At 37.7% G+C, this 60,948-nt stretch overlaps 2 protein-coding genes across 8 annotated transcripts; both read right to left on the reverse strand.

Moving 5' to 3' along the window:
* Nucleotides 1-21,078: 21,078 nt before the first annotated feature.
* On the reverse strand, nt 21,079-27,167 carry LOC116318895. The gene is made up of 7 exons (XM_031738057.2): nt 26,774-27,167; nt 26,565-26,627; nt 25,893-26,026; nt 25,758-25,811; nt 25,606-25,654; nt 25,254-25,351; nt 21,079-21,291 (listed from the first exon to the last, which is right to left on the reverse strand). Exons 1-7 carry the CDS (start codon nt 26,916-26,918, stop codon nt 21,079-21,081), a joined length of 756 nt encoding a protein of 251 aa, XP_031593917.2. The 5' UTR covers nt 26,919-27,167.
* Nucleotides 27,168-29,804: 2,637 nt separating this feature from the next.
* Nucleotides 29,805-60,020, reverse strand: LOC120439962 (nucleolin-like). 7 transcript variants are annotated; one of them, XM_039611467.1, is made up of 12 exons: nt 59,805-60,020; nt 58,575-59,405; nt 34,663-34,725; nt 34,408-34,541; nt 34,249-34,333; nt 33,722-34,021; nt 33,579-33,634; nt 33,204-33,324; nt 32,495-32,583; nt 32,099-32,216; nt 31,840-31,945; nt 29,805-30,411 (listed from the first exon to the last, which is right to left on the reverse strand). In XM_039611467.1, the coding sequence occupies exons 3-12, from the start codon at nt 34,694-34,696 to the stop codon at nt 30,249-30,251; spliced, it is 1,206 nt and encodes a 401-aa protein (XP_039467401.1). In that variant the 5' UTR covers nt 34,697-34,725; nt 58,575-59,405; nt 59,805-60,020; the 3' UTR covers nt 29,805-30,248. The 7 variants fall into 7 exon arrangements, with proteins under 7 accessions (XP_039467401.1, XP_039467403.1, XP_039467402.1 ...); XM_039611469.1 differs by lacking the exon at nt 58,575-59,405; XM_039611468.1 differs by lacking the exons at nt 58,575-59,405; nt 59,805-60,020 and adding an exon at nt 42,452-43,045.
* Nucleotides 60,021-60,948: the final 928 nt, after the last annotated feature.

The raw sequence follows: 60,948 nt of genomic DNA on the forward strand, positions 1-60,948 counted from the left end.
CTTGATTTCAATCCAACCAAAGATGCTGCTGCTTTTGTGTTCTGAAGGTCTGATCAAGCCACCTCCACATTTTGTCCTAGTTTGAGAACCTCTTTCTCAAGCACTCTTTTCATAAAAGCAAGTCCTGTTCCATCATGTGCATCCAGCCGGGCCCCAAACAGCAATGGTTCCTCTAGAAGGCAAAACAATGAAAACGTAGGTTCCAAACATAGGTTCCATTTTCCACGTGAAAATGGTCCAAGCTTTAAAAAGGCCTTTATAAAACCTGGGTATGCCATAAGAACATATCATATTACAGTCTAATAAAAACATTGAGGCACCCATGCCCAACTCTCCTATTCTTCTTAAAATAACACTAGTTACTGGTTTCCAGACAACATCTTCTACCTTTCCCATCTTCTGAATAAACTGCAACCTGAAAGCAGCTGCTCTCAAGGTGAACCAGCCCTTGTCCACCTTCCTCTTTGGGCAAAAAAAAGCACAGCCTGGGGTATCCAGTGTAAGTTATCCCCCAAAATTGGTCAACAAAGATTGAAGTTTACACAATAAGCCAGGGGTGGCTCCAGACAAGCTAATTGATGCCACAATACAGAAGCAACTAATGTATTTATAATCAGCACCCTCGCTCTATATAACATCTGGGGTAATAACCATCTCCACTTCCCTAATTTCCCCTCAACTTTCCCTGACACCCCTTCCCAGTTCTTGTTTACCGTGTCTCCCAAGTGCACACCCAGATACTTCAAACCACCTGGACGTTATGGGAGTCCAGCACGCCAATCTCCTACTGCAAGAGCCTCACTCTTAGCCAAATTTACTTGTGCAGCTGAAAACCAGCAAAAGTTTTCAACAATCATTCCTAACTTATTGACATCTTTTTGACTTCTAGTGTGGGGATCGGGGAGATATTTTGCTGCTATTGTTTATAATCATCATCATTACCATTGCATTAATAATTAATATTGATATTGCATTCAGATGTTTAAACATACTGGTATCATGTTAACCTTTATTACAGGTGCAGTTATAACCACTTTAAACTGTTGAGTTGAATTTATAATCTTAAATGCTTTTGAATGCTTTTTATAAGGTCAAACTCTGAGTACACTCTGTGGCAAAGTAGACAGGAAGTGCAGGCTTTTGAGCGTGCTTGTGAAAGTGAAACTAAAGCAGAATCTAAGTGTAAGTTACTTTGAGGAGCTGTTTGATGATGCTATGAATAACCAGGGTATTCAGTATTACTTCTTATTCATTTATATTTTTGATTAAGCTTTTAGTAGAGGGTTCTTGATTAAAACATTTATTCAATAGATTACATATACATAGTTTCAGTTAGGTTATTACACATATGAGAGTGGCTTCTGTCTCTCTGTCTGGTGAGACGTCAGGAGCTAGTCGGCGAGGTGAGGCAGAGTGCATTTGAGGTAATACACAGACACACACACACGCACACACACACCATAGTGAGGCTCATGTTTAGGTAAGAGTTCAAACCATAGCTTTGCAAAGCTTGCAATTTGTTGCAGAACTGCTGCTGATGCTCCAGACGATAAGCGGGCAGGACGAGCGACAGGAAGTCCCTGCCGTCGAGATGGAGACAATGTTCTTTTTAATTGTGTCACAAGTTGTCAACAGAACATTTGTGGTTTTAACTTATGCATGTATTGTATCGGATGACGCAAGAGGGGGCGTCAGTAAACATACCCTGATGCTATAAAATGATTGTCTTGTGTATTTTTGGGCGGAGATCTACAGCTGATGTTTGGCAGTGTACATCTCCCCACGCGTGTTCATTAAAAATCAGCGTTTGACTCCGCCGGACCAGCGTTGTTATTTGGATTTCCTCCTATATCCCTCCTTAATATTTGAACCCTAACACTAGCAAAAACAGTATTATCATCAGCATATGCAGATAGGTTAAAAGGCATGTTAAAACCTACTAAAATAATCCCAGCAATAGAACACCTAACATTATTTAACATTGGTTCAATAGACAGAGCATATAACATACCAGACATCAAACAACTTTGCCTGATACCTCTGGTTGCTTTAAAAGGTTTGCACAAACAACCGTTTATTTTCAGTACACTTTCAATGTCTTTGTGCAACACCATAATCTTGGCAATTAAGTCAGTGCTGAGACCAAACCTTTCCAACACACTCCAGAGGTAACGGTACTCAACTCTATCAAAAGCCTTTCCTTGGTCCAGAGAAATCAGACCAATATCACATCCCAATGAACTGGAGACCTCCAAAATATATCCAGTCATATATATAATTCTTTACTGCAGAAATTGCTATTAGTAAATTTAACTAATTTACTAATTTCAAGAAAGGTGTGTCAAAATTCCGGCGGAATGTTTGACCGCTCTTCTTTGCAGAACTGGTGCAGTTTATTAAAATTATTTGGTTTGTTGGCAAAGGACCAGGTTTTAAGCATGGTCTTGTTGTTGGCCACTGAAAGTCTCTGATTGAGGTGCAACTTGCTCAGAGTAATTTAACCAAATATCACTGGGAGTGTATGTATATATTTGATTCAGTGTGTATACTTTTCACCCTGTTTGGATTAGAGAAACTCCTGAAGAAATTCAAACTTGTACACCTAATTCTTTGTTTGTTTGTAAGTCATTAAAAATGTACAGTCATTCCACCCTGAAAACCCAAAATGACCGTTGTCCTGGGCTGACTTACTCAAAGACCCATTGCATGTCTTGATACTTATCAACCCCACAAACCTCAATTACTTAGCTAAGTAACTCATTAACCCTAGAACACTATCGCTATAAATAGTAACACAATCACTAATGCCGGGTGATTTTTACCCGATATAATATAACCAATAAAAAGTAATCAAATATATCAAAATATGACAACACATGACAAATTAGAGTGGTCTTCTTTTACTTTCAACTGTGCCATGTCTAACAAAATGAAAAAAAACCCTCCTAAAACAAAATAATGACTCTGGAAAGCTGGTCTTTGGTCCACCCATTCCTGGGAAATTTGAGACTTCCCTGGTGAAGGCACAGGCTCCTCGACACGCAAACAGCTGCAGGAGAGAGAAATCATGTAAATGTATTTGCCCGGGTGTAAATCACCCGGCGATAGTGTTCTAGGGTTACAGTTTTTTCTGAATGCTTAAACCCTAACTGTGATTCTTATAGCACAATTTCTAAAACTATCAATACTTATAGCAAAACCACTCACTGAGTTTGCAAAACTAAAAGCACAAACACTGCTTTGCACTCAGTTTGCCATTTTGTAAGACACACTTTGCAGAACTTTAAACACAACTCACTGCTTACACTCAATTACCAAATTTCCAACACACTCCTAGCAAAACTATACACATTTATGGCCATTATTTACACTATTTTGCCAACTGTCTGGCACACTTTCACATGTGAAAACTTTTTTAGATAATTAGTTCACTTTGCAATCAGCCTAAGCACTATGAATAAGCTACAGGTAAGCTCTGTGTGTGGAGTACAATGGAGGGAGCAGGAAGAGTGAGAAGTAGAGGAGGCCGAGGAAGAGGACGTGGAGGGGAAGAAGTAGGATGAAGAGGACGACAAGGACAAGGAGGAGCAAGAGGAGGACGAGGAGGGGGGAGAGGAGGACGAGGAGGGGGGAGAGGAGGGGGGAGAGGAAGGGTAAGAAGAGTAAGAAATAGAATTGCTGATGACATCAGAGCTACAATAGTGGACCATGTAATCAACCATGGAGTGACGCTGAGGGAAGCTGGCCAACGGGTTCAGCCTAACTCAAGCCGCTACACTGTAGCAAGCATCATAAGGACATTTTGAAATGACAGTTGGTTAGTACAGTCACTTTGCACTAAGACTTGTAGCACTGCCATGCTAATGAGAAACACAACAATAGCATAGATGTAAAAATACTGAAATTGTTACTTTACAGAATTGCTAGACGACCAGATGCTGGGGGCAGAGGAAGCATGTTCACTGCAGACCAAGAAACCCATATAGTCAATATGGTGATTGCAAATAATCCTATACTTGGAAATAAACACTTGTGTTTGTTTTGATGTGTGTGAATAAAAACCAGTACTTGAAATTTGGATCCCTCTATGCTTACGGATCTATGACAAAAGTATGAGCTCAAACTGACATGGCCTACCTTGTGCACAGAGAAAGCAAAAGTCAGATGTGTTTTGTATTCATACCATCAGTGTGCAGTTGCCGCATTGTGTGCTTAGTAGATGATAGCTTGTGTGTACTGTTTGATACGAAAACACCATTTTTACGAAGGTGTGAAGAGTTAATCTAGCTGTGTTCGCTTTTGCAAGAGAACTACAATGTTTTGATAATTGGGTGACAGGTTTTCTTATTTGTGTGTAGAGTTTTGCAAAAATAGCCAATAGTTACAAAAAATGTGCTTAAACAATCAGAAAAAACTGTAAATAACTAACTCACTAACCTAAGCTTTGTAACTTTGAAACTACCTCAACTATTGATATTTGTAAGTTTTATCACACATTTACAATGCTGATGTACAGCTGAAGAGTCTCTTGGTTTTTTGGGTATACAGTTAGACTTGCAATCAGTGATTGGTTTAGCTGTGGTGTAGGGTGGAGATGAGAAGAGTTTAAAGCAGGACGCAGAGGTAGACAAAGCAGACACAAACAGAAGCCTTTATTGCAAGATACAAGTACTCTCCAACCCACTATGTTGCTTACGTACATAGTGTTTATAATCTATCCATATACAAAACAGGTAAGTACATTACCTGGACGATGCTGTTAAAAGGCTACTTCTTACAACAATTACTACAGGTTGGGCAAGGTCCAAAGGAAACACTGTTTCATAACATTTGCATGGTTTACAGATAAAAAGCACCAATATTGTTTATTCACATTTTACAGAAGAAAATATCAGATATTTGTTTAATTACAAAAACAAAGTCAAACATGGTAATCAACAATACTAAAGGGAAACTGAGTATAGCTAAGAAAAAGTACAATGTATTAATGCAGCACACTTCTATGATTATGTAGCTTTTGTCAAAAGTAACATTCCTGCCAACAAACCTCCAACTAACGTGTGTCAGTTTGTGGATGTAAACACAGCAATCTTTTAATTTATTGTCTGCAATGTCAGCCTTACAGAAGCATTAATGCTCATTTTTTAAGTTCCTTTATTTTCAAAGTGTAATACTCTTCTTTTAATTTTAAAACCGTTAGTTGCATTTTTATTTCTTCCCTCTTTAGTTCATCAAGATCCACTGTATTCAAACCAGAGCTGCCCGAGGGCTTAGGTGACAGGGCCTCCATCATGTCCGCACTGCAAGTTAAAAAATGAAATGAGCCAGATTTTGTTAAATTTAACAAAACTATCTTGTTTTGAGAAAAGAAATCTAAATAGTGTAAGCAAAAGTTGTTTGGGTAAGATCTTTAAAACTAGCAAATGAATCTAACCTTTATGTGAAAATCTAAATTAAACACTAAAACAACAAATTTATTTTTGAAAATAGCTTGTTCAAGAAAGCGTAATATTCATCATAGGTTAAGATTTTTAATTAATTAGACATTTTAGACAGTTTTGTCTAATTAAAGGCATACAGCAGTCAAATTTGCTAGTTTTTTTTTTTTTTTTTCAAAAAAAAGTTCAGTTGTGATTGACTTTTCAGTTTTGTTTTTTTGTTTTGTTTTTAAGGACAGACATGACTGGGGGATAGGAAAGGGAGCAAGAAAGATGAAGGAAAAGAAAAACAGATGAGAAGAGGGACAGTGAGAAAGGGCACTTAAAAAGAGAAAGAAGAAAAAAAATCTCCTGGATCACCTGTTGATAGAAAAAGAAGAGAAAACAAGCAAAAAAAGAGAGCAACATAATAAACACAACACTGCATTAATCTAACTAAGTGTAAACAGCAGTAAATACTAAATACTGAATGTTGTTGTGCAGCACGTAGGACCAACAGCGCACAATGTGCTTTGAAGTAGCAGCCAAGAAAGGTGTCTATGTCTATGAACAGTGAACACCCGTGTGCACACCTGTGTTGATCAGCGCGCTTGTATTCAAAAGGTTTCCCCATGTAACAGTCTGCTAGAGGATGTACGAAGCCATATATGAGATGAGATGAGATAGCCTTTATTTGTCAGTTGCAGGTCTTTTGCCCGCAACCGAGATGACAGACCTTGCCGACCGTACATACATTACACAACATCACATTGGGGAGACAGGTCAGGCTAGGTAGCGAGGAAAAAACATCGAAATGTGTAACACAAAAGGATAATACAGGAATGGACAGATATCAACACACCATAGCACAATAAAACACAGACGAGCAACATGGGAAAGAGTTCCAGTGTGTACATCTGATCTGGGACCGCTGCAATCGTTCGACTGCGCCTCCAGCTGACCCGATGTCCACATCAGAGGGGAGGTAAGCGTTGGAGGTGGCGTTGGATCCGGGGTAGGGAGGGTGATGCGTCGGTGAGTGCTTATCAGTATCAGTATATGTATGTGTGTGCGTGTCCAGAGTTCAGCTGAGACAGTGTCCTTCGCCCTGCCAGGCTAAGTAAACAGTCTACCAGCCAACCCAGGTGGCCTTGCATGGGATGGGAAGGAACAGTCTCAACATAGTCGTTATCAGGGATTGTTTTGATCGGCTCCAGCCTTGAGCCCGCAGCTGGCGCCGGAGGGGTAGCCAGATTATGATAGCAATTGTCTTCCAACCAACTCATGAGAATTTCGAGCTGTTTCTTTTAGCACTCCGACACTGGTCCCTCCATCATCCGTTGGATAGCTGCGAGTTTTTCCATGATGTTATTTACCTTCGAATCCGAGATCTTGTCACTCTTTTGCTCACAGAGCAGATTCTGAGACCTCGCGACCACAGCCAACTGATCCGTGATGTATTCCAACTTCCGCCCATAGTTGTTGATTTGAGCGGATTCTTCCCTGATGTGTCCCAATATCCGCTCAGAGATGTTATTCTGAGTATTCACTGCAGCCATAATTGCCTCCAAGCTCTTGACCATGTCCCTGTCTGTGAGCCCTTTCTCAAAACCCGCACCTCGTCCCGTCAAGTCAATCTCAGCGGGCAGCTTTGTGGCGGTTTGGACAGCCGGTTCCGCTTTCTTAATTCTCTGATAAGCCAGGGCCAAGCCAGCTCCGATCAGCAAGAACCCTGTTATCATGGTTCCGAATAGGTAGATATCTTCAGCGTCCTCGATCGACAGTCCCGCCAGGCACACGATCCTCCATGTCTGCCACCCGTCCATCGCGTATCCGGCAGGGAAGGTCCCTCCAGGGCACTCTGGCTCTCCCGAGCCCAGACTTCTCATGGAGAAGAGGGTGTCAATAGCATTCAGAGACCAGTTGATCAAATCCATAGTTCTCTTTAGGTTTTAGATACAGACTGTGAGAGAGTGTTCCAGGGTTCCAGTGTTCCAGGGAGTGAAAGAAAAAAAACACAAGACTAGACAAGGACATAAGCAGGGAAGCAGGGAAGATAAGGGAGAGGAGAAAAAGTGCGTCCGCCTCCTCCGAGAGCCAAAGCTGCCCCGTCCCCCAGGGCATGAAGCAGACATGGAGGAGATCCAGGCTCCAGACATCCAGAGGCCCAAGAGTGCGAGAGCCCAAGGAGGACCACCGGAGGGGCATCCGTGCCACCCTCCTGGGAAGAGCTGAGGAGAGCCCCAGACGAGGTGTCACCCAGCAGCCACGGAGCAGAAGCCAGAGGGGACTGCACTGGTGTGCCCGCCGGCTCTGCCAGCAGCCAGCTGTGCCAGAGTGAACCGAGCCGCAGGCCCAGAGGCCGGAGGCCCGAGGGCCCCCTGCGCCCCGGAAGAAGCCTGACCGAGCAACAGGTGCCAGGCCCCGCCAAGTAGCCAGGTATGTACCAGTGAGCTGGTACATAACTGGCATACCACCAACGCACCGACCCCTGAGGGCATCAGCCACCAGCAGGGAGTGTGGTGAGGGGAGATAGGCCTCCTACTTTGGAGGGCCTGGGAGTTCCCAGAGAGGTGGAGTCCAAGACCCGACCTGACATATCCGGTTGTTCAGTCTGACGTCACTGGCCGTGTCTGGGCCTAAACTCCGCTGCAGGTCCATATATCAAACGATCACTGTGGCATTACTGAGAGTTGAAAAACTGTCTAAAGTCTTTCATCTTTAATAAAATGATCAGTGTTCTGCTCTACCAGGTGTAACAATTGAGTTTAACATCCAGGCATCCATGAAAATGGAATTTATGACATTTAACGGCGTTAGAAGTTAGCAGGAAGTTAGCTCGCTAGCTTCTATCTAAATACAATATAGCATGTCCTGACTGCGGGTTTTGGAAAAAATTCAAACGCACAGCTCTGCTATCACTTCCAACATAAATGAAGACAGAAAACTAAACAGCAGTGACGTTTGTAGGGTTACTGAAGTTTGGCTAGCTGGTATATAATGATGTGCTACGTGACTGCTAGCGACACAGCTATGTTAGCATAACATAAACAAGCTAACTTTTTTTCCACTCGATAAAAGTTAACGTGAGTGTTCTCGGTGGTCAGGAACAAATGTAATCGCATGGCAGGATGCTGTAAAAGGACTAAACTTAAGCCAGGAGAACAAGTGAGATAATTCATCCACAATACGAGGTTAGTCATTCATATACTGCTGCATGGGCTGTGCTGTAGTTACATCGTAAGGTTTTAAAAACTGAGCTTAAATAAATGATTAGCAGTAATAAAAGCCGAGGGAGGTCAACAGTGATCACTGACTGTTTTAGGAGCTTTTTGAGATTAAATAGAAGAAAATACAAAACATTAAACATGTTAACAACACAAAAGCCATATTAAACGCAGACTACTTTAGGCCCGGAAGTAGGATTCGTCACGTCATCACTGAACAACCGGATAGACACAGACAAGGTGCTGCTGCTGGAGAGCAGCAGGTGTTAGCACGGCCCCTCCCGAGAACCCTCAATGTCTACATGGATTTAAAATTGAGAGGTGGGCACCGGCGCCAGAGGTGGGCTTGAATACACAGAGCGTGCTCTGGACGTCGTTAACGTGCCACCCTCACAGCCCTATATGTATGTGTAATGAGAGTGTGAGTAATGTGGATGTCTAAGTTGTGGAATAAAATTAAAAAAATGAGACACAGGTGGCCAGAAGGGGACAGGGCGGGGGGGCACCTTCACCCTGGTGACACACCTGCACCCCAAGGCCCTACTTGTGTGGGTGGGTGTGGTGGAGCGGGAAGAGGGAGGCAGTCGGGGGTGGGGAGGAAAAGAAGGTAGGGGCCCAAGCCCCCACGCCTGCCTTGGATCCACTCAGGGGCAGCCAGGCTACCAGGCCAGTAACCTACCGCCAGCACAGACCCTCCCCCAGCCCTGCTGTACGCAGCCACGAGGAAAACACCCTCTAAGAGCAATCAGAGCCACTAACCAGGTTATGACCACAACCCCCGGGTTAAGCCCTCCAGGGATAACGTCCCTAGGGATTCTTCAAACGCCCTAAGCCCGTCCCAACCTCCACATCAACCATAATAGCGAAGGCGGGACCAAACCACAACCCCCTACCCCCGCTAGGTGATGGAACCGATCAAAGGAGCCCAGAGGGATTGATCTAATGTGGTGGCAGAGGCTGTATCGAGACTAATATGATCTATTAGATGGTTTCTGTATTGGCTAGAATAAAGATTATTTTTATTTTTCCAGTTCATGAGGACCGTTTTCTTGGCAATGCATAGGGCAGTAAAAACCATGTGGACTGTATTAGTTTCTGTAGTGACATCATCCAATTTGCCCAACAAGCACACTAAAGGGGAGGTTGGAATTTTACATTTCAGACACTTTGAGAAGTCTTCACATATCCCGTGCCAAAACTTCTGAACTGGTGGACAGAACCAAAGAGCGTGGATGTAAGTGTTTGGTGTATTGCCTTGACAGTGTGAGCAGTTGTTGAAAGATGTAAAGCCCATCTGGAACATCCGATGACCTGTTTAGTGCACTCTGTGTAGTATTTTGTATTGTATTAATTGCAGACTGGGATTTCTATTCAATTTGAAGGTTTTTAAGCATACCTGAGACCAGAAGTTTTGGTCTAAGCTGACTGATAAATCTGCTTCCCACTTTGCAAAAGGAAGGGATATTGATTCATCTATTTTAGAAAGTGTTCTGTATATTTTAGACAATAATTTGCTAGTTTTAAGAATTCTACCAAAACAACGTTTACTTACCCTATTGGCAGATTTTTTCTCTCTCAAAACTAGACAGTTTGGTCAGATTTAAGAATATTTGGCTAATTTCAAGTAGAGTTGGTTTTGCAGTGTGAGAAATAAATGCCATAGAAACAAAACCTTTAAAGACTGTGTGAATAAATTCAAAATATTTGCCTAAACGATATGACAGCTTTATCTTACCCCCCTTCTGGCCTCATGGATTGTAAATCAGCTACTTTGTGGCCAGAGCAGTGAACAGCTTTATGCTCTTGCTGATCTGACACAGCCAGAGGTTCACAGGAAGGACCTGTGATTAGAAAACATATTGGGGAAAAGAAGACCAGAAAAGATCAAAAGAAATAATAAAAAATAAAACAAATGCATGAAATTGGATTTTTTTTCTCTTCTAAATAAAAGCAGAAAAAAATCATGCTAGTGATTTTGGTTTTTGAACAACTCACTCGGTTTGTCTTCAGGTTCTTTCTTAACATTTTGCAGTTTGATTGCTGTGTTCTTTGCCACATCTCTGTTATTTCCACTGACTTCAGATCTTGGCATCTCAGGATGATGTCTAGTCTTCTGTTTCTGTCAAGAGATGTATTCTAAAGTCACTTCTTCAGCTGAGAGTCAGAGAGTGGAAACACGCACGCTGCAGTTTTTACTTGCAAGGGCAGTCACAGAGCGCTCGCACCTGAGAGTGTGGCTCAAGGACTCGCGCTAGGTCACTGCTCTGGTCTTTATTTATATGCAAAGGTAATACAACAGTGCATATAGTGAATACGCTTGCAGGAATGTTGTGCGTATGTGGGTGTGTGTGTGAGCGGGGAAGCGGCCCCTCTTCCTGGTAGGGAGTGAAACTGCTTGTTCAGCTCTTATTATTGCTTGGGGAAGAAATTGATAAAGAGAACAGAACAAGTCTTGTAGTGAACAACAGTCTAAGTCATCAAAAGGTCATCATGCAGTATTCTATCATATGCAAACTTATATCATTAAAAGTTTATACTGACTACTAAGTACAATTCTCCATTGACATTCCCTCCTGTTTGTCACGTATAACTTTTGAGTGAGATATCAGTATGTAACATCTTGTTGTACATTTTCTGTCACATCATCATTAATCACACAAAGTCCTCATGTTCCAACAGGTTGGGGTCATCATCATCATCATTTGTCACGGCTATGTATGCAGCAACAGTGGAAACAATTATGCAGTTAATCATGAGTTTTAGACATGGCAGTATACATGTTACAAAAACACAAAATAAAAGTAAAAATACTCCAACTCCAATAGTCTTTTTAGTACCTGTAGCCAGGAGCCAGTGTAAAGCCAAGAAAACCAGTCACTTGTATCGCTTACATAGTCCTGATTTTGGGCCTGCTGGATCTGTCTCAAGGCGTTCAGGGCGTCAGTCATGTTTGATGAGTGTACATTGTCTGGTATGTAAGTGCAGCAGGTGTTGTTGAAGAGGACGCAAAGTCCCCCTTTCTCTGCTAGTATCATGTCCAGAGCTACTCGATGTTGCATTACTGTGATCCGTAATGCATTGATTTCCTGGTTCTGCTGTTCATTGATTTTGCACGAAGCGTTCAGGAAAAGTCCAAAACGGTAGTCCAGAGTTTCAATCCTCAGCATGTTTTTTCCGGTTCCCACCCAGGGGAACAATGAATGGAGTACTTTCTGTCCGGTAGTCCACATTTTGAATTCCTTGGGTATGTCGCTTCCCCATATTGGGTCATGTGGCTGAATTTTGGGGAACGTTGATCTTCTTTTCCGGCGTACTGTAGAAGTGGTGTTTACTGCAGTCATCCTGAAAGTGTGGTCTGACAGGAAAATGGGAGCACATGTTCCTGTCCAGCCTGGGGGCAGTATGAAATACGCCCGTTGTCCACATAGCCAGGCCATTCCTTGCACCCAGTACGTGCCATTAGATGGTCCAGTCGTGTTCACAGGGGCACCTTCTCCTCCTCCAGTGGTCCGGTTGCAGTTAGTGGTGTTTCCAAGTGGCCTGTTACCTTTGTTTTGTTTATAGCACATGGAGTGGTTCTTCCCTGGGGTTTTTGTTCAAGAACACTGGGAAATGGATGGATGTATTCCGGTTTGTCACATTGATGTTGATCCAGAAAAGTTGATCACATGCTCCTTTATCAAGTCCAATGTCTTCAATGGTGATTTTCTTGTATTGTAACCCTCCTAGAAGGTTGACGTGAAGCGTGTAAATAATAGATGGGTTTGTCTCGTCGATGGGATTTGGCTGTGTTGGAATCCAATGCCAGCGAAGCTAGCGGCACACTTGGCTTGAGTGTTGTTCATGTATTTACCATATAGTGTGGGGTGTGTCGATGTGCTGGGCATATGAGAACAGACATAACAGTCTGTATTTTCCGGTTCTGCCCTGGTCCTGTCGTGGATGTAGCGGTACCAGGCATTATTCATCCAAGGGTGGATGTTGTCTTGTGTCATGTCTCTTAGGTGGGAGTTGTCATGTATCCATCTTTTCTGTCTGCCTAGTGGTTCAGCTGTTTCCGGCATCAGCTGGGGGCCTGTAAGGGTAAGCATCGTAGTCAAGGTAACCAAGAAGGTCCACCTTCCCATGGCTGTGTACAGGTCCGTCACACCCTACTGCTTGGTTACCCTAGAGTTGGCCAATGGCTGGAGGTGGAAGTGCGAGCAATGCTCAATCAGCACTTCACCCCCACCACTGAAGCAACCAGGTGAGGGTGAAACTTTCCCTTACTGGTTGATTTCTGTGAAGGAAGTGGAATCCTCTGGGACCTCAACCTTTTTGCAGTGGCTCTGATGTATCCAGGAGGGTCTCTTTGCTATTTTGCAGGCAGTTGGAGTAGTCAGAAGCACTTGGTATGGACCACAGGACTCGGACAAGGATCCAATCACCTGGCTTCAACTTGCAAGAAATAGGTAAAGAAGAGTATTGCGGCAGTTTATTGTTCAAAACAACTTCTCTGTTTGTCAACAGTTGAGTCATCCAATCTGCCAGAGTGGTTTCACGGATTGATTTATCTAGTGGCTCACTAATAACTGGTAGTGGAAAAGGTCGCCCATGTATAATTTCAAATGGGGACAGTTTGTTATTTCCTTGTGTTATTCTCATCCACGTTTTGACTAGGCCTACACATTCTGGCCATGGTCTGCCAGTTTCTTCCATTGTTTTCCTGAGCCTTTGTTTTATAGTGCCATTTGTTCTCTCCACTAATCCTGCACTCTGTGGATGGTAGGCACAATGGTGTTTTAAACTGAAACCTAGTGCTTCAGATACTTTGCTGATCACATCATTTACAAAATGGGTTCCATTATCTGATCTAATCATATGTTGGAATGAAATGGTTGCATAGACACTTTGCAACTGAGATTGCGTCTGCTTTTTTCACTGGGTAGATTTCTGGCCATTTTGAAAAAACATCCATGATTACTAGAGTGTATTTTGAGCCCTGACACTCATTCAATTCAATGAAGTCCATGTGAATTGTATGAAATGGGTAAGGTGGTGTAGGAAAATGTCCTCTTTTTGGTCTTAAGTTACCTTGGGTATTGTGTTTTTGGCAGGTCATACATGTTCTCACATATTCTTTTGCTGAAGTTTCAAAATTTATAGTGTAAAATTGTCAGTTTATCATAGAGACCATCCCTCAGACCATCCCTCCTGATGAGGCATGGCTCAAACCATGGCTCACTAGAGCGGCTGTTTTGTGTAATGATTTGGGAAGAATGGGTTTTCCTGCTATTTTCATTATGTCATCAGTGTCTAGTGCTGCTCCGTGTTTCAGCCATTGTTTTTGTTCTTTAGGTGGTGCTGCTTTTTGTTCGTCCTGCAGTACACATGGTGGAATGGTGTGGTTTTCATCTGCTGTTAATAAGACTGTGGATGCTATGGCTGCTGCTTTTGCAGCTTTGTCAGCAAAATTGCTTCCCTTTGTAATTTCAGAGTCATCCTTCTGATGTGCTGAACATTTGCAAATTGCTAAATGTCGTATCACATAAGAAGTTTCCTCCCATGTAAACAGATGTGTGCCATGATAAAACCTTTCTCCACACACTAGAAATAAGAAACTAATTTCAACCCTCTGTTACATCTTATTTACTTATTTTATAATCCAGTCATTTTTCCAAAATCTAGTATCAATCAACTAATTTACATATCAGCTCATAATGCGCTAAGTTGACAGGTCAACAGAAATGCACGTTGAAAATATTATCACAAAAAAGAAATTTCCTTCATACAGTAAATTACTTGTGCTGCATCAATCAAGCAGAAAGCATCTCACAATTTATTGTATTACCAACTAAATTTATTGTCTGATTACTGCTTGGTCATACCAGACTCTCTCTCTGTCTTTATTTTTTCTTTGTTTTCACAAACGTTTCACCTATTGTCCTGCAAGCTGGAGAGTTAAATGTCAGCAGTGGATAAATTCAGCATTTGATAACAAAAACTCTGTTAAATTTTCCCTGCTTTAACACCAATGAGAGATATAGGCGCATGTATAGTGTGTGCTATAGTGTAAGAATAGAGAGAAAAACTCTGCAAGCATTATCTCATAGTGTTCACCAATAAAAAAACGAATGTTCATTCTTAACCCAAACAGCAGCAGCAATCGACCTTGATTTTAGTTATTTTTATTATTTTTGCTTAGTATTACTAGTTGGAGAAATGGCATGATACACATTTAGTGTTAAGGTAAATTAATATTCTGTTCCTCAGTTCTACCACAACAAGATGTACATCTACCAGCCCTCAGAAGTTGCAGCAAAGACGAAACCATGAATCCATCCAACAGCTCTTAATAGTAAAATGCATTTGTGCAAAAATACAACAGTAGTAATTCCAACCCTGACCACAAGACACATCATTTCCATTACAAGAGCAGCTTTGTTTGTTTGTTTTCAAAGACTGACCTTGAATGCCAAATCCTGCCGTACCTCCTCGTCTTTTTCTTCCCTCTTTGATTTTCATGCTTCACAGTCACACCTGAAAGTCTGGAGAGTAAGAAGAGGCTGTTACTCTCCAGAGTGGCTCTCAGGCAGAGGACAGCTGTGACCTGTCACTTATCTCCCTGAAGCTGAACAGTCCTTTATGTGCACACAGAAGCAGTTTAGGGTTCATTGTCTTGCTGAAGAGCACTTCAGCCAAGAAGAAGCCATGCACAGAGCCTCAAGGTGAAAACAATTCAACCTGACCTTTGATAATATTTGAAAAATACTGGTCATATCACCTAACATATTATTTGAAATCACAGATTTCAAGTAATAGACTATACAGCGCTTAAACACCACAGTATGATATGTCAGCAATAATTGATAAAAGAATAAAAAAGAAAGCTGAGGTGACCCATGTGCAATTTATGTTTAATATTTATTTCTAAAATATTTCTCTGTTGGAAAAAATATAAGCTTTAAAGTCTGTCACAAGGTGGCGACAAAGACATATCAAAGAAAAGGCTGTGGGGGAGGAACAATTCTTTCGGTTGCACAGAGAAAGGGGGACACACAAAAATGACGGACCGTTATGGCGACGAAACGTTATACAAAACAAGTGAAAGGTAAAATAACACGCGAGGTTTCCATTAAAGAGAGTTTCTCATCAAAGAGGTTTTACATTAAATTGTAAAAACTAATTGGTCGTTTAAAAGAAATAAACTGGGGAAGTCGGCAGTAGGCTGAGCTGACCAAAAAGTTCTTTATAGACAGGAACATTGACATTACAGATCTCCAAAAAAGCCAGTTTCAAAATACATTGTTAACTAAATATTGTACTGTTGGTAAAGAAGTGAAGAATTCCATTATTATATTTTGTTTTTAATCTTACAATTTCTAGGCTTGCCTGAAGCCTCAGCATCTGTCAGCATTTGCACATGTCAGCTCAGACCCACGAGCACAGCACTACAGCAAGGTGATACAGAGACGGGCTGCAGGACGCACCGACAGGACCAGAGTCAGGAATCAGCGCTATGCTGCCCTCAGGGCTCTGCAGAAGGGTAGGGGCAGCAGCAGTTAATGATGCAATACAGCCTTTTAAATTATGCCACCATGCAGCAATTGGGCAAAAAAGCTTTAGTCTTTGATAATGTCAACTGAGGTACTTTTCTCTCTAACTCGCCATCGGCCTGGTTTTGTTTTGTGTTTCTTTTTGTGCCATGCCTCCTCTTCTAGACGGCCAGTACTTCAGTGAAGAACAGATGCGAATGAGGGAGCCGCTGCTGTACGAACAGTATATTGGCCAGTACCTGACAGATGAAGAGGTGAGTCCTGTTTATCTTGCGTTTTATATGTGATTACAATTTTTGTATATTTCAGAGTATTTATCTAATTACCTTCACGAATGCTGCAGGTGCTACAACGCTCCCAGGAGGCCATGCTGGATAGTGCACAGGGGGGAGCCGGGGCAAGGTACAGGAGGACTTGCCAATCTGCTCCTCAACTCCTACCAGGAACGACTCATCCAAAATCGTCTGCAGGAGGAGCAGGAGAAGGAAGACGGCGCACTGGAGGAAGAAGAGGAGGACGACGACTACGGTCAGTCAGAGTTCGGGTTGAAGAAAAAACTTAACACTGAAGTTAAGCAAAAGAGAAAATTTAGGCTTTTTTCTTTTCTTCTTCTTTTCCCTCCATCTTTTCTTATTCTGCTCTGTGTTTCATACTGTAGATGACAGAGACCAGCAGCAGAAGGAATGGGAGCCGACCCGGAGGAGAAGGCTCTTCTCAGAGAGGAGTTCATCAGTCAGATGCACCAGCGTTTTCTAGATGGCAAAGACAAGGATTTCAACTATAGGTCAGTCACACAGCACACAGGAGCAGTTCAAAGGCTTCTTCATTGCGTTGTAGCCAACCTAAAGCTGCCTTTGACAGATCAAGTTCCTCAGACTATTAGTTTATGTTTGTAGGTGTTTGTAATATAAGATTTTCAAATTAGTAAGCAGGCTTTTTGAGAATGTTGCTGAAAAAAATAACTAGTTTTGTTATTAAAGCTTTGAGATGATCATTCCTCATAGATTAATCAGTTCACAGAATAACAGAACTCAGTAATCTACCAAAGTTATTTTTGCTACAGCTCAGCGCAGTTTAAAGGCAGTTCATGAGGTACAGACTACCTGTATTTTATTCATTTGTGTCCTGGATCACGATTTTCATCTGTCCAGACACATATATACAGATTTTTCTTTCCACAGTACTTTCCACATGTAAAATCATTTTATCAATACCAAATGCATTACATGGATATGTGCAGGCACTAAAAACAACTTGGTTGGTGTTAGGAATTAAAAGCTGCAGGGTTAAGTTTAGAAAACGATCACGGTTTGGCCTAAAATTCAACGCTCACTCGTTCTTTTGAATCTGTAGTTTTGTGGTTGTGGTTTGCCACTTTGTCTGGGCATGTTGTGTGACACATGCTCAAAGTGTGCTCCATACTGAAAATACAGTACTAACAACTGAACTTTTTCACAACTGTTTTCTGTTTCATATTGAGACTGTGCTGTACAAGCTGTTGTGAAATTACACATGTTAACACAAGTTAGTAAAGAGACTCCAGAGGAGGGAAAAAGTTACAAACTCTGAAGTTAAGTGGAAAATGAGAAAAATCCTACACTGTGGGCTTTGAAAGTGACTTAAGGTGTTTATGTGTTTGTGTTACAGGGAGGTGGATGAGAATCCAGACTATGACAACTTGGACATTGTCAACAGAGATGCAGAGGATAAATATTTTGATGACGATGATGACGAAGAAGAGGAAGAGGAGGAAGAAAATATGACAGAATAGTACCTGTGTTATTAATAACTGAATGAACTGTAAATATAAATGTACAAAAGAGTTTCCATTTTAGTTTGACACATGAACACAAACAAAAGATGTAATAAACATGTTTTTGGGTCTTTTGAAAATTTGTCTAAATATGACTTTCTTGTTCAAAACTCAACAGAAACAAACGAGGCATTTTGCTGTGTTACTAATTATGATACATTTCAGCATTAAATTTGTCTCAAAACACACGGGACGTGATCTGTGCGTATCAGGTGATTTGTCCACATGTGTTTTAGGCTTTGTGAGTGAGTGAGAGCGATGGTACATGTAGCTTTAGACATTTGCACACGTAGTCGTGAAGCTCAACCGAATAAATTGTGCGTAAATAATCAGTATTTATTTAGGTTTAGATGTACGCGTGTCAGATTGCTTTGTATTTAAGTGTGGATTGAAACATGAGTGAGTCTTCAAAAGTTACAAATCATCGTACACATTTATAAATCTGGACTGAAAATGAGTGAAAAAGCAGCCAATGTTGGCTGACTTTAAGAAAGCCTGGAGAACTTTTGCTCAAGGCCACTTCAAATAATTCAAGGAATGTATTTTTTCTTCTAATTACAATGCTGTTCCTTACAATGATTATTACAGGTTGGGCAAAGTCCAAAGAAAACACAGTTTGTAACATCTGCACATTTTACAGATAAAAAGCATCAATGTTGTTTATTCAGAATTTCAAGAAGAAAATATCAGATGTATGTGGAATTATTAAAACAAAGTAAAACACGGTAATCAGCAGTGTGAAAGGAAAACTCAGTATAGCAAAGAAAAAGTACAGTTTTATGATTTTGTTGCTTTTCTCAAAAGTAACAATTAACCAAAGAAACCTCCAAATAACACCTGTCATTTGTGGACATACCGCAGCAATTTTTCAACGTCAGCTTTACAGAAGAATTAATCTTCATTTTTTAAGTTCTTTTATTATCAAAGTGTATAACTCTTCTTGTAATTTTAAAACCTTTAGTTGCAATTTTAGTTTTTCCCTCTTCAGTTGATCAAGGTCCGTTGTATTCAAACCACAGCTGGCTGAGGGCCCAGGCGACAAAGCCTCTGACACGTGCGAGAAATTAATGCCGACAGAGGTTTGAGTTGCTTGAGATGAGCTGTGGAAAAAATTAAACTTTTAAGAGGAATATTAGGAATATTGGGCTTATTTCAAGTAGAGCTGTTTTTGCAAAAATAAATGCGGTTAAAAAAAACTTTTAAGACTGTGAATAAATTAAAAATCTTTGCCTAAATGATATGACCGCTACATCTTACCTCCTCTCTGGCCTCATGGATTGTAATTCAGCTACACTGTGGCCAGAGCAGGGGACCTCTTTATGTTCACACTCATCTGATGCAGCCAGAGGTTCACAGGAAGGACCTGTACATTTAGAAAACATTGGGGGGGAAAAGGACCATGAAAAGATTAAAAATAATAATAGAAAATAAATAAATACTTGAACTTGGATTTTTTTCTCTTAAAAAAAAAAACGCAGAAAAAAATCATGCTAGTGATTTCGGTTTTTGAACAACTCACTCATTTCCTCTTCCGGTTTTTCCTCCACATTCTGCTGTTTGATTGGGGTGTTTCTTTCCAAATCTCTGATTTTTACAGTGACTTCAGATTTTGGCATGTTAGGAGGATCTTCTCCTTTTGGTTCTTTCTCATTCTCACAGTTTGCTGACTGTCCATCTCCTCTGTCTGCTGAGCCTTCTTTACAAAAGACAAAATGTTACCAAAAAGTGAAATTAATACACACACAAATAAAGTATTTACTATTTTCCATTAGGAGAATTGTGGGAAATATCACCTTTAATAACACACTGGTCAGTGTGGTTAGAGGCAACAGTGGGTACAGCTTCAGATTCCATCCCTCCCATTTCCATTTCATCTTCCTCTTCTTCATTCCCAGTATCTTCTGAGTTTACAACTTTGCTTTCATGTCCAGACCCGACCTTCTCTTCAGCTCTCTGCTCTTTTTTTACTGCCAGCTCCCCTCTGCTTAGAAACTGGTCCTTATCTTCAACAATATCTCCCTCAGTTTCTTCTGCAGGCTGTAATTCTGCTTCTTGATAGGGATAACAATGCATTAGATTTATGTATATACACTTTATAATTATTTGTAATTACTATTAGTAGAATCAAATAATTTCTCAAAATAGTTTTCAAGTTAGCAGCACTCAAACTGTGTGGTCTTCTGCTATTGTAGTTCATCTGTTTCAGGGTTTGGTGTTCAGAGATGCTCTTGTGTACCCTGGTTGCAGTTAGTCATTATTTGAGTTACTGTTACTGTGTTTCTATCAGCACAAAGCAATCTGGTCATTTTTCTTTGACCTCATTTTACACCAGAGAACTGCTGCTCACTTGATATTTTCTCTTTTTAGGACCATTCCCTGTAAACTCTACAGATGATTGTTTGGGAAAATCCAAGTATATCAGCAGTTTCTGAAATATTCAAACCGGTGTAACTGGCACCCACAGCCATGCCATGTTCAAAGTCACTTCCAGTTGTGGTCATGCACTGATTATGGCCATGAATGTACGGAAGAGGATTAGGACCACCGGAGGAAAAAAAAAAAAAGTGGGCACGTCTTTTTTTCTTCTTTTCCAGAATTCTGAGAAAAAAGGTCAGAATTCTGACTTTAATCTCAGAATTCTGAGTTTTTCTCAGAATTCTGAGTTAAATCTCAGAATTCTGACTTTTTTCTCAGAAGAGATAGTAGAAATCTCTTCTAGAAAAACACTGACAAAATAAGAAAGCCAAAACACATACAACTGCTTTTGTTTTTTGAAGAACTCACTCAGTAGCACTTTCAGCACAGTTTGTATTGGTACATCTCTGGTATTTCCATTAACTTCAGATCTCGACATATTAAGAGGATCTTCTCTGTTTTGTTCTTTCTCATTCCCACAGTGCGTTAAATGCCCGTCTTCTCTGTCCTCCATCCTTGCATCTTTGCAAAAGTCAACATGTCAATTAATCAAATATATGAAAAAATGCACAGTGGCTATTAAATGTTTATTTAATGTTAAACTCTCTTAATACCAGAGTTTAAGGCACTGGATTCAATCAAACTGAAGACACTGGATTCAGTTTTATTCACTATTCCCAAAGATGTGGAAGCTTCCTGTTCTTTTCTTTCACTGCTTTGTGGTAACTGGTCTTCACTGCCTTCCCATCACTCCCATTGATGGATAGGTCATGTATGTGTGAGGGAGCAATGAGCGTCATTGCTGCAGTGGCTGTGTTAACTTTTGCTGAGCTGCTGCACTCTTCTGGAAGATCCATCCACTTGGAGTGACAAGCACCTGTTCCCTGAAGCAAAATTAAACATTTAAATTAGATTTACATTTACAACACCAGATATTCATTTTAAAAGGACACGGGTCTACAACCAAAAAACTGCATAAGATTTTTTGACTGTTTCTTATAGATTTTTACTCACTGAAATCTGGAAAAATATTTTAAAAATTCCATCAAGTCCAGTTTTCTTGCAAAACTCATGTTTTTAGTTTAATTACATACATTTCTCTTTTAAACTGAAATCTGGTATTCTATACTTGAGTAAAAAACCCATATCTAATAATGATTTCTTACAGTAATTTAAAATTTCTAAGAGCGAGACTCAAGAGAAATACAAATAGAAAATGCGAGGAGTTGAGGGTGGTCAGTGGGGGAAGGGGGGATACAGTGGGTTTGGCGGTGTGAGGAGCTCGGATGATTCATTTCAGTTCAATTTTATTTATATAGCGCCAAATCACAACAAAAGTCACCTCAAGGCGCTTCATAGTACAGAGAAAAACCCAACAATCATATGACCCCTATGAGCAAGCACTTTGGCGACAATGGGAAGGAAAAACTCCCTTTTAACAGGAAGAAACCTCCGGCAGAACCAGGCTCAGGGAGGGGCGGCCATCTGCTGCGACCAGTTGGGGTGAGAGAAGGAAAACAGAAGGAATAGGATGATCATGTCCCAACAGGTTTATTTTGTTCATAACGAAAGGTAAGGAATCTCACTGTTTTGTTTTGCTCTCTGGTATTAGGAATGAGTATAAGCAAGCCTGCTATCAGATTTGTTCATTTTTCACCATGCTAAATAAGTTCAGAATTTTCTTTGCTGTATAAGCCACACTCAGTTTACATCCTGCATTCAATCTGGACCATGCACATGTTTTAGTTCTGTATTATGGCTCCAAGAGGTTGTGTAATTTCTCCAGACAACTTTTGTTTTATTTGTGGTGAATAAACTATTAACAAAGGAACACAAGTGATTTTGTGAAGAAAGTTTATTTTGCTTACTTCAAGTTGAAACTTGGGAATCAAGACAAACCATGTGCTCCTCACAAGGTGTGTAGAAGATGTAGGGAAGATCTTTTTTGGTGGTTTAAGAGTAAGAAAAACTCATTTCCTTTTGGCATTCCTATGATGTGGTGTGAACTGCAAAACCACACTACTGATTGCTATTTCTTTTCGGTAGATTTAAGAGGCTTTAATACTAAAAATAAAAAGAACATATCTTACTCAAATTTTAGTTCAGCTATTTGTCCAGTGCCTCATACCTCAGAAATACCAGTTCTACACCCACCTTCAAGTTAGATGATATCCGGAGTGATTCTGAGGACAGAGACACATTACCTCACCAGGACGAATCTAGCTCAGTTTTTTCTGTTGATGAGGGACCCCAGCCATTTTTTCACAGTGAGCTTATTGATCTAGTCAGAGATTTAGGCCCTTCCAAAGATGGAGCCGAATTGTTGGGTCAAGACTCTTTATGTTTTGCAAAAAAACTGTATGTGATGGAGGAAAATTGAGATCATTTTGGATTCAGCACCCTAAAAAACACACCAGTGTTTAAGATTAAACAATGGAAAACTCGCATTTGCTGTTTTCAGTGTTTCTTTTAATTGCTGTATGATCTTGTATGATGGTAAAAGACTGTGAAATACTGAAAACTAGAATTTTGAGTGGTATAGAGTGGCACTGGTCCCAAGTTATATATTACTCTTCTGTTTTAAAGAAATCCAAACCAGTTTGAAAAGGATCTGTTTGGCAAAGGGATCATTTTCCAGCATGACAATGATCCCAAACACACTGCCAGGGCAGTAAAAGCAGGCCTGAATAGAAATGGATGGATTGGCCTCAACACACCCCGGACATCAACATTATTGAAGCAGTACATCTTGAGAGAGAACTGAACAAAAAGCAGCCATCATCCAAAGAAAAGCTTTGACTGTCCTTCAAGAAGCCTGGAGAACTATTCCTGAAGACGACTTAAAGAAATGACAAGAAAGCTGCCTAAGAGTTGAATTGTGTTGAAGGATAAAGGTGGGCCATACCAAATATATATATATATATATACTTTTGTGTCGCGTTAATCGTGATGATCCACGTTAACACTGACAGCCGTAATTTTAGATAAATAAAATTTCCAAGTTTCAGCAATTAATGCATTATTTTTTTATGGTTGTATTGGTGATATCAAGTTTAAATGATAGGAAAAAAGGAAATGAAACTTTGATGGAATTAAAATACAGGGAGTGCAGAATTATTAGGCAAGTTGTATTTTTGAAGAATAATTTTATTACTGAACAACAACCACGTTCTCAATGAACCCAAAAAACACATTAATATCAAAGCTGAATGTTTTTGGAAGTAGTTTTTAGTTTGTTTTTAGTTTTAGCTATTTTAGGGGATATCTGTGTGTGCAGGTGACTATTACTGTGCATAATTATTAGGCAACTTAACAAAAACAAATATATACCCATTTCAATTATTTATTTTACCAGTGAAACCAATATAACATCTCCACATTCACAAATATACATTTCTGACATTCAAAACAAAACAAAAACAAATCAGTGACCAATATAGCCACCTTTCTTTGCAAGGACACTCAAAAGCCTGCCATCCATGGATTCTGTCAGTGTTTTGATCTGTTCACCATCAACATTGCGTGCAGCAGCAACCACAGCCTCCCAGACACTGTTCAGAGAGGTGTACTGTTTTCCCTCCTTGTAAATCTCACATTTGATGATGGACCACAGGTTCTCAATGGGGTTCAGATCAGGTGAACAAGGAGGCCATGTCATTAGTTTTTCTTCTTTTATACCCTTTCTTGCCAGCCACGCTGTGGAGTACTTGGACGCGTGTGATGGAGCATTGTCCTGCATGAAAATCATGTTTTTCTTGAAGGATGCAGACTTCTTCCTGTACCACTGCTTGAAGAAGGTGTCTTCCAGAAACTGGCAGTAGGACTGGGAGTTGAGCTTGACTTCATCCTCAACCGAAAAAGGCCCCACAAGCTCATCTTTGATGATACCAGCCCAAACCAGTACTCCACCTCCACCTTGCTGGCGTCTGAGTCGGACTGGAGCTCTCTGCCCTTTACCAATCCAGCCACGGGCCCATCCATCTGGCCCATCAAGACTCACTCTCATTTCATCAGTCCATAAAACCTTAGAAAAATCAGTCTTGAGATATTTCTTGGCCCAATTTTGACGTTTCAGCTTGTGTGTCTTGTTCAGTGGTGGTCATCTTTCAGCCTTTCTTACCTTGGCCATGTCTCTGAGTATTGCACACCTTGTGCTTTTGGGCACTCCAGTGATGTTGCAGCTCTGAAATATGGCCAAACTGGTGGCAAGTGGCATCTTGGCAGCTGCACGCTTGACTTTTCTCAGTTCATGGGCAGTTATTTTGCGCCTTGTTTTTCCACACACTTCTTGCGACCCTGTTGACTATTTTGAATGAAACGCTTGATTGTTCGATGATCACGCTTCAGAAGCTTTGCAATTTTAAGACTGCTGCATGCCTCTGCAAGATATCTCACTATTTTTGACTTTTCTGAGCCTGTCAAGTCCTTCTTTTGACCCATTTTGCCAAAGGAAAGGAAGTTGCCTAATAATTATGCACACCTGATATAGGGTGTTGATGTCATTAGACCACACCCCTTCTCATTACAGAGATGCACATCACCTAATATGCTTAATTGGTAGTAGGCTTTCGAGCCTATACAGCTTGGAGTAAGACAACATGCATGAAGAGGATGATGTGGACAAAATACTCATTTGCCTAATAATTCTGCACTCCCTGTAGTTACTAGTAGAGTAACCAGTGATTTGTAGTATTACGTTTTTACATTGAAATTCTGACCTGATGATATGGCCTGATTGAAAAATAAGGGTAATCTTATGTCATTAACATTCACATGAGGACCAAAAATACCAGACAGTAAAGTGTATTAAAATAAAATAAAATAAAAAAAAGATATATATATTTACCTGTCTTCCATCAAAACATCTCTTGAGAATAATTCTTAGTTCTTTCCCCCTGAATAGATGTTTCATTGCTGTTGAAATTGTATGTTTTGTTGTCCTCTCTGAAAAAAGAAGAGTGATTTTCATACACAGACACTTTTTGTTAGGATGGTTACATGTCAAGAGGAAATAACATCATTTAATAAATAACACTCTTGTCAGTATGTTTAGGGGCAACAGCAGACACAGTCTTATCTTCTATTTCTCCCTCTGCCTGTTTCTCTTCATCTTCTTCACTCCCAGCATTTTCAGCTTCCTCTCTCTCTCTGCTCTGTTTCCACTAGCATTTCCTCACTGTTTGAAAGCTGGTCTTTACCTTCAGCATTATCATCTTCAGTTTCTTCAGAGTTGGATGATTGTATTTCCTTTTGATTCAAGGTTCAAGAAAAATGACCTTTAATTATCATTCTCAGTGTTGTTTTAATTCATTTTGAAAATCAGAATTACAGTACTCTCATGCTCAGTTACCGTTCTAGTCTTGGATCTTCCTTTTCTGTATCCCTTAGTTTTTAGGTAACGTTTCTGTGAAAAGTTAGTTTGACAGTTTATTTAGTGAAATCTGATTTTCTTTGATTAATAGAAATGCAAAGAAAAAAAAAGTACCTTAATCCAATACTCCAGAGGTTGATCATCATAGAAAATAGTTGCTTTCCATTTTTTACACAATCTTTTCCCTGCAAGTTTCTCAAACCTAGAGGGCTTACACCATTTGCCTTCATACACAATACACGCCTTACCTAAATTGATCATCCAAACACACAGGAAAATTGAAATGACAGTAGAAAAGAACACTTAAAAATAAAGTTAACTTCTGACAAGTTAACATTTGATCCTCTTTAAAACAGTGCACATTGTTTAAATTGTAGATTTGAACAACAAAAGGAAAATGCTTTCTCTTTATTTTTTTCTCAATTCTTAAAGATGTTCAAAACATTCGCACCTGATCTGCAATCCAATCCAAGGTTTAGAGATTTTTTTTTAATGTAGGTTTGTATTTACTTTTCCCAAATGACTGATGGGAAACCTTATTGCTATAAGGTTTCCCAGCTTTCATGAGATGGGGGGAAGGCAATTCAGAATCACCAATGCATAATCTATCATGCATTGATTCAGCTGGAGAGAAACTGATGACTACAGATCATTGAAGTCAAGTTCCATTTTTTTATATACATGATTTTTATTTGTGGGCACAGTTTCAAAGAGTATAAAGTGTTTTCTTGTTTAATGGTTTCCATGAAATGTGCTTATGCTTCTCAGATAATTGTATTTACTTACCTTGTTCCAGCTTCTCACAATCAAGGATGCCCTCTGTGGTTCCACAGATTACAGGCAAAAGCTCTAAAATTACAACAACAACAACAACAACAACAATAATAATAATTTCCTATGATAAAATAATATGAATGTATTTTCATGCCATAAAATTAGAGAAACATATTCAAAAATCTAAAAAGATGTTCAGTGCTGCGTGACTAAGGACTTACGTTTTCCTTCTGTCCTCCAAGTTTTTTGATCCTCCTCCTCCTTCTCGTCTTCATCATCAGAAGGTTCATTATATTCAGCCTTCCATCTTTTCCTTAATCCACAGCCTTCTTGGTCTTCCCCTTCCGCAGATCTTTTCCTCTCCATTTATTTTTCAAAACTGAAAATATACTCTTCCTAAACAGATTTCAGGGTAATCATTGATTTGTGTCAAAAGGTCTTTCCACCCGAAACAACATTTGTGAGCCCTTACCCAAGCGATATGATCATAAAAAGAAATAGCACAACTGAATGTTGAATTCTTTGTTCGTCTTTTGTTGTGCGAGAGAAGAAAAATGTTTGCTGACCACCGCACAGATCTCAAGTTCAGCTCATACCGATACTAATAGTTTGGTCCTGAAAACAGTTCTCAGTATAAACATTTTGAGGTTTTGTCATTGTGGTCTGACGACAAAGTTTTCATGTTTTGTTTTATTTCAGTTTAGCCTTCATTTGACAAAACTCATTGTAACTTTCAAATCAGTCAATTAATCAGATAGATGACAGATAGATATGTCTTCTGTTTTTCAAAAAGATGCACAACACCATTGACTTTTTAAAATATATTGTAAATTTTATATATATTAAAATGTAATCTTCCATTACTTTTTAACATATCTGACTATATTTGAATTCCTTAGTGCAATATAATTGCGAATTAACTTAAAGAACACATCAGCTTGGATTAGCTGCTTTTTCAGTTGTTTTCAGTGCCATCCTTGTACCTGAATATTTCAGAGGAATGTTTTTTTTAGATTGTTAGGCCCCTTAACACTGACCTATGAATCATTCAAGCATTAAAAACACACCTAACTCGAGGGACTTATATATACAGTGTTGTCTAAATAACACTGTATATAACAAATAACTTAGCGAAGAATCAGTATTAAATTGTATCTTTAGGTACTTTGTTACTTGCAGCCTGTCACAAAAACATACAATTTCTTCCAATTTCTTTAGTTGAATCTCTGAAAAATGCCAAAGATAACACAGTTTGACAGGAATTTTTTTTAATTGTAAACCAACTGATGTACAAAGAGCTATTAGCTGAAAACTTGACATATCTCCACATGACGTGTCCTGGCTCAAGACTTTTGCACAACACTGTAACTCTCCTTTATTTATTTCATATTTTGTCTGGACAAATTTGTATGAAAATGTTGTTTTTGTTTTGTCTAACTTCTTTAGAACAGTTATATTCATCTGTCACAGACATCATTGATATATTACTCGCAATGCTTCAAAGTAAAAGCACACCTCTTGTTTTTCTCTTGCAAATTTAAATCTGAAGACCTGACACGAACTGCTGTCAACACACTGAACACTTTACATCTACTTTAATGTAAATACAATAAAAGTAAAAAGTGAAATACACTATAGGGACAAAAGTTATGGTCCACCTACATTATTCCTACAGGAGCTGCTCATGACATAGAAACCCACGTCAACAGTTTTAATCAAGATGTTAATACCAGAGGATGCTTAGGACTCTATTACTGAAAAAAAAAAAAAAAAGAAGCAAAATTTGCTTCAGGTTTTACAGGTAAGACGATTTAAACTTACATTTACAGTTGCTATTTATATATGGAGAGAAACCTCAAAACGGTTGCAAGTGCACGTACGATATGATTTACAAATGTGTATAATTTTGAGACACATTTCACACTGCCAGCTTCACCGACATCCGCAAACTTAAGATGCGTTCATGTCCCAGTGTTAAACTGGGACATCTGACTTTCCTCGGTATACCTGCATTTTATTTATAAATTTATTCAAATAAAGTGGTCGCTTTTTCTAAATATAGCAGAAAATGTGATTTACCAATTAGAGACAGTACACAGCAGCCCATAAAGTTTAATATGTGGTTTAAATAATCTGATGCTACATGCTGGATGATCTTCTGCTGGGATAAGTCAGTCAGTGCTCAGCCGCATATGGGGAACACAATGGCATCACTGTGGCTCATCTTCTGGAGTAAACATATGCTAATCTTGCACAATCGTTGTATATTTCTTAATATAAATATAATCCAGGTAATATGGAATTGACCATTCTCTAATTGGTAAATCTACATTTTCTAGTAAAGTGGTCAAGAGCTATTTAGAAAAAAACTTCCAATTTATTTGAGAAAAACAAAACAAAAAGTCGGTGATGTCAAGAGAAATACAAATAGAAAAAGCAAGGAGTGTGATGTCGTGATGTCCCAGTTTTATGCTGGATCTTAATGCAGCTTACTACACAGTAGTTTATGCATATTTCTCTCCATATCCATGTAAGAAGAAAGAAAGTTTTTTCATCTGAGCAACCGCTGAACCATAAAAGTTTAATACGATTTAAATTTTAATGTGAAATGAACTGATGTGAATGTCCTATGATAACTTCACAAATGTTACCTTTTAGTTTTTAGTTTTAGAATGGAAACACATTTAGTTAGTTAGTTATCAAAATAATTATTTTTGAAGTGATTGAAACAACACAATTTTCTTTCTTTATTTAGTTGAGCCTTAATTTGCAAAAATCATTGGGATTTTCCAACAGTGGCAGGTCTACAAAATTTTACATGGGATGCAAAGTAGGGCAAGTTGTCTAGGCAGGGTGGCACATACTTCTTTCAAGTAAAGTGAAATTCTCCTGTTTAAATGGAGTCACATCCACAAAAACACTTTAAAATTGTATCATTGTCTCTTCTAAGAAAAAAAAAAAGACAAGGTGATTTTTTTTTTTTTTACAAGTTTTAAAGTAGAAAAACTTAGTGTAATAAAATCATTTGAATGTAATTGTGTATGCTTTTATTTGAAGGGACAATAAGAAAGACAGTTTCATTTAGGCAGTCTTGGCTTGTGAAGAATGAATTTACACATGCTGATATATATTTGTAGGACAATAAGAATAGGGAATACCCTCAAAACAGTCATGTCACATTATTGATTTCAGAAGAAGACAGAAGATAAAGGAATAACCCCATATCCCTTCTTCACCTAACTTTCACCCCCTTCTATTTCTGGACGTCACATCTTTTGAGACATATGAATTTTCATTCATATGAGTACACTTAATTTCATGTCTTATTCAGGTTTAGCTATTTTCTCTTCAGTTAGGTTTACGATTAGCCAATTTTTACACAAACATCCATTCTTACATGATATGATTTACAGATAAAAATCATGTTTATTCGCATTCTACAGAAGAAAATATCAGCTATTTGTTTAATTCTAAAAACAAAGTAAAACATGGTAATCAACAATACTAAAGGAAAACTGAGTATAGCAAAGAAAAAGTACGGTGTATAAATGCAGCACACTTCTATGATTTTGTAGCTTTTGTCAAAAGTAATATTCCACCAAAGAAACTTCCAATTAACGTGTCAGTTTGTGGATATAAACACAGCAATCGTTTAATTTATTGTCTGCAATGTCAGCTTTACAGAACCATTAATCCTCATTTTTTAAGTTCTTTTACTTTCAAAGTGTAATAGTTCTCTTGTAATTTTAAAATTTTCAGTTGCATTTTTATTTTTTCCCTCTTCAGTTGATCAAGATCCATTGTATTCAAACCAGAGCTGGCTGAGGGCCCAGGCAACCGGGCCTCCGTTATGTCCGCACTGCAAGTAAAAAAAACGCTTGTTTATAGAATTTTTTTTAAATATATTTTTTATATATTTTGTCTAGAAAGAAAACATATTCTTAACAAGCAAGTTTTGCACAAGAAAATTAAGCTCATTCAAGAAAAATGTCTGAATGTTCTCAGTCATCCAGGTCATTGTAGTCTAAGGAGCTTGGAAAGAAAAGTGTCTGGACTTAAATAGCTTGAAGACGTTTCACCTCTCATCCGAGAAGCTTCAGTTCAGAACTGAAGATTCTGGTTCTGATTCTTGAAATAGGAAAGATAATCTTATTCTAGAAGAATAAGATTATCTTTCTTATTTCAGGAGTAAGGCCACTTAAACGACTTTTCAATTTAAGAAATGCATGAAGCCAGCCAGCCCGGGTGTCACGGTTGGAGAAAGAGAAGACCCAGTCGCACAGAGCTAACAATTGATCACTTGTCTGGCAGGTAATACTTAACTACTCGAACGGTCCAAGAATACTACCAGGCTTAGTGCAATACTTCAGCACTGACTGTCATTCAGCCACACCAATAAATAGTCCTGCCTAAGAGAGCGGCAGCACTTCCAGGTAAACAATCGCCACAAAGCCGGAGAGAAAAAGGAAAGAGAGAAAAACATGAACAAACAAACACAGGCAGGTCGACCAGTCGGGGAACCATCCGGTCGACCAGGCTTGAGTCTGACCCATGGCCTTTTGCTGCATGTCTTCCCCTCTCTCTCCCTCTACTTTCCTGTCGGTTATTCACTGTCTCTATCAATAAAGGCCAAAAAATAAAATATAAAAAATTGAAATCTAGACTTACCTATAGAAAGCTTTTTTTGTTTATGTGAAAATCTAAATTAAACACAATTAAACACTAAAATAACAAAATAATTCTTCTAAATAGAATTATTTGTCCCTCTTTGGGGGGATACTCCCACTGGGTTTAAATCTGGGACTCTCGGCCATTTGACCTTAGAACTGAAGAAGCTTCTCGGATGAGAGGTGAAACGTCTTCAAGCAACTCAAAGAAGTCCAGACGCTTTTCTTTGCAAACTCCTTTGACTTCTAAATAGCTTGTTCAAGAAAGCATAATACTCATTATAGGTAAAGATTTTTTAATAATCAGTGTCTTTCCTTGTAATAAGTCAAATTTTCTTAAATTAATCACACATTTAAGACATTTTTGCCTAATTTAGGCATACAGCAGTTAGATTCATTTGCTAGTTTTAAGGATTCTAGCAAAACAACTTTTACTTACCCTATTGGCAGATTTTTTTTCTCAAAACTAGACAGTTTTGCCAGATTTAAGAATATTTGGCTAATTTCAAGTAGAGTTGGTTTTGCAGTGTGAGAAATAAATGCCGTCGAAAAACAACCCTTTAAGTCTGTGTGAATAAATTCAAAATCTTTGCCTAAATGATATGACAGCTTTATCTTACCCCCCTTCTGGCCTCATGGATTGTAAATCAGCTACTTTGTGGCCAGAGCAGTGAACAGCTTTATGCTCTTGCTGATCTGACACAGCCAGAGGTTCACAGGAAGGACCTGTACATTTAGAAAACATGTTGGGAAAAGAAGGCCAGAAAAGATCAAAAGAAATAATAAAAAATAAAACAAATACATGAAACTGGATTTTTTTTTCTAGAAAAAAAGCAGAAAAAAAATCATGCTAGTGATTCTGGTTTTTGAACAACTCACTCAGTTTGTCTTCAGGTTCTTTCTTAACATTTTGCAGTTTGATTGCTGTGTTTGTTGCCACATCTCTGTTATGTCCACGGACTTCAGATCTTGCAATCTCAGAATGATGTCTAGTCTTCTGTTTCAAAGACAGCCAATTATATATTAGTGTCCTTATTTATAATTTCATTTGAAAATAATAAAACTATTTTGAGCAACATTTAGTTTAATCCAAGTTTTATTTATATAAACTATAAAGAGTCAGCTGATGGTGCTTTATATTGTAAAGACCCTACAATAATACAGAGAAAACACCAACAATTAGATGACCCCTATGAGCAAGTGCTTTAGTGACAGTGGTGTTTTAATTATCTTTATTTTGAATGATAAGTTTTTAATAAAATAAAACGGTCTTACCTCAGGAAGGCTATTAACGACACCCTTTACTTCTTTGATCTTTAGTGCAGGTTTCACAGGTGTTGAAATTGTGCTGCTTGTTGTCTTCTCTGAAAAAAGAAAGATGATTAAAATATGAGCATACACACTTTGGAATTATTAGAATTAGTTTGATGTTGATGTTCAGTCTGAACTTCAGCAGATCATCTTGACCATGTCTCCATGTCTGCACTGAGTTGCTGTCATGTGATTGGCTGATTAGATTTTTTTTTGCATTAATGAGCAGTTGGACAGGTATACCAAATAAAATGGGAGTTTAGTGTCTTTTGGAAAGTACAACTATTCATTACAGAACACACCTGATCTGTTTTGATCACAAAGACATAATATTTTTTCAAGCTGCAAACAAAACTACTAGTTAGCTGTGTGCACATATGTGCTAACATATCTGTAAATGCTTACATGAAATAAAAACGCTCTTAATTTTTGCACAAGCCTGTAGAAGGATTTCACTCATTGTTTGGAGAACTTCAATTATCATTTCAGAACTGAGCCAAATTAACTGTACACCCACAGTCATCTCACATAATCAGAGGTTAAAGAAGGACAAACCTGTGAACTTAGAAAATAGATTGAAAGTTTTTTTCTCTACTTCAACAACAAAAAAAGCAAAAAACAAAACAGAAGTTGAATACAACCTTAAAGTGCTTTCAGTATTTGAACAACTCACTCAGTTTGTCTTGAGGTTCTTTCTTAACATTTTGCAGTTTGATTGCTGTGTTCTTTGCCACATCTCTCTTATTTCCACTGACTTCAGATCTTGGCATGTCAGGACGACGTCTAGTTTTCTGCTTTAAAGACAACCAAGAATGTATTAGTATTTTTTTTAAATAGTCGGTCTGGATGAGGTAAAAGTGTACATTTGTAATTTATTTTGTATGTCATGCTGAACCATAATATTTTCCATTGATGACGGTGCTGGTGTGAAGTAGAGTAATCTCTGATCCGTGACATACTCAAAACTTCCAGCAATGTAAAGCACAGTGAAACATTTAAATCAAATAATCTGTCTTGCCTCAGGAAGGATGTTAACGATACCCTTTACCTCTTTCATCTCTAATGCATGTTTTCCAGGTGTTGGAATTGTAGCTGTTACTCTCTCTGAAAAAAGAAGAAAAGTTATTTTCATACACAAACAAGGTCTTTGTTATCCTAACATACCAACAGGAAATATATTGGAAATGTCACCTTTGCTGTCAGTATTGTTAGAGGCAACAGCAGGCACAGTCTCTTCCTCATCATTATCATCTTCTTCATCCTCATCTTCCTCAGTGCTACGCTGATCGTCACCAACATCATCTTCATCCATATCCTCATCTTCATCTTCAACAAGATCTTCCTCGCTTTCTTCTTCTTCAGAAGAGATATAAATCGGTGTAGCATCTTCATCTTTGTTTTTCTTAGTGTCAGGCTCATTATCTTCATCCATATCATCATCATCCTCTTCTCCATCATCATCTTCATCTTCATCACGATCTTCCTTGGGTTCTTTCAAGAGATGTTTAAATACATAAAATATTACAACATACACTGAGATTTTTGTGACTTTTTCTATGCAAACACTCTTTTTTTCTGAACTTCTGTGGTGTATTTGTCAAAACTACTGAAGTCTACAAACAGCTGATTAAAAATAATATAATGTTTGCATGCTTTTGATTCATATTCTCAAACATTTTCTGGTTTTGAGGCACAGATAAAAAAAAGAGCAGACAAACCTGTTGAGAGTTCGTGGGACTCAAGGTCTGATGATTGTTGTTTTCTTTTCTTTTGTCTATATCCGGTAGTGGTTAGGTAACCTTTCTGTGATAAGTTAATTCAACGGTTTATTTAGTGAAATCAGATTTTTGTAGATTCATAAAAATGCAACAAAGTACCTTGAACCAAAAGCGTAGAGTTTTTCCTTTGTGGCAAATAGATGACTTCCATTTTCTACATGGCTCTTTTCCTGCAAGCTTCTCAAACTCAGGTGGAGTGTAAAAGGAGCCTTTACGCTCAATACATGCCTCACCTATATTTATAAAGAAAAAAGTAATCGTTTTTATGAAAAATTATTCATTGATTGATGTATTTATATATGTACAAAAGAGAAAAGGAAAGACAGGTAAGAAAACAATACAGTATGTACTTACCTTTGCTCATCTTCTCTTTATGCAAGATGCCCATTTTGGTTCCACATTTTACACGCCAGAGGTCTGTTTTTTGAATCACCAAAAAAAGAAGAAGTAATTTCTCCATAAAAATATATATTAAATGTATTTTCATGGTCAATGTACAATTAATTTGCAATTGTAGAAGTTGTATAAAGAGAGATGCCAGTTGTGGGAGTATTTCCTACTTTTATTGTAATAGTTGTGATAATGCAAATATTTATAATTCAATTCATTTTTATTAAATAGCACCAAATCACAACAACAGTCACTTCAAAGCATTATATTGGAAGGTACAGACCCTGCAAAAATACAGAGAAAACCCAACAATCAGATAACCCCCTATGAGCAGGCACTTTGGTGACAGTGGCAAGGAAAAACTTTTTAACAAGAAGACTCGGGCAGAACCAGGCACAGAGAGGGTCAGCCATTCTGTCACGACCAGTTGGGGTGAGGGAGGGAGACAGGACAAAAGACATGCTGTGGAGCTGGTTCTTCATTAGGTGATGCTGCCTAAATGAAATGAAAATGTTGCCTGTCTTATTGTCACTTTGGATGAAAACTTGAAATACATCAGTTTGCTCCATTATCCAACACTTTTTTGGGGGGTTTCTTTCCTTAAATATTACATTTAAATAAAGCCAAAAATGTCCTCCAGTTAAGGTATAATGCGATGCTAAGATCCCTGGAGAGTATTTCCTAAACCTATATCTGCCAACAACTTTGCAATCACGTAAAATAATTTTAATCTAATTATGCATGTCTTTATCTGAAGGAACAAAAGAAAGGCAGTTTCATTTAGGCAGTCTCGACTTGTGAAGAATGAATTCACACATGCGTTTATATGTTTGCATTTACACAAGTATGACAATGAAGAATATGAAATACCCTCAAAATTGTCATGTCTCATTATACCCTGTAACTTCAACAGCTTCAGAGAATTATTTTTTTCGCATGCAGAAATATATTTTAATAAACAGATCTTTAAGGTAAAATGACACAAAGGACTTACTGTTCTCATTTTTATCATCCGCAAATCTCTTTCTTTTCTTCAAGCTAATTCTTCCTTTTTTTCCCATTGATTTCTCATATATTTTTCCCATGGAAATCCTGGAAGCAGGCTTTCAAGGTTTTTATCCATTTTTTATTTTTCAATATTAGATATCTCCTTCCAAACAGACTTTAGGGAAGAAAAGTTATTTTCAGCTAAAATAATGCTCTTGAATCACTTAAATCAATTAGAGTCACAATCATAAAAAAAAAAAAGAGTGACAAGAGTGAATGTCGAATTGTTTGTTTACCTGGTCAGCACAAGGAAAGAAAAATATTTCCCCACGACTACGCAGATTCAGTTCAGGTTTAGTTTATGACACTGGTCCTGATAGTATGGTCTGGAGAAAAACAGCATTAGCACTTTGAAGTTATGCCTTTGTGGTCTAATAACACAGTTTTCATTATTTTATTTCAGGTTTTTTTAGCCTTCATTTATATTTTGTCATTTTAAAGGTATCAACACAGATAAATTTTGAAAAGCCTTTTTTTCAGAAACATGCACTGCTCATATCTGCCATTTTTATATGAGATGAATCTATTAGCTTTTAACATTTTAATCTAATTGTAAACAATTCTATTATTGTTTTTTACAGACTTAGAACACTGAACAGATTTGCTGGTCACAACAGACTGACAAACAGCTTCTTACCCAGACATGTAGCCTCATTTAGACACATCACCTCCCTTCGCTGAACTGCTGCTAACACACTTAGCACTTTACATCCACTTTCATTCTTCATTTTTCTTTTTCAAAGAAACAAATTCATCTTCGACCATAGCCTTTAATTTCTTTTCAATTGCCAGAGCCCTAATATTTCTCTGACATTTTTGTTTCATCTCCATATGCTGGGCCTTTTGATCATCTATTACTTTGCCCATTTCATATTTCTTATCTGTTAACTCTTTCACAGTTTTATCCATTAATTCATTTTGGTCCTATAGCTTTGTATTATGTGTCAAAAGGCCCTCAATCCAATACTGCGAGGATTTATGTTCCTCCTCACGTTCTTTAACTACGTTGACGGTCACACTTTTACCAATTTTTAATCGATTCTCAAGCTTAAATTAGCATAAATTCCCATGACCATTTTTAACTCTGTTTCTGCAGGATAACCTTTGTTTTCGAGGTTTTTTGTATTTTCATCGTAAAATTGCTGCATCTGATTTTTCTCCTCTTTGTGGCGTTTCAATAATAAGTCAACAATTTGGCTGTTGTGAAATTCCTGACGTGCCACCTTTTCTTTTTCTGTTTCCAGCAGTCCTTGCAGGACTTCAACTTCTTCCTCATGTTTCTGTTTAAGTTCAGCCAGAGTTTTCTCCATCTCTGCGCGGAACTTTATGAGAGCTTCGTGGTCATCCATTATGGAGTTTAACCTGTCAGAGATATTTGTCCTGTCGTCCACGACTGAAGACAGCATCTTATTATTCTGCCAAAGTTCATTGTTTTCTTCAGTTAGATCCTCGATCCGTTTCTTATTGACTACATGTTGTTTTTTGTAGTATTCAAGCTCTGTTTTAAGCTTTTCAACTTCGTCAGTCATTGGACGGAGTCTTTGGTCAAACTGGCTGGCATATGTATCTTTTTCTTTTTGACTTTTGTCTTTTAGACTGTTAACCATTTTTTTCAAGATATTAACATCTCTGTCTTTCTTACATTTTGAACTCATTTCTGCTTTTTAATGCTGTATCATTTCACAACAAAACGATAGCTTAATAATCAATTCATTTTGACAGATTTCATGGTCTATTTAAGACTTTTTGAACATCAAAGGATCAAAGGCATTAACGTCACCACAGACAACAGACAATTCATTCTGTTTTGCAGTGTGAGTCAGTAGTGAGCGGTGACTGGCTGCTCCAGGCAATGATGCGCAGCTAATCAACGTCGTTGACAGGCTACGACAGCGTCCTTATGTGCCGACACCGGTGTTTTAGTTAGCAAAGTGGCGTGGCTGATGTGGCGTGAAACCACGTTAATGACACCGTGTACAACCATTGGAGATGTGAGCAGGACAGACGGAACAATTGACGGAAAACGTGTGGACTTTAGACCAGTTTTTAAATTGTGTTGATAGGCCACGTAAAACCAGAGTTATGATAAAAAAATATATGCAATGTTTGTTGTTTTCTGAATACTATCGTTTATATAGTATTATAAACGATTACAGGGGTGGCCAACTCCAGGCCTCGAGAGCCGCTGTCCTGCAGGTTTTAGATGCGTCCTTGATCCAACACAGCTGATTTAAATGACTAAATTACCTCCTCAACATTTCTTGAAGTTCTCCAGAGGCCTGGTAATGAACTAATCAATTTATTCAGGTGTGTTGATCCAGGGTGTTATCTAAACCATGTGGGATACCACATCTCGAGGCCTGGAGTTGGCCACCCCTGGCCTGTTAGATTAAATTATCAAATGCTTCAATACCCTTTTGAATTTTTAGCAGTTAATTTTAACAATCAACTGGTGGTAATCCATCATCAGAATTGAAGAAAGGTGGTGCTGATGGAGACTCTACAGGGGATACACTGGAGAAGGCATTCCTGCACATCTGCGAGAGTGTTTTGGAAGCACTTGAATAAATTTAGTTTGCACTGGAGGTAGAGCGAGGATTAATCTGTGGAAAGATCTGAGACGGAGTCGGAGTCTCCCCATAACATCTCCCCATCCCGCTTCTATGGACCAACGATGTGAGCTTTTGTCCTTTCTGTTTTTCTAATTTAAGCTCCATTGGAACCTTTCACTCTAGATTTTAGAAGACCTATCTCTTTTCTTCATTGCAAGCCTTTCTGATAATCTGGTTCACTGGTCCAATGAGCTCCTGTCTTTGTTTGAATAAAGCGTCCTAGAAAGACTTTACCATATCATTGTACTTCCTTTTAAATGAATCCAGCTCCCGTTTTTATCTAGTAAAGCTGTCTCTAGGTCCGTGCATCTGGTATGTAGACAGTCCCACTCTTTCTGAAGATTCTCCTTCGTTATTGCAACAAAGGGATGCCTTCCACTCCGCTCACGTATTTCTTTTTAAAGTTGAGGAACATATCCTAAATTTCACCTTTTCTTTTTCTCTGAAGTGAGCTGCACGTGGAAATGCCTTTCCAAAGGAAAAAAAAAACGCACTGGTACAATTCCTCTTGAAGTAGTGCACTTTGCACTTTGCATTCCTGGATTCAAAGTTCCAGGAATAAAACTGAAAAGTGAAATACACTATAGGGACAAACGTTCTGGTCCACCTACACATTATTCCTACAGGGACTGCTTGTGACACAGAAACCCACCTCAACATCTACACATCAGTTCTAGCAACCATACATCCATTATCCATGTATAACAACACAACTTGTTTTAAAAAGAACAGAGAGGTGAAACACCAGAATAGTAAACATATGCTAACTAATCTCTTTATATTTTGAATATAAATATAATCCAGGTAATGTGGAATAACACTGATGCTAGGCTAAAATTAGCAGGCTAACATTAATGTTAGCATAATAAATAACCAAGGACATTTGAGCATGTAACAGGCTACTGCCTAGTGTCTGTAATTAGTAAATCTATGTTTTCTAGTAAAGTGTTCAAGAGCGGTTCTGTTTATTTAGAAAAAAAAATGTCCAATTTATTTTAGAAATACAGTGGAAGCTAATATGTTTCAGTTTTACACTGGGGCTGAACATTACATTTGTGCCTCGACTACACAGTAGCCTATGGATATTTCTCTCCATATCCATGTATGGGAGTATGTATAGGTTTTAAATAAACTGAGGGAAAGTCTCTTCATCTGAACAACCTCTGAACCATAATGTGTTTACTCCGATTAAATTTTTATGTAAAATGAACTGTTGTGACCAGTCAGAACTGGCCTATGATAACTTCATAAATCTTGCCTTTTAGTTATTTATAAGTTAACTTATTAACTTGTTTAATAGTAATAGTAAAGGAGGGCAAGATGTCTAGGCAGCTTTGCACACCTCTTCAGTGACGCAGGTGAAATTCCCCTATATGTAAATGGAGTCAACAAAATATCCACAAAAACACTTAAAAATTATTTATATACATCATTGTCTCTTCTAAGAACACAAAGAGAAGCGGATTTTACAAGTCTCACAGTATAAAACTGCATTTAAAACACTGTGGTCGTATGATATGCTGATCACAGCATGCACTAAGAAAATCTACTGGAGCTCACATTAGAAATGATTGTGTTGTGGTTCTTTTACCTATGCTGAGCCACTACATAGACTATAAGATCCCTCACCTACTGAATTTCACTTTAAACCCCGACTGTACTCATTTTACTTTCACCCTCTACAATCTAGGCACCAGAAAATAGGTTATTTTTGTAAAATCCTTTTTCACTATGTAACATATTCAATTGAAGTACATCCATTAGAATTAAATGTGAATATTTTTATCATCATGTACTAATAGTATTTTATTCTTATATTAAAATAATATACAAAGGTTCAGTTACCTTTGTACAAATATGATTAGTTGAATTGTGCTTTAAGGAGATTATTTTTACTTTCATACTTTGAGTACAGTTCAGAGCCTGTATTTTTTTACTTTTACAGTATGGAATGCTTTCAAACATGGTTTGGTTATATATTTCAGTTCAGTTCATTTTATTTATAAAGTGCATTGTCACAACAACAGTTGCCTCAAGGCACTTTCTATTCTATTTCTATTAATAATAAGTATACTGTCTGTTTGCACATATTTCAGTAAATATTCCTATAAAGAAGTGAGCTGTGGTTCAAGACTTTTACAAAACACTCTATTTTTTATACAGTAAATTAATACAATTTATAAGTTTTACATTATTGAATTCTTTGTTCACTTGGTCAGCACAAGGGAAGAAATGCAAAGTCCATCCAGGAATGGACTTTGCATTTCCTGAACTTTGCATACAGGAATGCACTTTGCATTCCTGTATGCAAAGTCCAGGAATAAAACTGAAAAGTGAAATACACTATAGGGACAAACGTTCTGGTCCACTTACACATTATTCCCACGGGAACTGCTTGTGACATAGAAACCCACCTCAACAGTTTTCATGAAGATGTTAATAAAAGAAGAATTCTTATGATTATTAAGGGTTATTATTAATAAGCAAAATTTGGGGACTTTACACTCTATGCACTTTGGCGACTCCACTCTGTCTGGCACTTTGTGGCGGAGGGAAGAAATTACACAAAGTAACTTGGAGCAACCGTGGCATCCTATTACAGTACCATGCTCAGTGAGCTCTTGAGATTGAACCATGTGAAGGAAAAACTGCCTGGCCAAGCAATGAAAACACCTGAATACAAAGATGAAGACTCTGTACTTTTATCCATATTATCCATATAGTTTAGCCATTTAGACTGAACTGCTATCACTATCCAAATCAACAAATCCGCTGTATACAAAAATACCCCCATATATGTATGTATATAGTGGAGGTGCAACAATACTAAATATCGGTATTGAACCGTTCGATACAGTGCTTTCGGTTCGCACGCATATGAATCGAACAATACAAAATTTTTATTTATTTTATCAACTTTTCTTCTGACGATGCTGTCTGCGTTGAGCGCTCAGTGGATCTGCGTTCGACTACTCCGCCTAGGCTGCACTGTGAGCGCAGATCCACTGAGCGCAGCACAAGCTAGCAAGACAGAAGTTAAGCTCGTTGCAACATGGCAACTGCCTCAAAGCTACCCGAAACTGAACCCCCACCCTCATTCAGATCTGGCCTTTGCAACTATCTTGGTTTTCATGTGAAGCATGACCCTGATGGTAAGCGTCATGGACAAAAGTAAAACAGTATGTCGGATGTGCCACGCAATGCTCAATTGGTGGGAACTAGTGCATTAGCGCAGTTAGCTTATTAACGTGTTGACGCCGTCCAGCCCCACGTTCGGGCGATCCGCGGTAACTCGTTAACGGAGATTTGGCGGCGTTATGGCGTTAGTGTCATTTTAACGAGATTAACGCTGACAGCACTAGTGGGAACACAACCAATATGACTGCACATTTACGCCGACATCATCCTAGTGCAAAGACAAGTGGAAGCAGACAAAAACAACAAGCACGCTTGCTACAAACTTTACCCGAGTCATTTAGACAGCCGTTAGCACATGATTCTCCTTATGGGGACCTGATATGTTTAATATGCTGCTGAGAATATAGCCCAGAAGAAGCGTATAGTAGAGCTTTTATTTTGGAAAGAGCCATTTCTCTGTAATAAACTCTCTTTCCAAAGATGAGTGATTTCTCGATCAGATAGATTTATTTTATTCTATTATTTTGTTGTTTCAGCAACATTAAATTTAAAAACTGTACTTTTGAGTTAAAATATATATTTATAATTTTAATAAATGACAAATTAAAAAGGCATGAACATTTTTTTTGTATCGAAAAAATATCGAACCGTGAAACCAAAATATCGAACCGAACCGAACCGTGAATTTTGTGTATCGTTGCACCCCTAGTATATAGGGGGTATATATATATATATATATTTGTGTGTGTGTGTGTGCATGTGTAAACAAAGTTACATTCTGTAATTACAATAGCACTGAGGTCTTTCAGCAAAACCATCAGAAACCACAGTAGAGCAAACAGACAGCACATCTGCGCATCAGTTCTAGCAATCATACATCCATTATCCATGTATAAAAACACAACTTGTTTAAAAAAAAAAGAACAGAGAGGCGAAACACCAGAATAGGGACTTACCTCTGTTGCTGACTAGAAAGCAAATGATGTCCCAGAACAGGAAAATGAAACTTAACTTTTCAGTTACACTGGAAAAATAAACACTCTCAGCCGTTGAGGTGTGTACATTGACTTCTGGTAAAGACGGCAGGTCATTTTGTTTATGTATTTATTCAAATTTTGTTTATGTATTTATTCAAATAAAGTGGTCGTCCCTTTTTCTAAATACAGCAGAAAATGTGATTTACCAATTACAGACAGTACACACCAGCATATAAAATAATCTGCTGCTACATGCTGGACAATCTTCTGCTGGGAAAAGTCAATCAGGGCTCGGCTGCAGATGGGAACACAATGGCTTTACATCGCTGTGTATCATCCTCTGGCGTAAACATATGCTAACTAATCTCTTTATATTTTGAATATAAATATAATCCAGGTAATGTGGAATAACACTGATGCTAATTGTCCTTTCTCTATTTAAAGCAGGCTAACATTAATGTTAGCATAATAAATAGCCAAGGACATTTGAGCATGTAACAGGCTACTGCCTAGTGTCTGTAATTAGTAAATCTATGTTTTCTAGTAAAGTGTTCAAGAGCGGTTCTGTTTATTTAGAAAAAAAATGTCCAATTTATTTTAGAAATACAGTGGAAGCTAATATGTTTCAGTTTTACACTGGGGCTGAACATTACATTTGTGCCTCGACTACACAGTAGCCTATGGATATTTCTCTCCATATCCATGTATGGGAGTATGTATAGGTTTTAAATAAACTGAGGGAAAGTCTCTTCATCTGAACAACCTCTGAACCATAATGTGTTTACTCCGATTAAATTTTTTATGTAAAATGAACTGTTGTGACCAGTCAGAACTGGCCTATGATAACTTCATAAATCTTGCCTTTTAGTTATTTATAAGTTAACTTATTAACTTGTTTAATAGTAATAGTAAAGGAGGGGCAAGATGTCTAGGCAGCTTTGCACACCTCTTCAGTGACGCAGGTGAAATTCCCTATATGTAAATGGAGTCAACAAAATATCCACAAAACACTTAAAAATTATTTATATACATCATTGTCTCTTCTAAGAACACAAAGAGAAGCGGATTTTTACAAGTCTCACAGTATAAAACTGCATTTAAAACACTGTGGCCGTATGATATGCTGATCACAGCATGCACTAAGAAAATCTACTGGAGCTCACATTAGAAATGATTGTGTTGTGGTTCTTTTACCTATGCTGAGCCACTACATAGACTATAAGATCCCTCACCTACTGAATTTCACTTTAAACCCCGACTGTACTCATTTTACTTTCACCCTCTACAATCTAGGCACCAGAAAATAGGTTATTTTGTAAAATCCTTTTTCACTATGTAACATATTCAATTGAAGTACATCCATTAGAATTAAATGTGAATATTTTTATCATCATGTACTAATAGTATTTTATTCTTATATTAAAATAATATACAAAGGTTCAGTTACCTTTGTACAAATATGATTAGTTGAATTGTGCTTTAAGGAGATTATTTTTACTTTCATACTTTGAGTACAGTTCAGAGCCTGTATTTTTTACTTTTACAGTATGGAACGCTTTCAAACATGGTTTGGTTATATATTTCAGTTCAGTTCATTTTATTTATAAAGTGCATTGTCACAACAACAGTTGCCTCAAGGCACTTTCTATTCTATTTCTATTAATAATAAGTATACTGTCTGTTTGCACATATTTCAGTAAATATTCCTATAAAGAAGTGAGCTGTGGTTCAAGACTTTTACAAAACACTCTATTTTTTATACAGTAAATTAATACAATTTATAAGTTTTACATTATTGAATTCTTTGTTCACTTGGTCAGCACAAGGGAAGAAATGCAAAGTCCATCCAGGAATGGACTTTGCATTTCCTGAACTTTGCATACAGGAATGCACTTTGCATTCCTGTATGCAAAGTCCAGGAATAAAACTGAAAAGTGAAATACACTATAGGGACAAACGTTCTGGTCCACTTAAACATTATTCCCACGGGAACTGCTTGTGACATAGAAACCCACCTCAACAGTTTTCATGAAGATGTTAATAAAAGAAGAATTCTTATGATTATTAAGGGTTATTATTAATAAGCAAAATTTGGGGACTTTTACACTCTATGCACTTTGGCGACTCCACTCTGTCTGGCACTTTGTGGCGGAGGGAAGAAATTACACAAAGTAACTTGGAGCAACCGTGGCATCCTATTACAGTACCATGCTCAGTGAGCTCTTGAGATTGAACCATGTGAAGGAAAAACTGCCTGGCCAAGCAATGAAAACACCTGAATACAAAGATGAAGACTCTGTACTTTTATCCATATTATCCATATAGTTTAGCCATTTAGACTGAACTGCTATCACTATCCAAATCAACAAATCCGCTGTATACAAAAATACCCCCCATATATGTATGTATATAGTGGAGGTGCAACAATACTCGTATCGGTATTGAACCGTTCGATACAGTGCTTTCGGTTCGCACGCATATGAATCGAACAATACAAAAATTTTTATTTATTTTATCAACTTTTCTTCTGACGATGCTGTCTGCGTTGGCGCTCAGTGGATCTGCGTTCGACTACTCCGCCCTAGGCTGCACTGTGAGCGCAGATCCACTGAGCGCAGCACAAGCTAGCAAGACAGAAGTTAAGCTCGTTGCAACATGGCAACTGCCTCAAAGCTACCCGAAACTGAACCCCCACCCTCATTCAGATCTGGCCTTTGCAACTATCTTGGTTTTCATGTGAAGCATGACCCTGATGGTAAGCGCGTCATGGACAAAAGTAAAACAGTATGTCGGATGTGCCACGCAATGCTCAATTGGTGGGAACTAGTGCATTAGCGCAGTTAGCTTATTAACGTGTTGACGCCGTCCAGCCCCACGTTCGGGCGATCCACGGTAACTCGTTAACGGAGATTTTTGCGGCGTTATGGCGTTAGTGTCATTTTAACGAGATTAACGCTGACAGCACTAGTGGGAACACAACCAATATGACTGCACATTTTACGCCGACATCATCCTAGTGCAAAGACAAGTGGAAGCAGCGAAAACAACAAGCACGCATGCTACAAACTTTACCCGAGTCATTTAGACAGCCGTTAGCACATGATTCTCCTTATGGGGACCTGATATGTTTAATATGCTGCTGAGAATATAGCCCAGAAGAAGCGTATAGTAGAGCTTTTATTTTGGAAAGAGCCATTTCTCTGTAATAAACTCTCTTTCCAAAGATGAGGATTTCTCGATCAGATAGATTTATTTTATTCTATTATTTTGTTGTTTCAGCAACATTAAATTTAAAAACTGTACTTTTGAGTTAAAATATATATTTATAATTTTAATAAATGACAAATTAAAAGGCATGAACATTTTTTTTTTGTATCGAAAAAATATCGAACCGTGAAACCAAAATATCGAACCGAACCGAACCATGAATTTTGTGTATCGTTGCACCCCTAGTATATAGGGGGTATATATATATATATATATATTTGTGTGTGTGTGTGTGCATGTGTAAACAAAGTTACATTCTGTAATTACAATAGCACTGAGGTCTTTCAGCAAAACCATCAGAAACCACAGTAGAGCAAACAGACAGCACATCTGCGCATCAGTTCTAGCAATCATACATCCATTATCCATGTATAAAAACACAACTTGTTTTAAAAAAAGAACAGAGAGGCGAAACACCAGAATAGGGACTTACCTCTGTTGCTGACTAGAAAGCAAATGATGTCCCAGAACAGGAAAATGAAACTTAACTTTTCAGTTACACTGAAAAATAAACACTCTCAGCCGTTGAGGTGTGTACATTGACTTCTGGTAAAGACGGCAGGTCATTTTGTTTATGTATTTATTCAAATAAAGTGGTCGTCCTTTTTCTAAATACAGCAGAAAATGTGATTTACCAATTACAGACAGTACACACCAGCATATAAAATAATCTGCTGCTACATGCTGGACAATCTTCTGCTGGGAAAAGTCAATCAGGGCTCGGCTGCAGATGGGAACACAATGGCTTTACATCGCTGTGTATCATCCTCTGGCGTAAACATATGCTAACTAATCTCTTTATATTTTGAATATAAATATAATCCAGGTAATGTGGAATAACACTGATGCTAATTGTCCTTTCTCTATTTAAAGCAGGCTAACATTAATGTTAGCATAATAAATAGCCAAGGACATTTGAGCATGTAACAGGCTACTGCCTAGTGTCTGTAATTAGTAAATCTATGTTTTCTAGTAAAGTGTTCAAGAGCGGTTCTGTTTATTTAGAAAAAAAAAAATGTCCAATTTATTTTAGAAATACAGTGGAAGCTAATATGTTTCAGTTTTACACTGGGGCTGAATATTACATTTGTGCCTCGACTACACAGTAGCCTATGGATATTTCTCTCCATATCCATGTATGGGAGTATGTATAGGTTTTAAATAAACTGAGGGAAAGTCTCTTCATCTGAACAACCTCTGAACCATAATGTGTTTACTCCGATTAAATTTTTATGTAAAATGAACTGTTGTGACCAGTCAGAACTGGCCTATGATAACTTCATAAATCTTGCCTTTTAGTTATTTATAAGTTAACTTATTAACTTGTTTAATAGTAATAGTAAAGGAGGGCAAGATGTCTAGGCAGCTTTGCACACCTCTTCAGTGACGCAGGTGAAATTCCCCTATATGTAAATGGAGTCAACAAAATATCCACAAAAACACTTAAAAATTATTTATATACATCATTGTCTCTTCTAAGAAAACAAAGAGAAGCGGATTTTTACAAGTCTCACAGTATAAAAACTGCATTTAAAACACTGTGGCCGTATGATATGCTGATCACAGCATGCACTAAGAAAATCTACTGGAGCTCACATTAGAAATGATTGTGTTGTGGTTCTTTTACCTATGCTGAGCCACTACATAGACTATAAGATCCCTCACCTACTGAATTTCACTTTAAACCCCGACTGTACTCATTTTACTTTCACCCTCTACAATCTAGGCACCAGAAAATAGGTTATTTTTGTAAAATCCTTTTTCACTATGTAACATATTCAATTGAAGTACATCCATTAGAATTAAATGTGAATATTTTTATCATCATGTACTAATAGTATTTTATTCTTATATTAAAATAATATACAAAGGTTCAGTTACCTTTGTACAAATATGATTAGTTGAATTGTGCTTTAAGGAGATTATTTTTACTTTCATACTTTGAGTACAGTTCAGAGCCTGTATTTTTTACTTTTACAGTATGGAACGCTTTCAAACATGGTTTGGTTATATATTTCAGTTCAGTTCATTTTTATTTATAAAGTGCATTGTCACAACAACAGTTGCCTCAAGGCACTTTCTATTCTATTTCTATTAATAATAAGTATACTGTCTGTTTGCACATATTTCAGTAAATATTCCTATAAAGAAGTGAGCTGTGGTTCAAGACTTTTACAAAACACTCTATTTTTTATACAGTAAATTAATACAATTTATAAGTTTTACATTATTGAATTCTTTGTTCACTTGGTCAGCACAAGGGAAGAAATGCAAAGTCCATCCAGGAATGGACTTTGCATTTCCTGGACTTTACATACAGGAATGCACTTTGCATTCCTGTATGCAAAGTCCAGGAATAAAACTGAAAAGTGAAATACACTATAGGGACAAACGTTCTGGTCCACTTACACATTATTCCCACGGGAACTGCTTGTGACATAGAAACCCACCTCAACAGTTTTCATGAAGATGTTAATAAAAGAAGAATTCTTATGATTATTAAGGGTTATTATTAATAAGCAAAATTTGGGGACTTTTACACTCTATGCACTTTGGCGACTCCACTCTGTCTGGCACTTTGTATGGAGGGAAGAAATTACACAAAGTAACTTGGAGCAACCGTGGCATCCTATTACAGTACCATGCTCAGTGAGCTCTTGAGATTGAACCATGTGAAGGAAAAACTGCCTGGCCAAGCAATGAAAACACCTGAATACAAAGATGAAGACTCTGTACTTTTATCCATATTATCCATATAGTTTAGCCATTTAGACTGAACTGCTATCACTATCCAAATCAACAAATCCGCTGTATACAAAAATACCCCCATATATGTATGTATATAGTGGAGGTGCAACAATACTCGTGATCGGTATTGAACCGTTCGATACAGTGCTTTCGGTTCGCACGCATATGAATCGAACAATACAAAATTTTTATTTATTTTATCAACTTTTCTTCTGACGATGCTGTCTGCGTTGAGCGCTCAGTGGATCTGCGTTCGACTACTCCGCCTAGGCTGCACTGTGAGCGCAGATCCACTGAGCGCAGCACAAGCTAGCAAGACAGAAGTTAAGCTCGTTGCAACATGGCAACTGCCTCAAAGCTACCCGAAACTGAACCCCCACCCTCATTCAGATCTGGCCTTTGCAACTATCTTGGTTTTCATGTGAAGCATGACCCTGATGGTAAGCGCGTCATGGACAAAAGTAAAACAGTATGTCGGATGTGCCACGCAATGCTCAATTGGTGGGAACTAGTGCATTAGCGCAGTTAGCTTATTAACGTGTTGACGCCGTCCAGCCCCACGTTCGGGGCGATCCGCGGTAACTCGTTAACGGAGATTTGCGGCGTTATGGCGTTAGTGTCATTTTAACGAGATTAACGCTGACAGCACTAGTGGGAACACAACCAATATGACTGCACATTTACGCCGACATCATCCTAGTGCAAAGACAAGTGGAAGCAGACAAAAACAACAAGCACGCTTGCTACAAACTTTACCCGAGTCATTTAGACAGCCGTTAGCACATGATTCTCCTTATGGGGACCTGATATGTTTAATATGCTGCTGAGAATATAGCCCAGAAGAAGCGTATAGTAGAGCTTTTATTTTGGAAAGAGCCATTTCTCTGTAATAAACTCTCTTTTCCAAAGATGAGTGATTTCTCGATCAGATAGATTTATTTTATTCTATTATTTTGTTGTTTCAGCAACATTAAATTTAAAACTGTACTTTTGAGTTAAAATATATATTTATAATTTTAATAAATGACAAATTAAAAAGGCATGAACATTTTTTGTATCGAAAAAATATCGAACCGTGAAACCAAAATATCGAACCGAACCGAACCGTGAATTTTGTGTATCGTTGCACCCCTAGTATATAGGGGGGTATATATATATATATATTTGTGTGTGTGTGTGTGCATGTGTAAACAAAGTTACATTCTGTAATTACAATAGCACTGAGGTCTTTCAGCAAAACCATCAGAAACCACAGTAGAGCAAACAGACAGCACATCTGCGCATCAGTTCTAGCAATCATACATCCATTATCCATGTATAAAAACACAACTTGTTTTAAAAAAGAACAGAGAGGCGAAACACCAGAATAGGGACTTACCTCTGTTGCTGACTAGAAAGCAAATGATGTCCCAGAACAGGAAAATGAAACTTAACTTTTCAGTTACACTGGAAAAATAAACACTCTCAGCCGTTGAGGTGTGTACATTGACTTCTGGTAAAGACGGCAGGTCATTTTGTTTATGTATTTATTCAAATAAAGTGGTCGTCCCTTTTTCTAAATACAGCAGAAAATTTGATTTACCAATTACAGACAGTACACACCAGCATATATAATAATCTGCTGCTACATGCTGGACAATCTTCTGCTGGGAAAAGTCAATCAGGGCTCGGCTGCAGATGGGAACACAATGGCTTTACATCGCTGTGTATCATCCTCTGGCGTAAACATATGCTAACTAATCTCTTTATATTTTGAATATAAATATAATCCAGGTAATGTGGAATAACACTGATGCTAATTGTCCTTTCTCTATTTAAAGCAGGCTAACATTAATGTTAGCATAATAAATAACCAAGGACATTTGAGCATGTAACAGGCTACTGCCTAGTGTCTGTAATTAGTAAATCTATGTTTTCTAGTAAAGTGTTCAAGAGCGGTTCTGTTTATTTAGAAAAAAAAAATGTCCAATTTATTTTAGAAATACAGTGGAAGCTAATATGTTTCAGTTTTACACTGGGGCTGAACATTACATTTGTGCCTCGACTACACAGTAGCCTATGGATATTTCTCTCCATATCCATGTATGGGAGTATGTATAGGTTTTAAATAAACTGAGGGAAAGTCTCTTCATCTGAACAACCTCTGAACCATAATGTGTTTACTCCGATTAAATTTTTTATGTAAAATGAACTGTTGTGACCAGTCAGAACTGGCCTATGATAACTTCATAAATCTTGCCTTTTAGTTATTTATAAGTTAACTTATTAACTTGTTTAATAGTAATAGTAAAGGAGGGGCAAGATGTCTAGGCAGCTTTGCACACCTCTTCAGTGACGCAGGTGAAATTCCCCTATATGTAAATGGAGTCAACAAAATATCCACAAAAACACTTAAAAATTATTTATATACATCATTGTCTCTTCTAAGAACACAAAGAGAAGCGGATTTTTACAAGTCTCACAGTATAAAAACTGCATTTAAAACACTGTGGCCGTATGATATGCTGATCACAGCATGCACTAAGAAAATCTACTGGAGCTCACATTAGAAATGATTGTGTTGTGGTTCTTTTACCTATGCTGAGCCACTACATAGACTATAAGATCCCTCACCTACTGAATTTCACTTTAAACCCCGACTGTACTCATTTTACTTTCACCCTCTACAATCTAGGCACCAGAAAATAGGTTATTTTTGTAAAATCCTTTTCACTATGTAACATATTCAATTGAAGTACATCCATTAGAATTAAATGTGAATATTTTTATCATCATGTACTAATAGTATTTTATTCTTATATTAAAATAATATACAAAGGTTCAGTTACCTTTGTACAAATATGATTAGTTGAATTGTGCTTTAAGGAGATTATTTTTACTTTCATACTTTGAGTACAGTTCAGAGCCTGTTTTTTTACTTTTACAGTATGGAACGCTTTCAAACATGGTTTGGTTATATATTTCAGTTCAGTTCATTTTATTTATAAAGTGCATTGTCACAACAACAGTTGCCTCAAGGCACTTTCTATTCTATTTCTATTAATAATAAGTATACTGTCTGTTTGCACATATTTCAGTAAATATTCCTATAAAGAAGTGAGCTGTGGTTCAAGACTTTTACAAAACACTCTATTTTTTATACAGTAAATTAATACAATTTATAAGTTTTACATTATTGAATTCTTTGTTCACTTGGTCAGCACAAGGGAAGAAATGCAAAGTCCATCCAGGAATGGACTTTGCATTTCCTGGACTTTGCATACAGGAATGCACTTTGCATTCCTGTATGCAAAGTCCAGGAATAAAACTGAAAAGTGAAATACACTATAGGGACAAACGTTCTGGTCCACTTACACATTATTCCCACGGGAACTGCTTGTGACATAGAAACCCACCTCAACAGTTTTCATGAAGATGTTAATAAAAGAAGAATTCTTATGATTATTAAGGGTTATTATTAATAAGCAAAATTTGGGGACTTTACACTCTATGCACTTTGGCGACTCCACTCTGTCTGGCACTTTGTGGCGGAGGGAAGAAATTACACAAAGTAACTTGGAGCAACCGTGGCATCCTATTACAGTACCATGCTCAGTGAGCTCTTGAGATTGAACCATGTGAAGGAAAAACTGCCTGGCCAAGCAATGAAAACACCTGAATACAAAGATGAAGACTCTGTACTTTTATCCATATTATCCATATAGTTTAGCCATTTAGACTGAACTGCTATCACTATCCAAATCAACAAATCCGCTGTATACATAAATGCCCCTATATACATTTACATATGTATATATATATATATATATATATATATATATATATATATATATATATATATATATATATATATATATATATATATATATATATATATGTATTTGTGTGTGTATATGTGTGCATGTGTAAACAAAGTCACATTCTGTAATTACAATAGCACTGAGGTCTATAAGCAAAAGCATCAGAAACCACAGTAGAGCAAACAGACAGCACATCTGCACATCAGTTCTAGCAATCATACATCCATTATCCATGTATAAAAACACAACTTGTTTTAAAAAAGAACTGAAAGGCGAAACACCAGAATGGGGACTTACCTCTGTTGCTGACTAGAGAGATATCCCAGAACAGGAAAATGAAACTTAACTTTTCAGTTACACTGAAAAAATAAACACTCTCAGCCGTTGAGAGTTGACATACTGTTTTTTTTTTAAAACTACGTTCTTGAACAATTACAGTCACAATAATTTAAAAAAGGAGTAACACGAGTAAATGTTGAATTTATTTGTTTACCTGCTTTACACAGAAAACCATGTCATGAACACAATTTTTATGTTGACGTTAATACCAGAGGATGCTCGGTACTCTGCAGTTACTGATAAGTGAGACATGACTACATATTGCTGTAAAGTGATTTTACAATGGACCATATCATTTCAAAACTTGTAATAGCCTTTTATTAATCCTGCCACTACTTTTTCTTAGCATTTTTACAGTTGCTTTACTTGATTACCTGAAGAGAACCTTTAATGCTATGGAAACATTTTCTAAGTATTGACTGATACATTTGAATCACATTTTTAATGCAATTTATTCTGAAATAACCGGTAACCTTCATTATCATAGATCTGAGTGATAAATGATCTATTACTGAAAAAGCTGAAAAAATATTATTTCCATTTATTATATTTTGGGCTGGTAGTTTTGCCTGATGTATATTTCAGACTGAAGACCACTATATTTCATTATTCTTTGATGTGAGTGACTTGCTTGCAGGGATATGAATACCAGTTTGCTTCATAATCAGAATCATAAGATTCTGAATTGACCTCATCTTCATCCTCCTCTACTTCTCCTCCTACTTCTTTTACCTTTAGTGCAGATTTTATGGGTGTTGAAATTGTGCTGGTTGTTGTCTTCTCTGAAAAAATAAAGGTGATTAAAATATGAACATGGACACTTTGGGATTTTTAGAATTAGTTTGATGTTGATGTTCAGTTTGATCTTCAGCAGATCATCTTGTCTGCATTGAGTTGCTGTCATTTGATTGACTGATTATATTTATGCATTAAAGGGAACCCCGGCTATTAAGACATGTCTGCGCTAAAATATGTACTGTGCTTTCAATAACACATATGTGTTATTAAAATACGCCAAATGTTTTCCTTTTAAGCACATGTTATATAAAACTGATTTACCAGTAGGCCGCCATTGTTATTTACTTCTCAATGCACTATGGTTAGCGACATCATACGGTTGCACTGCATCCAATTCACAGTTAGCAGCACTCTGGAAATGGCTTCTGTTCAACCTTTCCAGTTTGAACCAGAGCAACCCGAGAGAGAGAATGAAAATAGTCAACCAGTAGTGAGTTTAGATCAAGATGAAAACAATCTGTCACAAGAGGACGAGAGAGTGAGAGAAAACTACTGGTGTCTATGAGGCTACTGCTTGCCAGTGGCTATTGCGACTGAGAGCCTTTGTTGTAAAGCACCAAAACTTTTTGAAGCCGTATGTCTTAATCCAGATGTTCTTTGGGCAGCCCTTGTTAGCCTCCTTTTTTAACTGTAAACTTTTTTACAGTGTGTACCACCTGATAAAAATGTCAAGCTCTCCCAAGTACCACTATGAAAGCATGAAACTCATAAATCTTACAACACAAAATTAGTATTATTAAATTAGTCAAATTAGTATCTGCAGTAAAGATTTTTTCATACATTGTATACACTGTACCACAGGCAAAGTTGCCTCCATTTTTATATTTTTTAATTATTTTGTAATAATTTATTCTGTTTTGGGAGTATTTTTTATGTATCTGTATTATATTATACATACACATTAAAAGTGAATCTGTCCAAAAAATGCACTCAGTTTACTTTTTACTCACTATGAGCATCATTCATTATTCTCCCCCAGTAATTAATGTTAGGATATGTATTTTTTTTATTCCAATCCATTCTTCTTTTGCAGCATTTAAATAACCTTTATCAGATTTGATGGTTTTGTTACAGACTTTTTAAAAAGTGTTTTGCTTTTCTTTCACAAATGTGGGGATTAAATTGTGTTAAAATGTACAAAACAGTGATGTCATGTTTTGTGACGAGGACCCAGGCACAGAGAGACTTGATGAATTTAACAATCTTATGATTTAATAAAGAAATTTACAGACTTGCACAGAGATGGTAAAATTACGATGACTGATAACAGAGACAAAGACAACACACAGCAAGGACAGGGAGAAACAGGGGTTTAAATGCACCAAGGAGACAGTCATAGAGAACTCGGGACAACTGGAGACATTTAAGTATGCAGGGACTGACAGAGACAGGGAAGAAGTCTCATCGTGATGTGTAAAGTTTATTTTGCCTGGCTGGGCAGCTCTCTGGGTGCTCAGCACCCCCAAAGCTCTGATCCTAGAATCGCCCCTGTTCCAACCCCAAATTATTCTGCATTTAATAAGACTGTTGTGTTTTTAACATGTTTTAATGCTTTGTATCTTCTTTGATTTAATCTCAACAAGCCTCTAAAAACAGTCAGTGATCACTGTCGGCTTCTCACAGTTTTTATTACCGCTAATCATTTTAAAGCTCAGTTTTTAAACCCTTATGATGTAACTACAGCCCAGCCCATGCAGCAGCAGTATATTAATGACTAACCTTCTATTGTGGATGGATTATCTCGGTGGTTCTCCTGACTGACGTTTGGTCCGTTTACAGCATCCTGCCATGCGATTGCATTTGACCCTAACCATTGGGAACCCTCACATGAACTTTTATCGAGTGGAAAACAGTCCTCCGTTTGTTAGCGTTCGTCCTCCAGCTTTACTATTTATGTTATGCTAACATAGCTTGTTGCACTAGCGATCGCGTAGCACACCAGCTAGCCCAACTTCAATGACCCTACAAACCTCGCTGCTCTTCACTTTCCTGTCGTCATTTATGTTGGAAGTGATAGCAGAGCTATACGTTTTAATTTGTTTAATAAATCTCTCAGTCAGAACATGGTATATTTAGATGGAAGCTAGCCAGCCACTCCCTGTTAACTAACTTAGTTAAATATCATAAATTCCATTTTCATGGATGCCTGAATGTTAAACTTAATTGTTACACCTGGTAGAACCGTCACACTTATCATTTTTATATAGATGAACATATTTAGACAGTTTTTCAACTCTCAGTAATGCTGCAGTGATCATTTGACTTTTGCAGCGGAGTTTGGGCCCAGACATGGCTAATAACGTCAGACTCAAAGACCAGATAGTACTGGTCTACCAAGTCATAACCACATCAATAGTAGGCAAGTTAATTAATACAGTTGCTATACTATAAAAAACAAAACAGGTCAGCTGAACGAAAGCACCTATACTGCCGACAACCAATATTGTCCCAGTCATTGTCCCAGAATTCATTGTTTGTGAAAAACATGGCCACTCCCACGGCTCCAAAATAGTTTTAAACAACAAAGATTTAATGAATAACAAAAAATATAGTTATTCTCAAGTATGTTTTTATGTAGTGGAAATATTTTGTAACATATTTAGAGTAATTTCTCATAATATTCGGGGTTCCCTTTAATGAGCAGTTGGACAGGTGTACCAAATCAAATGGCCGACACACCTGATCTGTTTTGATCACGACGACATGGAGAAATAATATTTATTCAAACTGCAAACAAAACTACTATAGTAGTTAGCTGTGTCCACATATGTGCTAACATATCTGTAAATGCTTACATAAAATAAAAAAGCTCCTAATTTTTGCACAAGCCTGTAGAAGGATTTCACTCATTGTTTGGTGAACTTCAATTATCATTTCAGAACTGAGCCAAATTAACTGTACACCCACACTCATCTCACATAATCAGAGGTTAAAGAAGGACAAACCTGTGAACTTAAACTATAGATTGAAAATGCTTTTCTTCTACTTCAACAACAGAAAAAAAAATATAGAAGTTGAATACAACATTAAAGTCATTTTGGTTTTTGAACAACTCACTCAGTTTGTCTTGAGGTTCTTTCTTAACATTTTGCAGTTTGATTGCTGTGTTCTTTGCCACATCTCTCTTATTTCCACTGACTTCAGATCTTGGTATGTGAGGACGATGTCTAATTTTCTGTTTTAAGACAACCAAGAATGTATTAGTATTTTTTTTAAATAGTCGGTCTGGATGAGGTAAAAGTGTACATTTGTAATTTATTTTGAATGCCATGCTGAACCATAATATTTTACAAATTTCTAGCTTGATGACGGTGCTGGTGTAAAGTAGAGTAATCGCTGATCCGTGACATACTCAAAACTTCCAGCAATGTAAAGCACAGTGAAACATTTAAATAAAATAATCTGTCTTGCCTCAGGAAGGATGTTAACGATACCCTTTACTTCTTTCATCTCTAATGCATGTTTTCCAGGTGTTGGAATTGTAGCTGTTACTCTCTCTGAAAAAAGAAGAAAAGTTATTTTCATACACAAACAAAGTCTTTGTTATCCTAACATACCAATAGGAAATATATTGGAAATGTCACCTTTGATATCACTGCTGTCAGTATTGTTAGAGGCAACAGCAGGCACAGTCTCATCCTCATCATTATCATCTTCTTCATGCTCATATTCCTCAGTGCTACGCTGATCGTCACCAACATCATCTTCATCCATATCCTCATCTTCCTGTTCTCTATCCTCATCTTCAACAAGATCTTCCTCGCTTTCTTCTTCTTCAGAAGAGATACAAATCGGTGTAGCATCTTCATCTTCGTTTTTCTTAGTGTCAGGCTCATTATCTTCATCCATATCCTCATCATCTTCTTCTCCATCTTCATCTTCATCATGATCTTCCTTGGGTTCTTTCAAGAGATGTTTAAATACATAAAATATTACAATGTACATGGAGATTTTTGTGACTTTTTCTATGTAAATATTTTTTTTCTGAACTTCTGTGGTATATTTGTCAAAACTACTGAAGTCTTCAAACAGCTGATTAAAAATAATATAATGTTTGCATGCTTTTGATTCATATTCTCAAACATTCTCTGGTTTTGAGGCACAGAAAGAAAAAAGAGCAGACAAACCTGTTGAGAGTTCGTGGGACTCAAGGTCTGATGATTGTTGTTTTCTTTTCTTTTGTCTATATCCGGTAGTGGTTAGCTCACCTCTCTGTGATAAGTCAATTCAATGGTTTATTTAGTGAAATCAGATTTTTGTAGATTCATAAAAATGCAACAAAGTACCTTGAACCAAGAGCGTAGAGTTTTTCCTTTGTGGTAAATAGATGACTTCCATTTTCTACATGGCTCTTTTCCTGCAAGCTTCTCAAACTCAGGTGGAGTGTAAAAGGAGCCTTTACAGGTAAAACGATTTAAACTGACACTTACAGTTGCTATCTATATATGGAGAGAAACCACAAAACGGCTACACGTATGATATGATTTACAAATGTGTATAATTTTGAGACAATTTTCACACTGCCAGATCTGCAAACTTAAGCTGTGTTCATGTCCCAGTGTAAAACTGCAACATCTGATTTTCCTCTGTATACCTGCCTTTGTTTATTCATTTATTCAAATAAAGTGATCGTCCCTTTTTCTAAATACAGCAGAAAATGTGATTTACCAATTACAGACAGTACACACCAGCATATATAATAATCTGCTGCTACATGCTGGACAATCACTGTTCACCTGGTCAGCACAAGGGAAGAAAAATATTTGCCCACGACTACGCAGATTCAGTTCAGGTTTAGTTCATGACACTGGTCCTGATAGTATGGTCTGGAGAAAAACAGCATTAGCACTTTGAAGTTATGCCTTTGTGGTCTAAAAACACAGTTTTTATTATTTTATTTCAGGGTTTTTTTAGCCTTCCTTTGTATTTTGTCATTTTAAAGCTATCAACACAGATAAATTTTGAAAAGCCTTTTTTTCAGAAACATGCACTGCTCATATCTGCCATTTTTTATATGAGATAAATGCATTTTCTATTAGCTTTTAACATTTTAATCTAATTGTAAATGATTATATTATTATTGTTTTTTTACAGACTTAGAATACTGAACAGATTTGCTGGTCACAACAGACTGACAAACAGCTTCTTACCCAGACATGTAGACTCATTTTGTCAGGGTTCCTGGGTCGGTGACCCAGCGTTTTCAGTTCATGTTCTGTTTTCACCACTCCTGCCATTTCCTGTTTCATTATGTTCAGCTGTGTATTCGCCTGTGTCCAATTATCGTCATCATCCAGTCTGTGTATTTAAGTTCCTCAGTTTTACCACTTCTCTGTCGTGTCATTGATGTTCTCGTGAGGTTGTGTTGTCGTTTCCGCCCGCGTTCAGTCCTTCAGTCATTCAGCCAGTCGTCCAGCCAGCCAGCCATTGCCTACCTCTGTCTGTTTGTTCACTCCATCGGCAATAAACACCAACCTTCACCTACCTACCTGTGAGTCCAGCGTTTGGGTCCTCCTTCTCTCATCCGCAACACAAATCCTGACACATTTACACACATCCCCTCCCTTCGCTGAATTGCTGATAACACACTTAGCACTTTACATTCACTTTGCATCCAGAAATGCAAAGTGCAAACTGAAAACTGAAATACACTATAGGGACAAAAGTTCTGCTCCACCTAAACATTATTCCTACAGGAACTGCTTATGACACAGAAACCCACCTCAACAGTTTTCATGAAGATGTTAATAAAAGAAGAATTCTTATGATTATTAAGGGTTATTATTGATAAGCAAGATTTGGTGACTTTTACACTCTATGCACCTCGGCGACTCCACTCTGTCTGGCACTTTGTGGCGGAGGGAAGAAATTTCACAAAGCACTTGGAGCAACCGTGGCATCCTATTACCTTACCATGCTCAGTGAGCTCTTGAGATTGAACCATGTGAAGGAAAAACTGCCTGGCCAAGCAATGAAAACACCTGAATACAAAGATGAAGACTCTGTACTTTTATCCATATTATCCATATAGTTTAGCCATTTAGACTGAACTGCTATCACTATCCAAACTAACAAATCCGCTGTATACATAAGTGCCCCATATATATATATATATATATATATATATATATATATATATATATATATATATGTGTGTGTGTGTGTGTGTGTGTGTGCGCATGTATATGTGTAAACAAAGTTACATTCTGTAATTACAATAGCACTGAGGTCTTTCAGCAAAACCATCAGAAACCACAGGAGAGCAAACAGACAGCACGGCTGCACATCAGTTCTAGCAATCATACATCCATTATCCATGTATAAAAACACAACTTGTTTTAAAAAGAACAGAGAGGCGAAACACCGGAGTAGGGACTTACCTCTGTTGCTGACTAGAAAGCAAATGATGTCCCAGAACAGGAAAATGAAACTTTAAAAATGAAACTCTAAAAAAAAGAAGAATACAAAGATGAAAACTCGGTACTTTTATCTATATTATCCATATAGTTTAGCCGTTTAGACTGAACTGCTATCACTATCCAAATAAGCAAATCTGCTGTATACATATATGTCCCCTATATATAGATGTGTGTGGGTGTGTGAGAACGAAGAGTTGAAACACAGGAATAGGGACATGATGTCCCAGAACAGGAAAATGAAACTTAACTTTTCAGTTACGCTGAAACAATAAACACTCTCAGCCGTTGAGGTGTGTACATTGATTTCCGGTAAAGACGGCAGGTTTTACAGGTAAAACGAGTTAAACTGACATTTACAGTTGCTATCTATATATGGAGAGAAACCACAAAACGGCTACACGTATGATATGATTTACAAATGTGTATAATTTTGAGACAATTTTCACACTGCCAGCATCGACGAGATCCGCAAACTTAAGCTGTGTTCATGTCCCAGTGTAAAACTGCAACATCTGATTTTCCTCTGTATACCTGCCTTTTGTTTATTCATTTATTCAAATAAAGTGATCGTCCCTTTTTCTAAATACAGCAGAAAATGTGATTTACCAATTACAGACAGTACACACCAGCAATAATCTGCTGCTACATGCTGGACGATTGTCTGCTGGGAAAAGTCAATCAGGGCTCGGCTGCAGATGAAAAAACATTGGCGTCACATCACTGTGGATCATCCTCTGGAGTAAATATGTGCTAACTAATCTCTGTATATTTTTAAATATAAATACAATCCAGGTAATGTGGAATAATACTGATGTTAATTGACCTTTTCCTAATTAAAGCAGGCTAACATTAATGTTAGCATGGTCAGGAGCTGTTCTGTTTATTTAGAAAAGAAACCTCTAATTTATTTGAGAAATACAGTGGAAACTAATATGTCTCAGTTTTACACTGGGGCTGAACATTACATTTGTGCCTCAACTACACAGTAGGCCATGGATATTTCTCTCCATATCCATGTATGGGAGTATGTATAGGTTTCCAATAAATTGAGCAAAAGTCTCTTCATCTGAACAACCTCTGAACCATAATGTGTTTACTCTGACTT

The sequence above is a fragment of the Oreochromis aureus genome, linkage group 4 (genome assembly GCF_013358895.1).
Source record: "Oreochromis aureus strain Israel breed Guangdong linkage group 4, ZZ_aureus, whole genome shotgun sequence".
In the NCBI taxonomy this organism is placed as follows: domain Eukaryota; kingdom Metazoa; phylum Chordata; class Actinopteri; order Cichliformes; family Cichlidae; genus Oreochromis; species Oreochromis aureus.

What these genes read in the sequence shown, in the direction of transcription:
- LOC116318895 (XM_031738057.2), bottom strand. Translation starts at nt 26,918, where the DNA reads ATGGAGAGGAAAAGATCTGCGGAAGGGGAAGACCAAGAAGGCTGTGGA. An exon ending in CTCTGGAGTATTGGATTAAG is followed by an intron (nt 25,812 to 25,892) that starts GTACTTTTTTTT and finishes AACTTTTCACAG; the next exon opens with AAACGTTACCTAAAAACTAA. An exon ending in GATGTTTTGATGGAAGACAG is followed by an intron (nt 21,292 to 25,253) that starts GTAAATATATAT and finishes ATTTTGCTTCAG; the next exon opens with GGAACAGGTGCTTGTCACTC.
- LOC120439962 (XM_039611464.1), bottom strand. Translation starts at nt 35,759, where the DNA reads ATGGGAAAAAAAGGAAGAATTAGCTTGAAGAAAAGAAAGAGATTTGCG. An exon ending in GTCCCACGAACTCTCAACAG is followed by an intron (nt 34,022 to 34,248) that starts GTTTGTCTGCTC and finishes ATCTCTTGAAAG; the next exon opens with AACCCAAGGAAGATCGTGAT. An exon ending in AGAACCTCAAGACAAACTGA is followed by an intron (nt 32,584 to 33,203) that starts GTGAGTTGTTCA and finishes TTCTTTTTTCAG; the next exon opens with AGAAGACAACAAGCAGCACA.